General features: G+C 54.8%; 1 protein-coding gene across 2 annotated transcripts; it reads left to right on the top strand.

Moving 5' to 3' along the window:
* Window positions 1-249: 249 nt before the first annotated feature.
* CAMK2A (calcium/calmodulin dependent protein kinase II alpha) lies at window positions 250-58,530 on the top strand. 2 transcript variants are annotated; one of them, XM_059174033.1, is made up of 19 exons: window positions 250-483; window positions 15,047-15,141; window positions 21,935-21,994; window positions 27,146-27,200; window positions 28,037-28,102; window positions 28,206-28,278; window positions 31,348-31,450; window positions 32,705-32,788; window positions 32,919-33,013; window positions 34,037-34,159; window positions 34,536-34,619; window positions 36,004-36,046; window positions 38,479-38,519; window positions 43,092-43,124; window positions 44,109-44,157; window positions 50,453-50,528; window positions 53,124-53,218; window positions 57,023-57,251; window positions 57,532-58,530. In XM_059174033.1, the coding sequence occupies exons 1-19, from the start codon at window positions 422-424 to the stop codon at window positions 57,533-57,535; spliced, it is 1,470 nt and encodes a 489-aa protein (XP_059030016.1). In that variant the 5' UTR covers window positions 250-421; the 3' UTR covers window positions 57,536-58,530. The 2 variants fall into 2 exon arrangements, with proteins under 2 accessions (XP_059030016.1, XP_059030017.1); XM_059174034.1 differs by lacking the exon at window positions 43,092-43,124 and having other exon boundaries at window positions 57,532-58,529.
* Window positions 58,531-60,948: the final 2,418 nt, after the last annotated feature.

The following is a 60,948-nucleotide window of genomic DNA, read 5'->3' as shown; positions in this document are numbered from 1 at the left end:
TAAGTTTGTTCTTCTCCCCCTCCCCAGGCTCCTTGGTCAGTCCACCACCGTGGGGGTGCCAGGTCCACCCGCCCCTGGGCCCACACAGGCCTGCAGTATTGTGTGCGGCTAGGGCCAGGGCGTCCGGGAGCAGGTTTTGCAGTGGAAGGCAGGCAGGTGTTGGGGAGGCAGTTACCCGGGCAACGGGAACAGGGCGTTTCGGAGGTGGTTGCCATGGGGACCTGGATGCTGACGAAGGCTCGCGAGGCTGTGAGCAGCCACAGTGCCCTGCTCAGAAGCCCGGGGCTCGTCAGTCAAGCTGGTTCTCGGCTCTCACTCGGCAGCACAGGCAGGCGAGTGGCCCTTAGTTCCAGGAGCAGAGCAGCAGAGCCCCAGTCCTGGTCCTCCAGCCCCAAGCCTCGCCTGCCCACCCAGCGCCAGGATGGCCACCATCACCTGCACCCGCTTCACGGAAGAGTACCAGCTCTTCGAGGAACTGGGAAAGTGAGTTGCACCTCAGAGAGTTCTGGAGGGTGCAGGGGGTCAGCGACACGGGCCGGGAGTGTGCACCTGCATGCTTCCTGTGCACGCACAGGGAGGAAGTCTGCATGTTTGAGGGGACATTTGCCCAGAGCTGGGTGTAGGCATGTTCACGGGTGCAAAGAGGTGCCAAGGCCAACCAGCTGAGTGTGTGTGTAGGGGTGAAGGGCTAGTGGTGCACGCCAGTATGCATGCACGCACACAAGCATACACACACAGACACACGCACCCGAGTGCACACTACTGGGCACACACAGATTTCTAGACACTCAGGTTAAAAAAGGATCTTCCCAGGCAGCTAAATCCGGGGCCAGAACCCCCTGCTGACTTTCTCGGGAGGTGTTCATCTGGCCTCAACTTGGACACCTCTGATGGGAGAGAGTTCGCCATCTCCCAGGTAGACCCTCCTGACTTCAGGCACCACCAGCAACTGTGCAGAGTGGCCAACTTCTCTGTGAAAACACATCCCTTCCCTCCCTCCTTCCCTCCCTCCTCCCAGCTCCTCTTAGAGGGAGGGCATCAGTATAGCAGGGGTGAATAACTAAGGGCCTGTGGGGCTCCCGGGGTGTGGAGAGGCAGGGAGGGGCACTCGGGCAAGTTGGGGGGAGCACTACCATTTCAGGGGCTAAGTGGTATACCAGCTCCGGTTCCTTGGCAGTGTTGTCCGGCCCCAGAGCTCATTTTATGCCCCCTGATGACTGGTGTGGAGAGAAAGGTGTGAGGATGGGGGAGAGGAGAGCCTCTTGGGGTCGTGGAGTGTCAGAAAAGCATCCTGGACTCTCCCAGATCGGTCCAGGGAGGCCCCAGGGATGGCTCAGGGGAAGGGTACAGCTTGGAAGCAGACTTCGCCCCTTGGGCAAAGCAGCTCCCCTGCCCGGGGTGGTCTTGGCCAGGGCAGCAAGAGCGCTGGGGAAAGGGGCGCTGGGAGCAAATCTGCGCCAGTGTGCAGTCCAGAAGGGCACATACCAGTGTGTCTTTTGATGTGTGCTGTATAAGGACTGACTCTGGGGTACACTTATGTGCTCCAAGAGTGTATGCAAATGTTCACACGGGTGCACCGGCAGGAGGTGCTGGCATGAACCACATGTGGAGGGCCTGCAACTGTGACAGCGTGCAAGGGGCCCATGGGGTACCGTGGACCGGTTCGCACGGGGGTGCGGGCGTGAACGTGCGTCACTGTGTGTGCACACGTGTGGCAGGTCAGAGCTGTGTGCACGTCAGCCGGAGACGTGTTTGAGGCCTGGGTCTGTGCAAATATGTGTCTGTGAAAGGATGTGTGTATGGGACTTGGGCAGAGTGGTATCCCTTGGAGGTCCGGACATGCACATTTGTGTGGGGATGGGGGGGCATACACATGGGAAGGTTTATATGCGTGTGTGTGAGGCCTGGGCCAAAGGCTCGGGTGGGAGTGTGGGTGTTGAAGGCATGTGTGAGCTCATGCTGGTGTCTGCATATGTGTGGGAGGTGGGCCTGTGGCTGTGTACAAGTAGGCTGCCTGCACACACACACACACACACACTCTCTCACACTCACATACCAGGCTATCCTGGCACTCCCAGGTACATACCAGGTCCCTTGTACAGGTACACACCCACGTGCAGGCATGTAGTCATTCTTGCCTGCAGACTCACTGTGCTTCTGAGTGTGTTTCTGTGCTGGGGGCAGGGGCGGGCTGTAGGCACGAGATTCTTTGGAGGTCTGATATTGTCTGCTGTAGGGCGCAGAGCCCCTGCCTGGCGGGGTTCCCGTGCTCCCCCCTCCCGGAACGCCAGGGTTCCCTCATTAGCTGGGAGCTGCCTTTCAGGGAATGACCGAGGCTCGGTGCTGGGAGGGCTGCGTCACATAGTACAGGGAAATGGAGTTGAGATGTGACTCAGGCCCTTCAAGTGAAAATAAAGTGATGTTTTGCCCCAAGAGGAGATGGATATCATGAAGACCGGATGCTTGGTGGAGGGGAGAGGGGGCGACTTGGTGCAGAGAGCCTTTGCGAGTCTTCTCGACCCCACTGCCTGCCAGGACCGGGGCAGGGGCAGAATTCCAGAGGACAGGGAGTCCTGGTGTAGCCATGGCAGGCAAAGCGAGGGTGGCAGGTACGGCTAGTCCGTGATGGATTGATTTCAGACCTCTTCCTTTCGGAACCATAAGGGCTCCTAACCTTTTTTAGGTCGCGTATTCCTCCAGGAATCTGATGAAAGCCCAAGTCTATATTCTCCGGAGAAACACACAGATCTACAAAATGTTGCGGACAATGTCAGGAGCTTGCAGGACCTTAGGAAGACTGGGGATGGGCCTGGGCTGAAGGATGCTTGTAATGGGAGGGAGTGAGGCTTCCCGCCTCTGATGCAGGGGTTAAAAAAGCCAGGGTACCTCAGGGAGCAGCTGGGACTTGTGGTCTGCAAGCCAGGTACCCAGTGGGGCAGGTAGGGGCAGTGCCCAGACCATGACCCAGGCCCTGGAGCTCATCACCCATAGCTCTGTGACACTGGCCACATGACGCACTCCTTTCCCCCTGTAGTCTGGAGATAAAAGCATTTGCTGTGAGGATGCAGTAAGATGGCACGCGTGAAGACCTAATGACAAGCCTGACACACAGTGGGCCTTCAGCAGGGACTACTGTCGGGATCACTGTTGTCCAAGACGAGGCAGGCTGAAGCCCAAGGCTGGGGACTGCCACAGGTTTACCTTTTGTCTGGACTTGGCCCAGCTTGGGGGAAGGGCCTGACCCAGCTCCCCTTCTGTGGGGAGAAGCCAAGAAGATGTCTGCAGGGCCCAGCCTTCCACTGTGGACCCACAATCCCCGCCGGCCTGGACCCTGTGGTCAGCCCCCAGAAGCTGAGTCCCCATTCCAGGAGCCCACTTCAGATCACTGGCAGGGTGACTTGCCAAGGCAGCTGGCACAGTCCTGCAAGGGAGCAGGGAAGGCACTAGAGGTCCTTCTGCAGGGCCCTGAGCTGCCTGGCTGGAGAGGAGCTGCCTGGCTGGAGAGGAGGGCACGTGTCTGGAGGGCTTCGTGGCATCCCACTCAGTGAGCCCTGGCTTGTGACTGCAGGCCTTCTAGGAGTCCAAGGCAGGGCTGGCTATGGATGTAAGAATAGCTGCTGCTTTCCCACCTGATGGGCAGCCAGCTGGGTGGGGAGTGATCCTGAGTCCCCAGGGCCCTCGGCAGTGGCTTCTGAGGCCCCTCGGTGCTCCTGGACAAAGGTCCCACTCTGCATAGGGTGCACATAAGTAGGATCTTGATTCCAGGTCCCCTAGAAGGTTAAGGTGGAATCCAGAGACTGGTTCACTCACTCCTCCCTGACCCCCACCCTTCTTCCTCCCAGAAGATACAAGAAATAAAAGCCCATAGGAGCACCGGAGCTTGTTGGGAAGCCAGCTGTGGTAATGGCAGCTTCGTGGTCAGAGTGGGTCTGGGCAGCCGAGCCAGAGCTCCGGGCAGAACCCAGGATGTGGGAGGAAGGGATCTGGTTCTAGGAGGCAGAGAAGGAGGATGCCTCCTCCAGCCTTTGACATTCTCTGGGCTTTGGATCCCACTTCCAGGAGAGGTGAGGGAGGCAGAGAATTGCTCTGCAGCCTGTGTAATCATGGAGTGGTCCAGAAGGAGGTTTTACTTGAGAGAAGGAGAGCGAGGGAGGGAGACCAGATAGAGGGCAGCCTGCTCTTCTCTAGAAACTGGGATATGAAATCGACTGGAGGGCAGTGTTGGGCTGGGGGAGGGGCAAGCCAGGTGGGCAGAGGGACCGGCAAGAGCTGGTTCTGGAGCTTTCTGTCCCTTTTACCCGCATGGTGTGTGTCAGGAACTGGGCCTGGGCGGGGGGACCTGGGGCCCAGAGGCTGCTTCCCACACTGAGGTACCAGGAACCCGGATGCTGTGGTTGCCTCACGGGAGACAAGCTCTAACATCCACCAAGCAACCCCTCCTTCCCTGGCTGAGCTATCAGGAGGCTCTGTAGGGTAATGCTGGGGAGAGAGAACCCCCAAAGATGGGGGTGTGCTTTCATTTTGCTTCTAATAGCCTCTCACATTCACAGAGCTCTGGGGCCAGTGAGGCAGCTCTCCATCCATTAGCTCTGAGGAAGGCAGAGGGCTTCTGCACCGTCAGACAGAGGAACAGCTGAAGCTTGAGGAGGGGGAGGCCCAGTGTGCAAGCGTCCGGCATTTGGGGGGGCAGTTCATGAGAGGGACCCCTCTTACTGTTGCGTCCAAGGAACACTGTTAGGGCAGAGGGGCCGCCGCTTCTGGGCAAGAGAATTCTGAGCTGAGGCTTATTTTCCAGTCATGACTCTGCCTCGGAGTTACTGGACCACCCCGTGTGGATCCCCTGTCCTTTGTGAACCCCAGCTTTACCATCTGTGAAATGGGATCAGAATAACTCTGCAGATGCTGAAATGCCCCAGTAGAGGTGCTACCCTCTTTAACTTCCCTCTGTGGAAGTCACACTTGGGAAATTTCCGACTCCCAGAACATCAAACTGGGAGGACCCATGCACTGTCTATTTATAGCCTAGATGGTGGAACCAACACCCAGAGAGAAATAGCCCCAGGCCATAGGAAGAGGCTATGCTAAAGTCAAAGTAGGGGACCAGATCCTGTGCAGGGACCGAAGACCAAGGATGGGATGCTGGGTTAGGGGTGAGGGGCAGGGAGGTCCTCAAGGTGGAGGGTGCAGGACCAGGGAAGGGGACAGACTTTCCTTCCTCCCCCTCCAAGCCACCCGAGAGGCAGGCACGCACGCACATGTTCTGGTGCGTGCCGCAGCCCTCCGCCCCCACACAGCCGCCCCCACACAGCCCGAGACACACTGACACTCCACCGAGCCTCCCTCCTGCCCGCCCGCCTCCCCACACAAGCACACAGTGACACCGCTGCCAGCACCCCTGCAGTCTGGGACCCCGGCCTTCCCTGTGTGGGGAAGGCGAGCCTCGGAGCCCAAAGCCTGCCTCCTTGTTGCGCATGCGCGGGTTCCGACAGAGAGTCCGGCACGAGTGTCCCTCCCAGCGCAGGGAGAGCAAGATGATGCTGACTGGGCTTCTGAGTGTCCCTCAGGGTGGGACCAGCACAGGACCTGCTCCCCAACCCTGCCCTCCCCCATTTGTACGCCTCTCCCTGTGCCAGAGTCCACCTTCTTCTGCACGCAGGCTGCCTGTATTGCTTTCTCTTTGGAGCTTCTCTGGGGCACAGTAGGAAGCCTGCCCCTTCCCCGCCCCAGGCCAGGCCAGCGCAGACCCCAGAGTAGGTCCCCACCAGCTGAGGCCTAGCCCAGGCTTTCCAGGGTATTACTGCCCCCAAGATGTCTGTGCTGGAGAAAGTAGAGGGCCTTGGGGATCACATAAAAGGAGGAACATGTCTGTGCCTCTTGGATCCATGCAACAGGTGTTTCCTGAGCACAGCCCTGAGCCGAGCCCAGGATGTCCCATAGGCAAGGCTTATGCGGTCCCTGCCCCTTGAGGCTCACAGCCTAGTGGAAAGTGGGCATGAGCTGGGAGGAAGGGTCGGATGCTTAACCGACTAGGTCACCCAGGCGCCCCCAGAAGTTATTACTTAAATGCAACTAGGTAAGGACTACGAGCACAAACACAGAGCTATGAGATGCACAGACCACAGCTAGTTGGGATGGGGAAGGTATCAGGGAAAGCTCCCCCGAGGAGGTGACACTGGGGAGCTGGAGGTTGAATCAGAGTTAGTCAGAAGGAAGAAGATGGAAGAGTGTGCTTCAAAGTGGGAACAGCACAGGCAAAGGCTCTGAGGTGTGTTATTTAGCCCCAGGGAGGTTGGGGATTCTGCTCTTCTTAGGCCTGCTCAGTCTGCCCCCGACTTTTGGGTGCTTAGGGCCCAGAGCAAATTGTAAAAGCCTTTCCTAGATGATCTTAAAGAGGGAGCCTGGCAGGGTGGGGCAGTTCTGGAAGCCAAGCCAAGGGAGGGAAAGCTGATGAGCCGGAGGACTTGAGCAGGAAGAAAGGACCCCTCTGAGAGGGCTTGAGGGAGCATGTCCTCTCCTCTCCTCTCCTTCCCCCTCTCCCCTCCCGTCCCCTCTCAGCTGGTGTCCTCTCCTGTGCAGAGCCAAAGTGGAGAGGAACACAGAGGTGGAGCTCAGCTCAGCATAGGCAGGACTTCTGAATTATGAGACCCGCTCGTCTCCCACCACCACGCCCCTACTCCAGGCCCCCAGATGGACACGGCCTCAGGAGGCAGGGAACACTGTGGCCCCAGACAGGCACACACTCACAGCCCTCCCCACCCCTTGCCTCCATCTTCCTCCTGCCTTCGCTGGTGAGATGGCACAAGCATGCAGTGGGAGATGGTTTAGGGGCCAGAATATCCTCAGGCTCACTCGGAATGGGGAGTGCTCCTTTGTCCTTCGGATCGAGAACTCAGGCCCAGAGAGGGCCAGGGTCCTGCGCAAAGTCACACAAGCCAAAGACATACAAAAGTAGGGCACTCCAACCTCTTTCCAGTCTGGCGCTTGGCCCCCTTAGCCCTTGGAGCCTCTCTCTCTGAACCTCTGGAAGCCTTCAGGATGTGCAGGTTCATGTAGCCTGGGAAGAAAGCAGACCTTCCGCATCGCCCCCTGCTCTGTCTGCTCTGGTCCTATCTCCAAGGTCTGAGAATATTTTTCAAGTTCCCTTTTTGTAACCCATTCAAGAAAACCCATGCACAGCCAAAACAAGAAATATGTTGGGACTTCTGTTGGTTCAATGTTCCCCTCAGCAAACAGAATCTTCCGGTTCCCAGGCCTTCTGTGTCCCCCACGAGACTTCTGCTGGGTTGGCATGGGGTAGGTCTGTGGGGTAGGGGACAGCTCAAAGACACCGAGTCCCTGCCGCATCTTCTGGAGCCTGGCCGTGGGTGGCTGCAGCCTGGGATGGGAGGAGGGAGACGTGTGGCTTCAGTAATAAGGTCCTAGAATTTTCTGGCTGTAAAATGCTGTCTTTTGTGGAGTTCTGGGCAGAGCTGCTATGGTGAGCTGGGGAGGAGAGAGAGAAAAACCAAACAAATGGGGTCTCCAGCCCCCACAGGCCCTCTCTCCTCTGATCTGTTTGCCATTTGGGGACCTGAATAGCTGTGTTTTGTTTGTTATTTTAAAAGGGCATCACCACTTGAAAAGAAATAACTAAGGGAGAGTGGGTTTAGAATTGACCCACAGCTGATTTCACAAATAGGCAAACTGAGGCCCAGAAAGGTGAAGGGATTTGCTTAAAGCTCTCAAAGGTAGGTGTTTTGGAAACAGAGTATCCCTTCTGTTTCTCAGCAAACCCAATCCCAGCTTTTTAACTTTTCAGGAAATCTAGGACTCCTCAGAGAATCTCATCTGACCCACAGGCACTTTTCCTAGAAAAATGCACACTAATGACAACCAACAGAATGTGTGTATCATTCCCGCAGATCCCTCTGCCCTAAAGCCCACAGACCCCAGATGAGGGGCCCCTCTGATCTGAGAGGAGGGGTATTGGAGAGAGCAATGGATGATGAGTTGGGAGTCCTGGGTTCAAGGTCTTGGCCTCAGTTTCCTCTTCTGTGAAATGGGGAAAGGGTGGACCTCAATGGGAAGATATCACTGGGCACGGCAGCTCCTCCTGCAGCCACATGTGGCCCACATCCTGGCCCCTTGGTGGAGCTGCTCTGGTGGCCGGCCCCAGCTCTGTCCCTTCCCCCAACATTTTGCCTCCATCTACTCTGGCTTCCACACCCCTAGGCCTTGCTCTCTGCTGAGTGATCAGATCAGCTAACCTGGGCTGTGAGCTACTGACCACCAAGGGGTTCAGGATACTAATCCTCTCATAGATAACAGGTCTGCCTGCATTTAACTGGGAAGTTTCTGGAATCACCCCAGCTCATCTCAGAGAGGGAGAATGCTTAGGTGTCTTAACTGAGAGTGGGGAGACTTTCCTCGGGAGATCAGATTTTGGTTATGAGCTGCCTGTCATGTAGCATCCAGACAAGATGATGAGTGGCTAGAAACTCTGGACTGGAATTCTGGAAAGAGGAGGGGTTGTAGAGACGCAGGTTTCAATTTTGTATGGCAGTCCGTGGCTTGTGCCATTTGCACGGGTGGTGGGATCACAGAAAGCTTTGTGAAGTTGATGAACAGAATAATGCACAGACACAGAACCATTTTATTGACAATATAAGGGTGTTCATGACCACCCAGGGCCTCCCCAGGGATTCCCAGCTAAAGCCCAGGTGGAGGAGATGGAAGGAAGTGATAAGAGGGCAGAGGAGAGAGAACAGAGGGTAGTGATCTTGGGGGAGAAGAGGCAGGGTGCCAGAGAGAGTGCAGCCACCTAGAAATGAAAGGGAAGCTGGGCCTCCAAGCCTGAGGTCAGTGAGGCCAGATGTTGCCTGGTGTGGGGCAGGCAAAGTGGATCAGGTCCATTGGGGCTGCAGGGGCTTGGGGGGGCATTGGGTGGGCGGGCCTGGCACAGCTTCCTTCCAGGGAGCCCGGGGGTGGGCACCAGATTGTGGTGGGTTCATGAAGTGTGGGAGGTGGAAAGAGGAGGCAGCGGATGTCGGACACTTGTTCTGGAAGTTTGGCAGCAAAGAAGGAGGAAGGAAGTGGCCCAAGCTGTTGGGTCGAGAGAAAGGTTCGTGGTTTTTAATTTAAAAACTTTGGGGGAGCAGGATGATGATTTTTCCAGAATAAGGGAGACATGTGTGCGTTTGAGGAAGCAGCCAATGAAGAGAAGACCCAGTAATTATCAGGACCCCTGACAATTCAAGGGTCCGGTGTGGAGGGGAGTTATCTCCAAAAGGCCCCCATAAACAGTCTTCTGCCTGCTGAGACCCAGGGGCCTGCGCTGGGCTCTGGGCAGCTCAGAGTAAAGGTGGGGACATTTACTTTAGAGGAAATTGGCAGGAAGCAGTCTTGGGTAGTAGGAACCTCTTCCCAACCCTGTGTAGGAGAGACTTCTCACAAATGTCCCAGGAAGAAGTGTGGCTGAGGGTCCTCATCCCTATCTTGCAAATGGGGAAACTGAGGCCCGGAGGGTAAACAAGCTGGTAGCCACGCTGGGTGAGGACCCAGCTCTTTCAACTCCCTGTCGATTGTTCCCAGGCTCACCTGGCTTCCACGTCAGCACTTTGGGCTGTTTTAGGCCAGCAAGAGTGGTGAGCCCCCTGTGGGCTGACAGCCAGCAACTCCCAGGACACTGAGCCTGCCAGGCAGCCAGAAAGCAATTTCCCAGTGTGAATCTTGCTTTTCACGGCCCATTAGCACATTCCCTATGTTCTTAGCCTTGCTGGACCCACTCTCAGAGCGCCCTCTCCAACTGTCTGTTGGAGAACAGGGCGGGGCCTCCCTGCCTGCTTGTGTCCACACCCATGGGACAGGGTGCTCTACCCTGGGTTGCAGCCCCTTTCCCTCCTCACCGTGGCCTCCGCAACCTCCTCTCCTGGATTTCCTCTTCCCCGAGCTTGGCAAACAAGGTCCATTTTGTTTCTGATGATGCCAGCTGTTCTCATCACTTCGTAGATAATGATGCCTATAAAAGGCGTTTCTCGGGCATTTACTAGACTCCAGGGGCTGTGCTAAACCCATCACATACCTTATTGTATCTCACTGAATCCTTGGAACAACTGCACAGGACCAGTACTGTTCTCATGTACATTTTGCAGGGGAGGAAACAGACTTTCGGAGGTTAAGTAGCTTGCAGGTAAGTGGCTACCCCGTGATTTGAACTCTGGTTGGCCCGGCTCAGGAATCCCTGTTCTTATCCCCATAGAACTTCCCTCTTCAACATGGTAGTCACTAGCCACATACATCTGCTCAAATGAAATAAAATTAACAATTCAGTTCTTCATTCCTACTAGCCAGCTTTCAAGTTCTCTATAACCATATGAAGCTAGCGGCTGTCACATTGGACAACACGGAATATTTTCACCGTCACAGGATATTCTGGTAGAGAATATTACAGATGGAAAGGGCTCATTCCCACCCAAACCCCCATGTGGCAGATGAAAGAAAGTGAGGCCCGTGTTGGGGCAGGCCCCTGTCCAGGACCTCCCAGCGGGGCTGAGAGCTGAGATCCTGTCCCTCCTGTGTCTGTCTGTCTCACACACACATGCTTCCCGGCCCACGTTCTGTGCTTGCTGATGTGGATGTATATTTCATACCCAGGGTGAGACACGTGCGCTTTGTCACACCCAGAGCCCCATGGAATCTCACACACAGGGCATTGCCCAGGCTGGCCGCCCACAGCTGTGGGCAGACAGGCCCCCTGGACCCCTTGTCACCCAGGAACACCTTCACGGACCCTCCTGGGACCATCTGTGGACGCTCACACTGGGTTCTCACACGCAGGCTTCGTCCCTTCCTCTCAGGACCCCCGGTCCCAGCCTTCCACCCTGAGCTCCCCACCTTGGCCTCCTCCCCTCCCTGCCCTGCGCCCTTTCCAAGTTCCTGCCCCGCCCCCTGCTGCCCACCTGCTCCGCTCAGGGCCTCAGGGCCTCAGGGCTGTGGGAGGACTGGGCTGGCTTTTTTGTTGTTTGCCAAGGCTGCTGGGCTGTGGCCACTTGCTCATGCAGGACGGGAATGCAGAAATAGGCCTTTTTAAAGCAAAAGATACCAGAGAGGAGGTTAGTCTCATTTCTGCTGCAGATTCTCCTCTGCCCCTTGTCTCTTGGCCCCCCAGCACCGTGGTGAGCAGGGTAGAGGGAGACCCGAGGCTGCATAGGTCGGGGTGAAGTGCCTAGTTCAATATCCTGTTGAGGATAAGTCTGGGCTCACAGCTTTGTGAGCCCAGAGCCCCTGCTCTAGAGGGTCACAATTTCCTGCCTTTGGTGGAGTCAGAAGAGTAAGTGCAGGTGACCTGGATCCTCTTCACAGATGCACTAGGAATATGCCTGTTCACTCGAGGCCTCAGTTTCCCCATCTGTTAAATGGGGATCCTAATGTCAACTCCACAGTTCTGCTATGGTCTAGAAGGAGCTTAGTGGTGCACGTGCATTTAAAAGGAAGATACCGTCTGGGTGTGTGAGAGCCTGGTACCCTCTGCATCAGTAGCTCTGAACTGGTTTTGATAAGCTCCTCCCTCTGAACAGCTGCTAAAAGCTATGCATCCTTGCCCCAGAAAAAAATGCACATACCTATTCTCAGAGGCACAGGATGTCCTTCTGTGGGTACACGGGCCCTGTGGCTGCCCTCCCCTAGTCAGTTCCCCTAACTAGAACCTAGTTAGGACGCCCGGTTAGGGGCGCCTGGGTGGCTCCGTTGGTTAAGCAGCTACCTTCAGCTCAGGTCATGATCTTGAGGTCCTGGGATCAAATCCCACGCCAGGCTCCCTACTTAGCAGAGTCTGCTTCTCCCTCTTCCTCTGTGCTCTCTCTCTCTCTCTTGCTCTCTCTCAAGAAAATAAATAAAATCTTAAAAAAAAAAAAAAAAAGGACCCCTAGTTAGAAGCTGGGATTTACACAAAAGCTTGGCACTGTGTTCTGAGAAGGAAGTTTAGCAAATGTACCTTCTCTTGTCTTACAGATGCAGCTCTTAGGTCTTCAGCTCCTAGGGCAGAGCCTAGGTTCATGGGGCTGCCAAGCTCCCCTGCAGAGAGTTGTATGTGACAGTCCCCATCAGTGCCGGCATCAGAGCCTCTAGCAGGACACCCCCAGAGGGCAAGCAGGAGACAATCCCCTGGACCAAATGTTAAATGAAAATACAGATTCCTTGTGCCCCCACCTAGAAGCTCTGGTTTGGTTAAGTCTGGATAGGGCCTTGGTATATGTGTTTTTAAAATATCCCCAGGGGATTTCAAAGCAGCCAGTTTGATAAGCATGGGTCTAAGGTCTTTGCTTGGAACAGAATTTTTCATTTCGTTTTGTACTTTTCACTTAGAATTTGTTTCTTTAGTGGAGAAATTCTATCCATCCTGCCTTCCTTGCCTTCCTCCCCCTACTCCTCCCCTCCATCCCTCCAGCCCACATTATTTGAAAGCTCTGGACCAAACACCAGCTAGATGCTGGTGAGTGAGGCAGGACCCAGCCCCTGCACTCAGGAGTTCTCTGCCTGTGCCCCTGCTCTCCCTGGAGCTCTCCAACCTTTCCCGGATGAGGCCACTTTTAACATTCTCACCTGGGGCCTTTGGGGATTGTGATCTCCAGCTGGGCAGGGACCTGAAGGTCTTTGGGTCCATCCCCCTGTCTGGGTAGGGTGGGCACCTTTGAGAGACCAGTCGTGCCCTACCTTCTTCCGATGCCTGTTCCTGTTCCTAACACCCTGACATAATGTCCATTCCCCTGCCTCGGTCAGTCTCTCTCACTGTGAATTCAATCCACTTCTTATTTCTGCAAAGTAACATTTATGGAGGCCCCGTGTGTAGAAGACACGGGATACTAGGGCAGGGGACGTGGGAAAGAAAGTTACAGTCCTGTCTGTCAGGAATTTACCATCAGGTGGGAGGGACAAACAGGACAAACAACAGAGCAACTGTGAACTTGGGCTAGATGGGGAGGGGCGGAGCGCTCTGGGAACACAGATGAGGGCGTCCTTAACTTGGAGGCTTCCCAGAGAAGGAAACTCAGATCTTGCTGCTGTCCTGGGGTGGGAGGAGCAGGGGATTGTGGGGAAGGACAGCAAGGGTGCACCCCCCCCACCCCAGGGAGGGTCCACTGTTACATGAGACGAACCACTTGCTGAGGAATTCTAGTGTAAGTGCATAGTTTGGTGCTTTCCAGTGCTTTCTTACAAGGTCACATTTCCTGGTCTCATGCTCATCTGCTGGCTCTTTCTTCCTTATCCCTCTCCAGTTTTCCATTCACTCCATTCATGAGGCTCAGACATGAAACCAGAGACGCTATGCCCAGGGTGTGTGCCGAGATGGCAGGCTTCCTGGGCTTGGACACGCCCTTGTGCGGAGGATAGGGCATCAAAGTCTGGAGGATGTGATGAAGGGTGGCCAGATCAGGAAGCTGGGAGTGGCAGGCTCCCTTGGGCGGAGGGGGGGCGGGGGAGGTGGGGGTGGTGGCGGGGGGTAGGGGCCAGTGTGTATGCAAATACCCGAGTTCTAGACCTGGCCCTACCGCTAACTATATGAGCCATCTTGACCGAGCTACGCTAGGGCTCAGAGTCTTCAGCTCCACTGCTGACGTCAGGAATCAGCACCTGCATTTTAATAAGACACCTTGGTGACTCATATACACATTAAAATTGAGGAAACCTGCCTATAGACCTGCTTCTTGCCATTAGTCTGTGGTTAGGGAACTAATGGCGGTGACAACCATCACGGTCTGGCTATTTAGGGGCCTCCTCTGTAACACGACAGAATTGCACTAGATGACCTTCATGGTAGGGGGGATGAGGTCGTTCCTAGATGCACCACCTGACCCTCCTTACACTAGGTTTGTTTTTCCAGATACTATGTTTACATTTTTTTTTTTTTTTTTAGAATAAGGGGCCAGTATTTAAAAATTGGGAAATTTCACATAAATATCCAGACTGCAGGCTTTTATCAAAATATTGAACAATTTGGGAAACGGGCCACCTTCCACATAATCAGTGTCCCCATGCAAAGCACAGACACAGCCCTCGCTCTAAGTGTTTCCCTACCGCTGGTGATATGAGGATTACAAATCAAACCCAGCGGCTGTTTCCCACCTGTCTCACTAGCAAAGATAAGAAAGTTTGATAACACACTGGGACAAGGGTGGAGGAAAATGGTCCCCTTGCAGACCGGGGAAAGTAAGTCGTTATGATCTCTAAGATGGATAATCTCCTATCATCTACGACAATCACTAATAACACCTACCCTTTGACCAAGTAATACCAGTTCTCGAAGTGGGTCCACAGACACCTGCACATGTGGGAAACATAATTCTAAGGCACATGTAGAAGGTTAGTCATTGTAGGGATGTTTGTAATATGCATGGAACTATGGATTGAACTAACCTAATTGCCCATTGGTAGAGGACTGGCTAGATGAATTATAGGACAGCCATTTGATGAAATAATGAGGAGCTCTGTATGTTCCAGTATGGAAGGAGTGTCTCTGAAATATTTCCTGAAAAAAGGAGGGTGCAGAACAGCATGCGGGGTCCAAAGCCCTTTATGTGGTGGAGAGTATTTGCGAAAAGATGCTCAAGGAATGGAGCACTGGCTGTCCCTGGGGTCGGGACCTCGGAGACTGCTGTACAGGGGTGGGAGGGAGCCTTCTTACTACCTACATTTTTTTTTATCTTTTGAACTTTGAGTCATGTTGATGTGTTCCCTACTCAAAAGCCTGAAAACTAAAATCTTTCGGAGGTAAGATTCTGTGATTCTGACCCTACATGATTCTAATGTTTTACAACCTGGTGGACCCAAGTTCTTACACTTCTGGAAGGCTCATCCTTCACAAGGCTAAGGTCTCATAACCTGCAGGCGGGCGTTCTCCTGGGTCGCCAGCCCTGCCCTGTCCCTGAGTCAGGCTACTCACCCCTGTGAGCTGAGCAGCCCTGCAGGGGGTCTCCCTAGCCAACGAAGTACAGGTGCGTGAACCTTGGCATGTCCTAATGAAGCATGCCTTGGGCCCTTCCTTCCCTCCTCACCTTCTCTGTCCTCCTAGGGGAGCGTTCTCAGTGGTGCGCAGGTGCGTGAAGGTGCTGGCTGGCCAGGAGTATGCTGCTAAGATCATCAACACCAAGAAGCTCTCGGCCAGAGGTAGGTGGCAGATCCATGCCTTGCTTGCCCCTCTGGGGCTCTTCTCCCCTCCATGCTTTGGGTTAAAAGCAGGACCTGGGTGTGACCCCCTGGGTGATGCTGCAGAGGGAGATTCTTCTTCCTGTGGGTATTATGAGAACAGACCCCTCCATTTTCCTTCCTCATGAGATCTAGACAAGAGGACACAGCCTCTCCGACAGGCCAGGCTCTCTGCCTCCTACCCAGGGTGAAGGCTAAGGTGCCAGGCGGGACTTCCTTTCCCTGCCCTTCTGCCACTTGATTCTTTTCTCATCTCCAGACCTGTGCACCCACCATTCCCTTATCTGGCTCCTTACAAGGCTGACCCTCTTTCAACATTCAGGTTTCAACTCAATGTCACACCCTTTGAGAGAATTCCCAGACCCCTACATCTGAGGCCGTCTCCCCCATCTTATATCGGTTATTACTGTTTACCTTCTTTATGGCTTTCCCCCAGTCCCATTTGCTGGCTTGGTCCCTTACTTAACATGCATCTTGGCTATAAGCTCCAGCGGGTGGGGACGGCTCTCATTCCCTGCTATACCCAGTACCTAGGACAGCAGCCAGCACATCCTAGCGCTCTCCCGGTATCCAGTGAACTCTAGGGGCATCCTGCTTCAACCACACTGGTCCACCCTCTCATCCCTAACTAGTCCCTAGAACAGGGGCTCCCAACCTGTCCTCACCCTGGAACCCCTAGAGAGCTTTAAGAACTCTTGATGCTTTCCTCCCCACCAAGGGGTTGTGACTTCATCCATATGGGGTGTGACCAGGATTTGAAAAAAAAAAAAAAAAAATCCCCAGGTAATTCTGGTTTGGAAGTGGTCCTAGACCAGCAGTGTCAGCATTACCAGGAGATTGCTAGAAATGAACATTCTTGTTTCCAGGCTTAAGAAATCAGGATCTGCATTTTAGCAAGTTACATTGGTGGTCCATGTGGATATTGGAACTTGGAAAGCCTGCCCAGGAGCCTGGCTTCTTGCCCTTAGCGTGTGGTTAGAGCAGTAATGGTAGCATCCACGGTCAGTGTGTTGGGGAAAGTTATCTTCAAAACTCTAGTGCCTTCTCTGAATGGTGTCTAAGCTGCCTTGGGGACCCTTGGAGGTGGAGGGTGTCCTGCTGGGTGCGGCGGGTACAGGTGCAGCGCGGGAGACGTCATGCGAGGAGCTGGCGTCATGGCCAGGTGTTGATCTGGCATAATGCATCTGTGTGGTGGCTGGTGCCCAGCAGGTGTAAGGTTCACAGAGTCTGGTACAGGATGTTCACACGGCCCCCCGCAGGCCTCCCAGCAGGCCCCATGTTGGACCGCGCATTGCCGTCTTTCATCTCTCTGGCTCAGTGCTGCTGGGAGCCCAGCACTTTCTCCTAGTTACTGAACTCCCCCGTGGGCAGCCAGTGTCCTGTGGGGAGAAGAGGCTGGATGTGTGGAGGGTGGTTCTCTGAGGGTCGGGGGCCGAGATGGCACACATTCGGCATGGAAGCTGGTGTGGACGGACGATACCGGTGGAAAGTCTGGAGCTGGAGCCAGGGGCAGGGAGCCAGGGTGTGTAGGGCGGCTGTGGGAGCGTGGCCTCACGTCCAGATGCTGGGACCTGCCTGGCTTCCTGTGGTGTGAGTGGCAGTCTGGCGCCCTTTGTGTGCTTTGGGTCTCTTGTGATCAAAGGAGATGTCCCAATCCCTGAGATACAGGGCGGGGGCGGGGTGGGGGCAAGATTAGTGCCATGGCTTGGGGCGACTGGTTGATGTTACTACAAAATGAGGGAGGGTCAGGGTTCAAGGTCCTCCCTGGGCACTGGACCTCTTAAGCCACTTCACAGTATTCTCAGAGCGACACCTCTCCCTGCCTCCTGGTTCTCAGTCTCTCTCTCTCTCTCTCTCTCACACACACACACACACACACACACACACGCGCGCGCGCGCGCGCGCGCTCTGACAGGAAGAGACAGATGTGTATGGGAGGCAGTGGAAGGGGCACTGTCCCTTTTCTGGAAGGTGACTAAGCATTCCTTGGGCAGTGGGGACTCTGGGCAGCGCCAAGGGGAAATCACCAAGTCCCCTGTCTTTGGCCATTTGTTGGGACTTTGATATCCTTACAGGAAGGCAGCCCAGGCCTAGCTGAGTGTGGAGGGTGCGAGAGGGGAGGTTCTCAGGGGAACCATCTCAGAGAAGTCTGCCAACTGCAAGGCTTCTCTCCCCAGCGGGAGAGGAGGAATAGAGCTGCTTCTAGCAGGTTCCTTTGTTTGCCACTTATGGTGCCTGGGGAGGGGAGAAGTTTGATGCTGAAGATTTGGCAACATACCCTAAGCTTCCCCTGCTGGCGCCCCTGGGGACTTTGGCAGCTCTCTGCAGGGGGGCCCGGCCCACCCGGAGTGTCCGTCCCTCCCTTCACCCCAGGGAGCTGCGGCTTCCCCTTCCCCACCCCGGTCAGCCTCTTGTTCTGTTGAATGGCTCCCCAACCCAGGAGATTATTTTTTCATATGTATTTTAAAAATACCCTTTTAGATAAAATGCTTGTAGTGTAAACAATTTCAAGAAGTCTTAAGGACATGGAATGGAAAGTGAAAATTTTGCCTGTCTCAGGCCCTGCCAGATCCCCTCAGGGTGCCTTCAAAAAAAGTGGCTGCCTTAGTTCCATCCTGGAGGGCTGGAGTCAGTAGGTGAGGCCCAAGCTCCTACAATGAAAAAACCCCGTCCGCAGCGACCATAGCTCGCTCGCTCAATGATAACCCCCTGTCAGGGGGCTCCGTAGGCTTCCCAGCCACAGCCTTAGCCAGTGCAGAGAAGAAACTCATTAATATTTTAGGGGATGCTGGGCACATGGATGTGGCTGGTGCAGCCAGGAGTGACTGGCAGGGGTAGAGAGACCTCCATAGTAACCATTGGCCACTTGAGCGCTGAGAGATCACCTCCTTGGCTCCCGGGCACCCAGTCCCAGGAATACTGGGCGAGAAGCGTGGCGCGAGCTCATTCATGCTGCCTCTCAGCTTCAGGTTCATGCTCTAAGGATCCAAAGACAGATCCTTCTCATCTTCCTCAGCTTACTCCCCACCCCTGCCTGGCAATCTTGGCCCTTGGGATTATTCTTCCAACCTCCCAGGAGCAGAAACCCAGTTGAGGCCCTCTAGAGGGTGGGAGCATTTCCTCTTCCAAGACTTGGAGGTCTATTTTTTCACCCCTGGTTTCTGTTCCTCTGGTCAGAGTCCCACCTGCCCGGTGGAGTGCCCCCTCCCCCACCTCACTCTGCAGGTAGAGCCTTCCAGGCTGCCTGATTGTACTTCCCCTAATGCTCTGCCCTGCTGGCACTATCTGGCCCCAGGAGCTTCACCTTGAACCTTACTTTCACTTACCCTTGCCTGCCAAGTTCTTGGGCAGGGCAGGGCCCCTTAGCCCCAACACCCTGGAGGCCTACCCCTAGGGAGGGAGGAGGAAGGTTCACAAGGTATCATGGTGAGCATTAGGGACAATCCTTCCAGGTACTTGGGCTGGAGGAGTCCCTTGGGAATTTCACCATTGGGAGGCTGTTATCTATCTAGCTGAATAGATTGATTTGTCAATTAATTAATTATGAGAATGGGAGGCAATATGGTACAGTAATTTTGAACATGGGTTGAAATCCCAGTTCTGCCATCTCCTTGGACACGCTGCTTAGTGGCTCTGGGCCCTGGGGCATGGCTGTGACTGACAGACAAGGTTTTGCTTTCATTGCACCTGTTCTCTAGGGAGGAAGACTGTAAAAAACATTAAACATAGAAACAAGTGAGGTAATTTTAGGTAACAACAAGTTATAAAGAAAATGAGACCGGGTAGTGGGGAAGTGATGGGGCAGGAGGGACCCTCAGAAAAGGCAGCCAGGGGAGCTCTTTGAAGAGGTGATATTGTGCTGGACCAGCCTGAGGAGAAGGAGGCAGCCATGAGAAGACCCAGGGGAAAAGCATCCTAGGCAAAAGGTCCAGCAAGTGCAAAAGTCCTGAGGTGGGAAGGGGCTTGGTGTGCCTGAGGCCAGAAAGGTGGTCACTGTGGCTGAAGCTCCAAGGCCAAGATGAGGGAGGATCAGCGGGGTCTGCCTGGCCATGGTGAGGAGTTGGGGTTGCAAGTACAATGGGGAGTCTGAAGGGTTGCTGGAGAGTTTGAAGCCAGGGAGAGATAGAATCTAATTCATATTTTAATAAGAGGTCCTTGGCTACCAAAGACTATTGGCTGGAGTGCGGAGAGCATCCAGGAGTGGTTCCTCAGAGCTGTGGGTTCTAAAGAGGCTTGACCACCTTATTGAGTGACTTTGATAAAGGGACTGCTCCTTATCACTGGGCCTCAGTTTCCTTACCTACAGAACGGGGCAAGGCCTCAGAGGTCAAAAGAAACGCAGTCCCTACTTCCTTTAACGAATGTTAGAAAATAGAAACATGTCAGAGATACAAAAACTGGTGAATAATATATATGTTTACATAAATTCAACAAATTCATGCTAAAAGCCCAGAGAGTGGCAATGTGGCGTAATTGGACAATGCATGAGATGATTGCCAGGTTTATAAAAACAGCTCCTGGCATTTCTGGTAATGAGGGCTGGCTATCAGGCCCAAGTGTGAGGCTGTGTGACCTGTGTGTCCTTTCAGTGCCGCTCCTGGGTAACATGATGTGGTGGTGAAACATCAGAATTCTGTGCTTGGGTCCCTCAGCCCCTGAATGTACAGGCTGGGCCAACCTTGTTCCCTGAACCTATAGCCCCCAGCCCCCTCTGATAGGCCCCACTTGACTGGCCTGGTTTCCAGTTCTGCTGGGGATGGGTGGGGTGGGGGAGAGGGTTGTAGGGCTGGTGGTGGGTGGTGTCCAGCTGTCCGCAGTCCGCTGAGGGCCCTCAGCAGCTCAGAAGGGAGAGGCCCCTCCTTTGTGCAGAATCGGTCTCCTACCATCCTGGAGGCTGGGGAAAGAAGCTGGGTGGGGGGGCAGCGGGAGGGAGGGGGGACCAGGGGGAGGTTGCCTCCCCCAGTGTAGGCAGCCTCCCTTCTCCTAGTCCATAGTCCACCTCCAGCTGGGGAGTTGAGCTTACGCTCCACGGAGACAGGCGTGGACTTAATTGCTTTGCTGATGAAAAATCCACATTTCAGTATTGCTCTTGATCTGTGCAGCCCATGGAGGGAGGGCAGGGGTTGCTCTAATGAAGGGACAAGGGAAAGGGGAGCTGCCTGCCTGGGGACAAGGGCTGGGACTTTCTCTGTCCTTACTGCCTTCCTTGGGGGCGGCGTGCTCTGAAGGGGCCAGAGACTGGAGTTCGAATCCGGGCTCTGCCTCTGCGTGTCTGCGTGGGGTCCCTCCTATGCGCCCCAATTTTCCATTCAGAAATTGGGGGCTGGTGGAGGTGGTGGCAATGAGTCAGGGTGCAGAGAGTGCTACAGCACAGTAAAGCACACGCCTGGAGTCTGACTGCCTGGGTACAATGTGTGGCTCCACTGATCACCATGGATCACGTGTGGCTGTGAGCCCGGTACTTGGTTTCTAGGAACCTCTGTTTCCTCCTCTGTAAGGTCGGAGCGTGAAGGCACCTCCCTCGAAGGGTTGTTGTGAGGACTTGAGATGGGCTTGAGGTGCTCTGCACGGTACCTGGCGCATAGTAAATATTCTACTGGTTCCCTTTGTGTTCTGGTTCTTTAAATTAAGGCATTAACTATGGAATTGTGAAAAAAGCACCAGAAAGGAGATTAAGAAGTGCCTAAAATGGGGACAGTGATGCCCACAGAGTAGGGTCCTTGGGAGGACTGAAGAGAGTCACGGGTAGGATTGTTCCCGGGAGCCCCAGGGTGGGAGACCACGGGACAGATTCTGAACAAGTCCTCTCTCCCTGGGGGTCTGGACAGAAATCCTGGAGAGCAGGTGTGAGAGCTCCAGGTGGTAAAGCCCAGAGGCTGCCACATATGGGCTCTACCCTGCAGATTCTCTGGGGTGTCCCTGGCCCAGAGTCCCCTGGAAGGGAGGCAGCCTCTGTGAATTAATATAGCTCTTCTGCTGCACAGAAACACCCCCCCACCAGAAGGTTGATCAGTCCATGGTTTATTCTATAATTCAATGACTTCTTGAGCATCTACTATGTGCCGGGCATTTGAGTAGATGCCAGGGGTACAACAGAGACCAAGCACTTGCCCTTAAGGGTAAAGGTCCCCGTGAGCCAAAGTGAGATGTGCTGTCCTGAGGCCCTGGGAACACAGTGGAGGGGCCCCCTCCTCTTCTGGTAGGACAGGCTGCCAGGAGAGGGCATATTGAAGGACAGGTGGGCATGAAGGAGTGATGGCCAGTGAAGGACAGTGGGAGGTTGAGAGGGAAAAGTTCCAAGCTGAGAGAACCACATGGGTGAAGGCCCCCAAGCCTGAGTGCAAGGACTAAGCAGGGGGGCTCTGGGGAAATGCCATTTAGCAGGGCTGGAGTGCCCTGCGAGGGGCAAGCCTGGAGACGGGGTAGCAGGAGCCTACCTGGGGTGGGGTAGGAGGTGTTCCAGGCTCTGCAGATGGGACTTGGACATGCACCTCATTTGAGAACCCCAGAAACAAAGGCCCAGAGAGAGGAAGGGACTTCCAAGACCCTGCAACCCCGCCCCCTACCACCCTTACTCTGCTGCTTCCCACCGCCTTCCTGGAGAAACCAGAGGCTCTGCCAGAAAGGCAAGCTTATCCAGGCGGGGGGGGGGGGGGGCAGGGGCTGCCTTGGGGGCGCAGACCATAAGAGGCCGAGACAGAGTAGGTGAGGTTTCCTCCCTCACCTGGGACTCAGCTGGGCATCTGTGTTTCAGATCATCAGAAGCTGGAACGCGAAGCCCGCATCTGCCGCCTGCTGAAGCACCCCAACATCGGTGAGCTGGTGAGGGTGTGTGTGAGGGGGATGGGTGGAGCCTGGCCCCGTGCCCCCCCTTCCCCCCCCCCCCCCCGGCCAAGCCAGTGGGTCTTCTGGGCAGGGAGGGCAGCTTTTCTCTTCTCTGGGGATGGTGGCAGTAGGGATGGGAAAGGGGGTGCCTTTAATGGTCTCCACGTTTCTCAGAGACCAGCTTGGTTGGGGGGAAGGTGAAGAAGGGGCCCTCCCTCCTAGCCCACGCTGCCGGCAGCCTCCTTCAGAAAAGCTGTTTCAGGAAAACTCCCGAAGCTCCAAAGCTCCGGGAGAGAGACAAAAATAGGCCAGGCGTGGCCTTGACCATAACAGCCCACTCCCCAAACCTACCCCAAGCTGAGTCAGCCTGGCACTGTGGCCTGCCCACCTACCTAGACCAGCAGCCTGCCTGCCCCCCAGAGGCAAGCTCCAAGGTCTTGCCCCAGGGGCAGACTGAGCACAGACTGCAGGGGAGAGGCTGGGCCTAGACCACACTTCACGGCCTGACCTCCCCTCCTCCCCCATGCAGGACTGGAGTTCTGCATCCCTGCCCATCAGTGTTCTGAGTTGGGGTGGCGTGGCCAGGGGAATGGGGAGGGGAGGAAGAGCAGATTCTAGATGTAGTCCTGTCAGGGAATGGCTGTGTGACCTTGGGTGGGAGCCCTGCCCTCTCTGAGCCATTTCCCCCATCTCCGCAAGGAGACACCCTCTGCATCACGTGGGCTTCCTCTTTAAAGGTGGATTCTGGTTCAGTGGCTTTGGGTGGGGCCCGGGATTCTGCATTTCTGGCACGCTCCAAGGCAATGCCAAGGCTGCTGCGTCAGACCACACTTTGAGGAACAAGGCCTAGGTGCTCTCTAAGGAATATTCCCACTCGGGCAGCCACCATGCCTTTGGCCTTGGTAAGGAAGCATAGCTCAGTACCCAGAGCCCCAAGGGTTAACCCTCCTGTCAGAGAGAAGCGTCTCAGTCTGCTATTTATACCCCAAAGGCACCTCCCCTTCCCCGTGCCCAAGGAAGGGGAGCAGAACTGCGCAAACAGCAGCCAGAGGCTCCAGGACCAGAATGAGAGGAGGGCCAGCAAGGCGGCTGGTGGGGGGCAGGCCTGCTTGTACCCCAATCCCTGACCACCAGCTGACAGACTCACTGTGTGGCCTCAGGCAGCTCCTGCCCTGCTCAGGGCCTCCAGCTGCCCAGCAGTATGATGGAGGGGTTGAGAGGGAGCTCTGACTCCAAAGTCCCATGGTTCTTAGAAAAGCGATCAGCACCAGGGGAAGGAGGTGGGGAGTGTGTGTGTGTGTGTGTGTGTGTATGTGTGTGTGTGTGTGTGTGTGTGTGTTGCTGCACACTACAACTGGCTCAGGTCAACCCTGCCTCCTCCTCCCTTGCAGCCTCCCCTCTCCCCTCCCCACTGTATATGGGGAGCAGTACCCTATGGGCTCTGGGGCTGACAGTCTGCAGCTCCAATCCTGGGTTTGCAGTTTAATGGCTGTGTGACCCTGGACCCATTGCTGAACCACTCTGAAGCTCGGTTTTCTCATCTGGGAAATGGCAATGATACCCGCCTTGTAGAATTATGATGATTAATTAAAGCATAGCCCCATGACAGTCCCGAGGTAGGGGCTGCTCCCCCTTGTCCTCAGTCTATACCTTCGCACAAGACAAGCTCTCCCGAAACGGTAACCTCCGTGCAATTCTCACTCTCCTGAGCCATCACAATGTTTGGTCACCAGATCAGGGCGCTGTGTTTAACGTGCTGGTTAAGAGAATGCGGTTTGCTCCTGGGGTCCAATCCCAGCTCTGCTGCTCGCTAGGTGTTGGGGCGCACAGGTTCGTGAGGGCAAGCACAGAAGCTGTCTTTTACAATTGCAGGGCAGGTAAAATGAGAAATTGCAAGGAAAGCACTTAGCACAAGGCTGGCCTGTGGCAAAGTCTTAGAAATGGTGCCTCACCATCATCATCATCATCATCATCACTGAGGCCTTTTCTCCTTCCTTCCTCCCCTCCCCTCCCCTTCCCTCCCCCTCCCTCTCCCTTCTACCTACCTTCCTTCCTTCCTTCCTTCCTTCACCTGACGGCAAGGGTATCCAGGACCCCACCACATGTCAAGGCTAAGGATGGGTGGCAGGAGTGAGGATGGCATTGGGATAGGGGTAGGTAATGCACAGAGACGTGGAGAGCAGAGCTGAGCCCTGGATCAGGAGGATTTGGGGAAGAACCCCGAAACTATCTCAGGGCTGCAAAGGCCCTGCTTCATGAGCCTCCAAGCATCTCACTTCTAAGTAGACTATAATCTCCCAGAAGAAGTGAAGACAGGTGCAGCTGTGGCTGCAGAACCCCAGAGGCAAGCCTGTGGCTGGAGGAGCTGGACTGAGCCCTAGTCAGCCTGCTGGGTGACTCTAGCCACGCTGTAGTCCATGTGGGACTGGTGCCCAGCCCTGGGGGGGACCAGATCAGGGAGGCCCTGGCTCAGCACAGGGGGTCCAGCTGTGCTGCGCACATGGGACAGGAACAATGCCCCACGCTGTACCATCACCACCTGCTGATGGGGCCCACCCTGAGGCCACCCCAGGGAGCAGGGGACACCCTGAGAGTTTAGCAGGGGATTTGGGGGTAGGCAAGAGGAGTGAACTGGTCGGTGAGGTAGACGACAGCGTCCTCATTTGTCAAGTTCTCCTGGTGCCGGGCCCTGAGTTGAGGGCTTTACAAGCATCATCAATTATCCCCCTGCAGCAGGCCAGTGGTGTTAGCACTATGGGTAAGAAAGGAAGCTCAGAGAGGTTACCTAATTTGCCCAAAGTTACACAGCTTACAGGAAGCAGAGCTGGGAGGTGAGCCCAGCAAGAATGACTCCAGAGCCCAGATTCTCACCATTCCATCAAACCTCCCAAGGGGACACCAGGAAGTGTGCGTCAGAGGGCAGAGGCTAGGATAGCAAGCACTGCCCTTCAATTTCCAAGAAAAAAAACCATCCCTGTTGGAAATATGAAAAGAATGTCAGAAATTCATGAGTCCAGCTATATAAATGAAAACTAGGTTACAGATTTGTTGGATCTATGGAAATATTTTAAAAAGTCAAAAGCTGGCAACATAGCTCAGTGACCACAGACATGTCAATCTCTACCACGTGGTGAGACCCTTTCATACCCCATGGTGGCGCTTGAATCTTCCTTTTCCTCTTTGGCTTTGGACTGTTCTTTCTCAGGGCAGCCTTCCCTGAGGGGAGTGGAGGTTTTATGTGTCCTGTCTCCTGGGTTCTGAGCTGTGCTGGTGCTCCCTCTCAGGGACGAAAGCCTACCCCAGTGCCCTTATGCAGGTGGCGGCTGGAATCCAGCCTGTGCTCCCCTTGCTGGCTGCTTAGATGGGCAGCATTCTTTTCCTTTTTTATAAAGATTTATTTATTTATTTGAGAGAGAGAGATCACAGGCAGGGGGCAGGGGTAGAGGGAGAGGGAGAAGCAAGCTCCCTGTTAAGCAGGGAGCATGATGTGGGACTAGATCCCAGGACCCTGGGATCATGACCGGAGCCAAAAGCAGGTGCTTAACCAACTGAGGCACCCAGGCACCCAGAAAGGGCTTTGTTTTTGTTTTTGTTTTTAACTTTATCTGGCTACACTAATAATGCAAGTTTATGGTAGATCAATGAGAAGACAATTTTTTTTTGAGAAGACAATTTTTAAAGTATATTCTACAGCCTTGGGACTTAGAGGTTATACTGTATGATACATGTTTTCATATGATACATGATGTCTGTACCTTCTCAGATGTTTCTATACGTGTTGTGCTCCCAAGGTGCCTGGTCGGTTCAGTCCTGGTGGAGTATGACTCTGGGTCTCAGGGCTGTGAGTTCTAGCCCTGCATTCCGTGCAGAGATTACTTAAATAAATAAATCTTTAAAAATATTTGTGTTCCTGTTCTCCTCCATCTCTAGCCACCTTCTCCCCTGCCCCCATAGTAGATGCCTACTCTGATGTATTTGACACCGGCTTCTCCAAACTTTATGTGCAGATAAGAGAGCCATAAGCCATTGGGGGGACTCGATACTGAGTCAGAAACACGCGCATATGGCCAGAATTCGGATGGCACTAGGGCTCGCAGATAAAGCAGAGCATCTCACCCCACCCACCACTCCTGCCCTCCCGATTCCTCTCCCCAAGGTCCCACAATGCCCGCTTTTTTGTATCCTTCCAAAGACACTTATGCCACAAACAGGCCTAAATACATCTTTTTAAGTACCATACACACTGTTTTGCACTTTGCTTTTTTGCCAAACAACATAATTCAGAGATGATTCGGAACCAGGGGAAATGTAACTACCGTATTATCTTAACAGCTGTGTGATCTTCCGTTGGGCGACGTATCCTGATTCTCTGAGCATGTACCCCGCTCTGTGGACGTTTCTAGGCTGTGGCTCAGGGAAAGGATGTGAATCTGTCCTGGGAGAAAATGCAGTTGGCTAGCAGGGTACAGCCCCTGAGTCAGCTCTGGGCCTCGGTCCTTCCTTCCAGAATCTCAGGGGGTAATTTTGGGAGATCTGGGCTCCTGGGAGTCTTGCCCCTGTTCTTGGTAAGTGAGGTATGAAGAGATGACAGTTTCTCAGCAGGCCTACCTCAGGGACCCTCGTCCTCCCACCAAGACCAGCTCTCTTATCTCACATCTGGTTGCCCAGCGTGGATCTTCCCCAGGGTTGGCCCTGGGTGAACACCGCCTGTGTGCCTCATGGAGTTCTCACAACAAGGCTGCAGGTCCAGGAGTTTCATTCTCATTGTTCAGGCAAGAAAAGAGAGGCTCAGAATGGTGTAGCAACTTGCGTAGGGTCACAGAGCGAGCAAGTGGCAGAGATCTGAGCCATTTCCCTGATGCCAGACTATTCAGCCAGGAAGCTAAGGGTTGGAGGAAGGAAGAGACCAGACTTTGACCAAAGCTGGGAAGGGTCTTTCATCTTTAAACCTGGGCCTCTTTTGACGATGCCCGAGGTCAGTCACCATCTCTCACTGGCATTTGTCAAGGCACCTGTTACCTAGCTTGTGCTCAGTGACTGAGAAGTTGGTATGTTGGCCATTGGAGGGGTGAGGTGAGAGGGCGGGAGGAGGTGGAAGCAGTGCTTCCGGGTTAACTGGCTGCTTGGGCCCCTCCCACAGTCCGGCTCCACGACAGCATCTCCGAGGAGGGACACCATTACCTGATCTTCGACCTGTGAGTCTGGGCCCACCCCGGGTCGTGCAGGGGCTCGAGGGGCAGTCTGAGCAGGGAAGACCTAGGTGGGTCCCTTGGCCTGAGTCCCAAATGCTGCCAGGCTGGGCAGAATTCCCTTTTGAGACGGAAGTGATAGGCCTGCCACCCAGACACAGCGGGTGGGTCATCCTGAAACGCCAACGCACACTTGTTACTTCTGCCGTCTTACTGCTTTGTTTCTATTTGTGGCCAGCGGTGCTGGCTTCCCATGTCTAGTGGCAATATAAAGTTTCTTTCTGGAGTAATTCTCAAGTTTTGAAAGCCACTCAATCAAATGACAAACAATAATGAAATGATAGGTTCTTGGGTTGGCAGAGAAACTCAGCGAAGACACTGGCCCCATCTGCTGAAAACAGTTAATCATGGGGAAGGCTCTGCATATGTGGGTACAGGAGAGCTCTCTGGGCCTTCTGCTCAGTTTTGCTGTGTGCCTCACATTACTCTAAAAACTAAAGTTTATGAAACAAACAACAACAACAACAACAAAAACCCCAGCCCCTGGGCTTCCTGATGAACCTGAGTGATCCCCTCTGAGTGTCCCACCCCCTGACCTAACTCCAGCGTGGACCCAGCGGGAAAGAAGGGCAAGTGGGGGAGGGGAGGGCAGTCCACGGAAGGGTGGGATAGGAGCCAGGAAAAGGGCTGCAGCGGGAGGCACCCCAGGGCCCCAGGGACTCCTCCCTTTGGACTGAGATTCTGAGGTCCCTGGGTCACGCCCTTAGCTTCCCAGAGACTCTTCCAGAAGAGGCAACCGCGGGGGCCTTCGTGGGAGGGTGACTCTGTGCCTGTCTCCCCAGGGTTACCGGTGGGGAACTGTTTGAGGACATCGTGGCCCGGGAGTATTACAGTGAGGCCGATGCAAGGTGAGCACCAGGTGCCTGGGGGCAGGGCGTCTCCCCCACCTGCTTCCCAGCTCCCCAGGGGATGTCCACTTTCACAGGGGGACCCTGTCCTCTCTCTCCCCAGTCACTGTATCCAGCAGATCCTGGAGGCCGTTCTCCACTGCCATCAGATGGGTGTGGTGCACCGGGACCTGAAGGTGAGTGACGCACCCAAGGGGGCAGCTCCCCTATGAAGCCAGGAGGGTCATCAGAATCCCTTCAATTGCCCTGAGTTGGGCTGGGCTGGGGAATACCTACCCCATGATTCCGATGAGGAAATGGGGTGCAGGGAGGAGTAGCCAAGCTTCGGATCCAGTCTCCTGATGCCCGGGCCCACGTGCTCTGGGCCAGACCAGGTAAGCTGTTGTAAGGTCGCCCCAGTCTGGCTCTGGTGGGGTCCAGGTCCCAGCCAGGCCACTCTCCAGCCACAGGGCCTCAGCTGCCTTGTGGTGGGGTTGCCATGGCAACCTCTGCTGGGGGTTGCTTGTTCTGTCAAAGGAGACAGCACAGTACCCAGTGCGCAGGGACACCGTAGTTCTTGTTTCTGGATCCCTGGCAGGTACAGGCAGAAGAAGCACAGGACTTGGGGCCCCCAGGGTCCTTCCTCTTCCCACTGAAGGAGAAGAAAGGCCTGGGCAGATGTGCAATCTAGGGTTGGCAGTAGCCTCATAGCCTTGCCTGGTTGGCACAGATTCCTCGCTCCCCTCTGCTGAGCCTCAAGTTCCTGCGATTTTCAGAGCAGCAAACAGAGGCCTACAGAGTCTAAGGGACTTGCCCAAAACTCTGCCGTTCAGTTGTGCCTGAGCTAGGATGGAGCCCTGGCCTTCTGACCCCAGCCGCTGGGCCTGCGGGGGTCGGGGCCAAAAAGTCACTCATCGCAGCTCCTGCTCCTGCAATGGTCCCTTCTAGGTGCCTGTGAACCTCTGCTGTTTGGCCTTCAGTGACTCTGAACTCACTTCTTCTTTTTTTTTTTTTTTTTTTTTTAAGATTTTATTTATTTATTTGACAGAGAGAAATCACAAGTAGGCAGAGCAGCAGGCAGAGAGAGAGGAGGGGAAGCCGCTGAGCAGAGAGCCCGATGTGGGGTTCAATCCCAGGACCCTGGGATCATGACCTGAGCTGAAGGCAGAGGCTTAACCCACTGAGCCACCCAGGTGCCCTTCTGAACTCACTTCTTGAGAGGCAGCCCCCTCGAACCACTGAGAAAGTCTCCTTTCATCTTTCCTACTCTGGCCTGTGAGCCCTGGTGCTGCCCTTGGGGGCCACCCAGATCAGGCCTCCAGCTCAGGCCTGAGGTCCGTGGGTGGCTTCATGGTACCTCCTCCCTCTTGTGCAGGCTGTTCTCCCCCATCTCCACCCAGAACAGGACCCCCCAGGTCCTCCTCAGCCTGGACCCCCTCTCTGGACACTCTCCCTGGGTGTCCTCCACCAGGCCTGGGCCCCTCTCTGGGATCCAGCGTTCTGCCCAGAAGCCCTACCCACCCCCGACTCTCACAGTGGAGCTCCATGGGGCTCAGTCTGGACCCACAGGCAAGTGTGCAGTCCAGGAGGGTCCTGGCCAGACGGCAGGGCCATTCTCCCAGAGGGCCTGTTCCTATTATAGCAACAGCCCCTGCATGGGAGGAGAAAGGAGGAGAAGCAGCACAAATTTAGGCCACTCTGGATAGATTAATTAGTGGCATATTCATCAAATCAGGGCAGGACGGCTACCAAGACCCAGGACACATTGGGCGCGCAGTCCCCAAAGGATAAAAGAGGGCTTCATGAGGGGCAGATGGAGCTATATTTGTTTAGGTCCCACCTAGCTTTGGGCAGCAAAAGGTCAGAGGTGGGACCCCGTCAGAAGTCCCAGTGGGGAAGGGGGTCAGGGGAAACCGGCTGTCTCCAGGGACGTGGAGCCCAGGCCCCCACCCCAGCTCCAGCAGCGATTCTGAGTGCTAATGCTCACCGCGCATGTGCTGTGGGCCACTGCCAAGGGCTCTGCGCGGATTATCACGACTAATCTGTACACCAGCCCATGACGTGGGCTCTGTCCATTTTTCTGAGAGGAGACCAAAGCTACAAGAAGTCAAATGGTTTGTCTAAGTTCCATAGCACAGAAGTGGGGGGAGCTGGGTCAGAGGCCAGGGCTACCTGACTGCAGAATTCATTTCAGCCCCTCTCTGGCCTGTGGGGGCGGGGGACATTTCCTGTTCTTTACTCCCAGTGGAAGATAGCAGTCTCGGGGCCCCAGAGGCCAGGTGGCATGTACAAGGGCCCATGTCTCTCAGTTCGACGTGTTTGAGAACGTGGCTCTCGAGCCAGACTTTGCCTCAATTCTGATTCTGTGCTTTATCAGCTGTGTGACCTGGGTCACGCCACTTAACTTCTCTGAGCCTTGGTTTCCTCATCTTTATACATATGACAAATATGTATGAAGTACCCACTATGTGCTGCTCTCTGCCTTGGGTGTCGGTGATAGAGTGGTAGACAGACAGACAGGGAACTCACTGTCTGTAGAGGTGACAGATAATGAACAAGCACAGAGACAGATGGGGGGGGGAATTACAAATTGTGGTATCTGTGACGGTAACGACAAGTTGCTAAGACTGAAGATACCTGGGGGGTCCTCCTTTCGATAGCCATGGAGGGACAACATAAAGGTAAGAGCAGATGAAGAGAAGACACCAGCTTTGTGAAGCTCAGAGAAGGAGCAAATCAGACAGGGAGAACAGGAAGTGCAAAGGCCCTGAGGTGGGACCAAGTGTGATTGTTTCAGAGAACATAGGAAGGCTGCTGTGGAAAAAGGGAATAATAATGCCCACCCCAAAGGTTGTTGAGGTGACAAGTGAGATGATATATGCAAACACTTAGCCTGGTGGCTGGCACATAGTAGGGGCACAATAAATGTCACTCCTTTTTCCTTATTGTGATGGTAGCTGCCCCCCCAACTCCCTGACCCCATGTCAGCCTTAGCCCCAAACCTTGAGGAGAGGCAAAGGAGGGGATGGGTGGTGGAGAAAGGGTCTTCCTGTTGCTGAAGACAGAGGTCTTACCCTAGGGTAGTCCCCTCACTGGAGGCTGGAGCTCAGGGTTCTGTGGCTGGGATTGAAGGTGGGGGCAAGGCGCCTCTAGATTGTCTAGCTACTCCTCCTGTGGGCTCAGGCCACAGGACATGAGGTTCGGAATCGGCTCACTGTCCTCTGGTTCTTTCTTCCCTCATTTCACTCCTCTCTGGTCCTGGGAAGCCGGAGAATCTGTTGCTGGCCTCCAAGCTCAAGGGTGCCGCGGTGAAGCTGGCAGACTTCGGCCTGGCCATAGAAGTGGAAGGGGAGCAGCAGGCATGGTTCGGTGAGTGGGGACGGGGGTGGCAGGGGTGTGGGGGCCAGGCTTGTGTTGACACATTGGCCCCTAGGAATCCCAGGCCCAAGCAGGGGCAGGTAAGAGATGGCTGGGGAATCAGCCAGAGCTCCCGGAGCAGAGGTCCCACTGCACAGCCTCTGTCAGTGGGTGTTACCCATCTTATCTCCACAGGGGTCAGGTTCAGGGACACGGTTATCCTTAAAACAGTACATGGCCTCTCCGCATGCACACGCACCACCATGGCTGGCTGGGGGCTTCCGTGGGTTCCCCTAATGGCCTGGGTGCCAGAGCTAATTATCTTGATTTTACAAACGAGGAACGGAGGCTAAGAAACTTGAAAGAGTTCACGGGAGACTAAAAGGGACAGAGCCAGGATTGAAACTCAGATGACTCAGCAGACTCTGAGGTTTTGGCATAATTGAGTCCTTTCAGCTAGCTGGGGGCACTACTGATCAGTGATTAAGAGACAGAGCTCCGGGTTCAAGTTCCGACTCTGCCACTTAGGAGGTGTGTGATCTTCGGTGAATCATTTCACCTTGCTGAGCCTTTGTTTCCTCATCTGTAAAATGGGGGTGATGATAGCATAGACCTCAGGGCTGTGTGAAGAGTAAGTGAGACCAGGCATGAGCACACACACTCAATAAATAGTAACTGTTCTTATGATTCCTTGTTCAAGTACTTTGGGTGTCTGTTTATTTCAAACGATCCTTCTGACACTGCTGGTTGGTAGTAGAGGGAGGAATCCCTAATCTCTCATTTGGCAGATGAGGGAACTAAGGCCTCGAAGGAAAAGAGACCCACCAGGGGACTTAGGGCAAAACCAGAGTTAGGGACCGGCCTCCTGCTAGCACAGAACCAGCTCCTAGAAGGGTGGGGAGTGAGCGAGGGTTCAGCTCAGCCTTCGGCTGACGTGGCAAGGACATTTTGCCTAGAATGCCACCAGCACTTGGTAATGGCTCCAGGAAGGCTGTTAGCAGTGTATGACGCTGAGCAGGACCCCATGGGAAGGACTGACTGATGACTTCTGCCACAGGCTTTGGAGTGGGGAGCGGGGGGGCAACAGGTACCCTATGCACCTGTCCACCCTGGTCTAGAGGTTTTGCTGCCTTGCTGGGCAAGAACTTTCTGTCCTCGAGCCACTCTTGGGATGGGGAGTGTGTCCGTTCTCTCCAGGGCAACCTCATCCCTCTTACATGCCAACCTCTATGTGTGCGTCTGCTTGTCTGTGTGTCCGCGGAGCAGGGTTTGCAGGAACGCCGGGATACCTCTCCCCAGAAGTGCTGCGGAAGGACCCGTATGGCAAGCCTGTGGACCTGTGGGCCTGTGGTGAGTCCATCCCAAAGCCCTCTCATCCCCCTGGGCTCCTGGCCCTCAGGGGGCCCTCTCCTTCCCTATCCCTCCCATCTTCATCACTTCTCTTCACACGCAGTGAGGTTTCTCCTGGTCCTCTCCCCAGGGGTCATCCTCTACATCCTGCTTGTTGGGTATCCTCCATTCTGGGATGAGGACCAGCACCGCCTCTACCAGCAGATCAAAGCTGGTGCCTATGATGTGAGTGTCCCTCCTCTCTCCAGGCTCCCTGCCATGCCCTGAGTCCCTTCCAGTGAAAGCCAGCACCCAGTGAGGTCAGAGATCTAAGCTGCCTCCTGTCCGCCCTCCCAACCTACTTAGGCCCTCTGCCACTCCCTAGTTGCAGGGGGGTGGAGCTTGCAGGCTGGGTGGCCCCAGCCTCATGGTTGGGCCTCAGCGTGATGGCACTTAGCCTGGGGCCCTGGAGGGCAGGAGTAGCACCGAATTGGGTTAAGAGGTGGAGAGTAGGTCCCAGAAGCCAGACTCTCACCCTCCCTCCCTCTCTCTCACAAATGCACACACGAATAATAATATTAGCTAACACGACACTTTTCTTAATGCTTTATAGATTATTAGAGCTCATCCACATACCCATCTATGACATAGGTACGATTATTATGTCCATTTTACAGATAGGGAAGCTAAGGCACAGAGAAGTTAAATAACTGCCCTTATCACATAGCTAAGAAATGGTAGAGCTGGGATTTGAACCCAGGCAATTTGGCTCTAGCATCCATGTTTCTAATGACCAAGCTATACTGCTTTTCAATGAGGCTGATTCTATCAAGCCCTGTAGTATGCGTTTTATATCATAGTTAATCTTCACAGCATCTCTAGGGGCAGCTGGAAGGTCACCCAAAGTCTTGTCTAAAGTCACATGGCCCAGGAGACAGAACCAGGACTTAGACCCAGCCTTCCGATTCTGAAGTCTGGCCCATAACCACTGGCCTCCTGCTCCCCAGATAAGGCACAGCCTCAGAAGAACAAAGGAAGGCCTTCTTTCCCTCTGGCCCCAGCTCTGATTTATCCAGGGGACCAAGGATCCTGCCCCTCCTTGGGTTCCAGAGAGGGTCCCTGCATGGAGGATCCCAGCGACTCCTGGTTGTGGATGCCCAGTGGATGGGCAGTAGGACCCCTGCCTGCTCCCCTGCCAGTCAGGGGCTGGGGGATCGCAGGGGTGGCCTGGGGTAGGCTGGGCAAACCTGGCCCCTCTGCCCCTTCCAGTTCCCGTCACCAGAATGGGACACGGTCACCCCGGAAGCCAAGGATCTAATCAATAAGATGTTGACCATCAACCCATCCAAACGCATCACGGCCGCCGAGGCCCTCAAGCACCCCTGGATCTCGGTGAGCCCTCACCTGCGGGGTCCTTTCTGGGAGCCCCTCCTGGCATCAGGGTGCAGACCCCCATGGGGTTCTCACCCTGTCCCCGGCCCCTCAGGCCCAGCAGAGGGTCAAGGGGGCTTCACCCAGAAATGCTGCCATGCTGTGGCTCTCAGGGGAAGTGGAAGTGGGAGGCGTTCTGTGTCGGCATCACAATGGTGGGTGCTTCTGGCAGGGATATCGGGTACCAGGGCTGCTAAGCACCTGCAGCGTTTACAACGTCCTCTAGAACAAAGATTTGTGCTCCCCAAATACCAAGCACCTCTCTGTAAGACATCCCACTGAAGGGGCTTTGGGCAGGCCTGCCTCCCACTCACAGACCTTTCCCCACTTCCTCCAGCATCGGTCCACTGTGGCCTCCTGCATGCACAGACAGGAGACCGTGGACTGCCTGAAGAAGTTCAACGCCAGGAGAAAACTGAAGGTAACACGTCCTTGCCCTCCATAGCCCCCGGACATGGAGTAGCTCGGTTGGGTCTCCGCAGAGGCCAAGAGATTCACTCACAAGTTCTTTCCTTCACTGAGTCAACAAACATGTCCTGAGCACCTACTGTCTGGGCTGGGGGTGACCATAGCAGGGCCATGAACTAGGTCTGGAAAGATCAGGGAAGCCTCCCAAGAAGCCCTGCTGGGCAGGTGGCTTATGAGCGGACACCACAAAGGATGAGCAGGTGTTAGTCATGTAGTCAGAGCGGACGGACGTTCCAGACAGAGAGAAAGCGCGTGCCAAAGTCTGGAAGCATGAGCTTGAGCCTGTAGGGAGACTGTAAGAGTTTCAGCGTGGCTGGCGAAAGGGTCTGGGGGCTGAGATGGAACTGGGTAGGAGACCAGGGTGGGTGAGAGACCCTGGTGCAGAACACTGGAGAGGACAAGCCAAGAGACGCGGACAGGGGTCACAGCCCAGAGGAAGCCACAGTGGGACCCAGGCGGGCCAGGAGCTGCCAGCCTTGTGAGCAAGTGGCGTGTGCTCTTAACCTGTGATAGCTCCTGGCCTGGACCTCACCAGGGACTCCATGAACAGGTAGGAAGAGTAACTGAGGAGTCCCCAGCCTGCTGGAACAGAGAAGCCATCAGAACGCTGAGTGACAGATGCCGAGGGCCTAGCGCCTTCGGAAACTCCTCACCAGCTGTTCCCAGGCCTGATGTGATGGCCCAAGAAGGGGGCTTGGGCCAGGCGGGTGGTGGCCAGCATGACGCCAGAAGAACTAAGTCCCACCCCACCCCCCAGTGGGAGTGGTCACAGAGGAAATCTCAAAATGTCTTAAAATCATGGGCAGTCAGACTCGGAGAGTGTCCAAAACAGATAGCATCAGAAGCAGGAGGGCCATCCCCTAGGCCCTTCATTGGGACAGGAGTGTTTCTCTATGTCCCCCAGGCTGTGAGCAGGGAGCCCCGGGAAAGATGAACTAGTGATGAAACAAGGTACTGAGCACCATGAAGGAGGGTGAAGGGGGCCCAGGAGGGCAGGGGTTATCGTCTTTGGCCTTTAGGAGTCCCCACCAACAGGTGTCTCTGAGCCCTTCCACCACCTCTGGCCAGGACAGCGGAACCTATTAATATCTTCTGCAGGGATGGCCCTGTTCTAGGAGCTGTGCCAGCTAATGCCCAGCTCGCTCCGGCTTCCCCAGGGAGGCAGAGATGGTCTCCGGGCTGTGGGGTGAGGGCAAAGGGAAGGGCAGGACAGAAGGCTCTGGCTCTGTGTCTGAAGGCAGCACCTGCCTCCCCTCCCCCGCTCGTCCCATTTCTCTCTCCTCTCTCCCCCCTCACCTCCAACCTCCTGTCCCCTCCCCCGCTCCTTATCTTTGCAGGGAGCCATCCTCACCACCATGCTGGCCACCAGGAACTTCTCTGGTAGGTGGTGGGACCTCGAAGTCCCGAATATATCCTGCACAGGTCTGTTGGGAGCATTGCCCTGTCGATATCTGTGGGGCCTCAAGCCAGGGGCCTGGGGAGACTGAGGGCTACAGAGGACACTAAGACTGGGGGTTCAGGTCGTCTGCACCCAGAAAGGGCTGAAGCCGATTGGTCAGCAAGCCAAAGGCCTACAAGGAAGGGTTAGAGGTTGAGTCTGGCTCCCTAACCTCGCAGCAGGGCTGGGGTTCTCAGGTTGGGCCAGCCCGAGGGGTTCCTCCCGAATATTGGGGTGTTGGTTCAGGCAGGACAGAAGCAATCCCAGGGAGTAACAATTTTCCCATTTCCCAGTACGGAGCCCGTGCTAAGCAGTCCCCAAGCTTTTGCTCAGGTGGCCTTGGTGACCATGCAGTGGGGGCCCATGGCTGGGCAGAGAGAGGCAGGGCCTGCTTTTCTTCAGCTTTGAACCACCTCAGAGCAAGTGCCCTTAATCAAGATGGGCCACCAGAGAGCCTGGGTAGCAGCCTTCCGGCTGGGCCGCAGCCGGCTGGTTAAGGCAGGGAGTACCCAGCGACCCGCAGGCCACAGCCCGGAGCCCCACAGAGAAAAGGAAGGGATTAGTGTCAGGGCTTAGCAAGAAACTCCCCTTGGCACACTGGAGAGCGCCCAGGCCAGTGCCTGCCAGAGGCTTCTCTCTGGGGAGATAGGACAGCTGACGGGGCCACTGAGCAGATATAGCAAAGCTCACCCGAGGGGCCCTCTGATGGGCCAGGCAGGACACGTGGCCGGCTCCACAGCAAGGGGTCGGCTCGGGCAAGTTCTGGTTCTGACTTTGCGGAGGGTCCACATGCCCATTTAACCAGCTGGACGAAGACCCAGAGGTGGGAAAACTCGGGAACTTCCAATGCGGGCTGGCCCCGCCGCACTGAATCGCCTTCCCACTGTCTCCCCAGACTAGGGTCCTGCACTTCCTTAAACTGAAAGACGAGCCGCTGGACAGTCAGAGTCTTTTTTTAACCTCTGAAGCACCCCTTGGAAACTCGAGTCCAGAGCTCACAAAATGGTGCCCATGGGTCAGTTCCCATCTCTTGATGGCCCTGCGGGACCAGTGGTGTTTTAAAACGGTGGAGTTTTTGAAGAGTTCCAGCAATTAAAAATTAGGAGATTTCACAGAAAACCCCAGATTTCTGTCTTTTCTTGAAAATCGGAAAAAAAAAAAAAAAAAGAAAATCAGAACATGTGACCTCATGGGACCCCCCACCCCCAGTTCTGTGGTTTCAGGCTGGTGCTGAGAGGCCCCTCTTGAAGCTGGAGGGGGGACTAGTCCCTCTGTCCCACTGTACACCCCAGCCCAGGAAGCTCACAGAGGATGGACAGTCATTCCTCTCAGCTTTGGGATCCAGAGCCATCCACCCCTGCATTTACTTGCCTGGAAGGGGTTGTAGGTGAACTTGTGAGAGGGACGGGGAGGCTGGGCCAGCATGTAGCCCTCTGAGCTACAGGGTGTCTGTGTCCCGTGCTGCCCCTCTTCCCAGGCTCGCCATCCCCAGGCCACCGGGAGAAGGACTTCCAGTGGCTACCGTTTACTGAGCACCTACTGTATACAGGTCCCGTGCTGTGCTAAGCGCTTTAGAGATCTCCTGTCTCCTTTAACGTAAGGCATTTGTTTGAGGTCTGAAGCAGCCGGAAGCCAAGCTGGGCAGGGCTGGGCATTCATGCCAGTTCCTGGCTGCAGCCCTCACCAAGGGCTCTGGCCAGGAGGCAAGGAGGGAGGGAAAGAGGAATGACAGAGGTGGGGCCTCCCTTAGCAGCCCTTGCTCTGCTTTTCCCAGGCACCATGGACACCGCCAGCCCCAGCATGGGGCTCTGGAGCTGGAGGGTAGGGAGGCCTCGGTAGGGGATGGGCGCTCTGGCAGGGGTGGGCCCCAGAGTGGGGCATCTGCTTCTTCTCACCGGCAAAACAAGGCTCGCAGCTGTCCAGAGTGAGTAGGCAGGCTGACACATGACCTCGGCAGCAGCATGGGCCTAAAATTAGAGTGGGCCGGGGTGGGGAGGGAGCAGCCAGCCCTGGGCCAGGCAGCCAGGCCTCCGGGTTGGCCACCACCAGCACGGGTGGTGACCAGGATCCAGAGGGAATCCCCAGGCTGAAACAGCAACCCCCGGGGCCTGGGACGCATCGGTCACCTCCTGCCACCCATGGGGCCAGAGGGGCATGCTCGAGATTGCTGAGGACAGGGGAGCCCAGGCCCACCTCGTGGGCCACCGGCAGTCCAAGCCCCAAGGAGGAAGGACGAGCAGAAGGAGGAGGTGTCCCTCAGATCGCTGAGCCGGCTCCGTGCCGTCCGCCTGCCCGCAGATGCTGCTGTTCCTCACCCTGTGGGCCTTGGTGCCCTGCCTGGTGTTGGTAACCCTCTACTTTTTCTCCTCCGTAGGAGGGAAGAGTGGAGGAAACAAGAAGAATGATGGTGTGAAGGTAAGCCCCCAGGAGCACGGCAGGGCCTGCCTCTGGCAGCCTTTCCGCCGACAGGGCCTAGTTTTCAGGGCCGGGGCGAGACCTAGGCCTTGCTGAGCAGGTGTGGTCACTCGTGCAATCGGGCTGGTCCCAGGATGGGTGGGGGCCGGTGGGGGAGGGGGAGGTCCGAAAGTCGACGGGAGAGGCAGGTGGCCTGGGGTTGGGGCGGGCACAAGGAAAGGGGCAGGTCTGAAGGAGATTTCTGTGGTTCTCTGGGATGGGAGGACTGGGAAGTGAGAGGGTACGAGGAAGAGACAGAGCTATCATGAGGGGTGACCTCCTCCTTCCCAAGTGTGGGCTGGCTGGAATGGGCCCCTGACCCAGCGTGCACCCCAGTCCAACCCACAAAGCCCATGGAGGATGGATAGCCACCCCTCATGGCTTTGGAACCCAGAGGCACTCACCCCTGTCAAGGCCTGCCAGTTGGGTGCCAAGAATCCCCTCCTCCCCTGACCCACCCCTGTCCGCACCCCTGATGCCCGAGCTACTTCCTTCCGCACCCTGCTAACCCCTCCTCTCTCTTCTCCCTCTGCTCTCTGGGGCCTGGCCCCCCCCTCCCTCTCTGCAGCTCCCTTCTCCCCTGCCACTGGCTTGCCTTGTGGGTTCTCCTCTCTTGAGACCCTGCCTTTTTCTGGGCTCAGAGCCCTGCCTGGCCAGGACCCCAGGGCTGGGCTGTGCCCAGGATGCTGGAAGGTGTGGGATGCTGTCCAAACACAGCCACCCAGGTGGGCTGGTGGCTTCATGCTTCATTGTAGCAGTATTTGTGGTCTCGGGCCACTGGCTTTGGTTTGGGGGTCGTATGGGAGGGATCTGGGCTGGCTGGCTGGCTGAGGCCAGGATTTGGGTCTTCCTGCTGCTTTGAGCCCTCTGGGGGCTTGAGTTTCTTTATAGGTACAATGGATGGAGTGGGAGGAGTGTGGACTCCATGATTTCTAAGATTTAAGCTTTAAAAACAAAAAAGGGAAAGGAAAGGGAAAGAAGAGAAAGGAAAAGAAAAGAAGAAAGCAACTAAACCCTACCAATCACTTTTCCTTCTCTTCTTGGGTACTTGAGGAATACAGAATTACTTGGTTATCAGCCAGCGTCAGTAGATTTCAAACTGAAATTCTTGGAGCTGGAAGGTTTGGGGGAGGCATCCTTAGCAGCGGATGGGGTAGAGTAGGATAATAAGGGTGTGGCTGAGCAGAGAAGATACTGGGCTTCTCACGCCCACTAGAGCCAGAAGAACTCCATGTAACGGACCTCGCAGTGGTTGAACTTAGCAGTTGGAAGCCTTGGCTGGTTATCTGACTCCCTTGAGCCCGTGTTTCCTCATCCGGGCAATGGGGTAAAAGGGTTTCCCACCTCCCAGGACTGCTTGTGAGGATGAAGGAAGATAATGGGTGTTGAAGACTTAGCAGGGGCCCTGGCATGGGGTACGTGCTTTATGTTTTCTAGATTGGACTTTGACATAAGATTTCTCTTGAAAACAAAGTTTGATCAAGGAAGGATTCGGAAACACAGATCTAAAGCCAAACCAACGTATAAAGTTAACACCTGCTTATCCCAAATGCTATGACGGAATCCAGACTTGAGTTCTGGCTTACTTGCAGTTTTGCATTACCCATGAATCAAACTCTCCCCACCTCTAATTGGAAAGGGTAATGGGGGGATGTGCAATTTGGGGGGCCCTGTTTGGAGCAGCCGGGGCCCTCTCGGCCATAGTGTGTAGACACTGGGGGTGCTCAGTTCCCTGGGAAAAGTCATATGTCGGGAATGTAGGGCGGAGGCCACAGGGGCCTGTGAGCTCTGGTCCGGGTCAGCAGAGGAGGCGGGGGCAGATGGAGGGCTACCCCGTCTGCTTGGCTCTTAGGTTGGCCCTGGCAAAGGGCTGACACAGAGCCACGGGTGTGAGGTCAGGACCTCCCTCAGGCCGGGTCTTGGGACGAAACTCTCTTCCAGCTCCTCTCCAGGCCAGGCCAGGAGACAGAGGCTGTCTGAGGAAGGACATCGCAGAGCGTGGTGGAACTCCGGCTAGTCACTACAGGGCTTACCAGGGGCCACCGCTGAAGGAAAAGCCACTCCTTCCTGTAGCGACTTCTCAGGGTGGCTTGGGTGTGGATGAGAAGACACCCAAAGGCTCTTCCTGGCCAGACTGTCTCTTTGTAGCTCAGCTTCCTGCCCTTTTTGGGGGCTGGAGGAGAGGAAGCCAACTGGAAGATGAGAGTAACCAGGGACCCGGCTGGGGTTTGGGGAGCCTGGCCTACAACAGGTTGTTCTGGGGGTCCAGTCATGTGCTCCCCTATGAGTCAAGAAGCTGCGGGTTGGCCGGGCCCCATCGTCCCCTCCTTTGGAGACCTGCGTCACCAGTTCTGCTGTCTGTGCAAGGGGGAGGGGCCGGTGTTTGCTGGGCCAGCGAGAGGCTCGCACGAGAGTGGGCCTTGGGGAGTTACACCATGAGCTCCTTTAACCAACCCATGCTCGGCCCCTGAGGGGAAGTATGCGTTCTTCTTACAACGTGGTCCCTGGAGAAACCACTGAGGTCATGGAGGTGCAGTGGTTGCCAGAGGGAAGACGGGCTGGTCCGAACGCAGACGATACTAGGCTTTATGGGCCCGTAGGGGCTTTTTGAGGCTAATTTTGACCCTACTTTATTTCTACCATCTTTGCAAACCCTAGAACCATGCTTCTACATGTGGTTCTGAGAGATGTGACTCTACTTGTGGTGAAAGACCCCGGTCGGTATGGGGTTATTATTAGCACCATCGTCACTGGTGATCCAGGGAAATCGAATCTTTCTGTTCCCGAGGAGCGCTGACCCCCCACCCCCACCCCTGCCACCTCTAAGCCTCTACTTCCATGAGGAGCAGCCGACTGCTCCCGCCCCTCAGCCCCACTCACTGCCCCTGTTGGTGTCCCATCCGTACCATCGTGACTCCTCTCCCCCATGTCCCATCCTGTCACTGTATGTCCGACTCTGATGCAGTCTCTGCTCTGTGTTCCCTCCTCGTGTCCCGCCTGGAACCCCGGCCCCCGTGTTCCTCAGGTTTCTGCTGACGGCGAGCTGGGAGGGCCTGTCCGCTCCCACGTACACTGTGCCTGGCCAGGCTCCTGCCAGGAGTGAGGCCGACCGTGGGGGCTGGCTGCGGGAGTCTCACTGTCCACCCAGCTGGGGCAGAGGCCGTGACCCCTTACACAGGCCGATGCCCAACGAGCCGCTTCTGCCACGTCTGTGGGGTCCCTGGAAGGAGAACTCAGGATCTTGGGCTCCTGGCGCTCAGACACTCCTGGATCTTGGAGTCAGAAAGCCCAAAATTAGACCCAAGGATCCTCAGAGAATAGCCAGTGCCTCCCCCAGGGCAAAGGCCCACCCTGAGGACATCTTAAGTCCTTCCCTACACACACACACACACACACACACACACACACACACACACACACACACACCACTACAGCAAGGATAACAGCCTCCAGGCCTCTCAGAAGGAAGAGCGTCCGTGAAGGACCAGCCGAGGCAGAGAGCAGTCAGACCGCAGTGTCTGGAGACCTGCACAGAGGGGAAAGCCTGCACTTGGGGGTTCCCGCCTCCGCTCTGCTCCCGCCCAGCTGAGAGACCTCGGGCAGGTCACCGCCCTTCTCTGTCAGTGTAAGACCCGTAGCCTTCTGCAAATGCGAGTCTTTATGACTCCTAGCTTAGAGTGATAGAACAAGAAGACAACGTGTCCTCTGTCTTTCTCTGCTCCCTTGGTTCCACGGCCAATAACATGAGTGAAGCTGCAAATCCTCCAAACGCTGGACGAGGTGGGATGGCAGGGCTCAGCTGTGTGTCTGGCCGTGCCTCAGTTTCTCTGTCAGCGTAAGGGAGCTGAACAGGCCTGTCGCTGGGAAGCTGGGACCAGAGGCAGGATTTCAAAGGCCACTTAGAGGACTGTCCATGCCCAGGGCTGCTTTGACTTCACCTGGGGATACTGTTTCAAAAGCAGATGCCCCACCCCAGACCTAGTTATTGAACTCCTTGAGGGGGCCTGGTTATGTTTCTTTTCTACAGGTTTCCCAAGGAACTCTGACACCCAACCAAACCAGGACTGGGGTTCTTTCAGTAGAGACACAAGGGGAGGCAAGGAGGAGGCATTGGGCCTCTTCTCCAGACCTGAGCACCTTTGGTCCTACAAGAACTTTGGCTTCCAGAGGCCTCTGGCAACTGGCATCCAAGACCCCGTCAGAACTTGATGTAGAGGGAGCTCTGGTCCAAGGGAGGCTTGGCCGGAGCTTGCTGGTCAGATGGTGAGCCCCAGGCAGCTGTGCATGAAGCCCCCAAGAGCTTCAGGCTGAAAGAGGACTGGCCCTGCTAGGGCAGCTCTTGCTCATGGCCCTGACTTCTTGCCCCACTGCCACGCTGGCAAGGAACCTTAGAGGATGACCGTGAGGCCCATCATCCTTCCAAGCCCGCCCCCCCTACTGTCGTTCGTTTCTTTGCTCCCTGCCGTTTCTCTGCTCCCTGCCGTTTTCACGCTGTGTCTTTTCCTGTCCCATCTCTTCTCCTTGTTTTTCCAGAAAAGAAAGTCCAGTTCCAGCGTTCAGTTAATGGTGAGTGTCTGCCGTCTCCCAAACACCGGTAAATGCTGGGCCTCGAACCCTCGCTCCTGCCTCCCTCCTGCAGGCTGCACTGGGAACCCGGGGCGGGGAGAGGCTGCTCAGGGCGTGCTTGGTACGTGTGCCTCGTGTGACAGTCTGTGTGTTGCGTGTGCGTGTTGTTTGCGTGTTTCTGTTGACACCTCCAACTCCATGGCCCAGACCAGCAGCCTGGCCATAGACCTGAGGACCTCCTCAGGTATGAAGGTTGATTTGAACCCCATCCCACGTCCAGCCCTTGGCTTCTTGCTTCTCCCCGCCCTCTGCTCTGGAACTCATCTCAGGGCTTGGTTTGTGCCAGGTGCGGCGCGGGGGGGCTTGGTTTGGCCAAAGGAGTGGGCGCTCGAGAGGCCCTTCTTGAGCTTCTCGACGCTCCTCCCCAGGGCCCGCCGGTGGCAGCGGAGCCACCAGCCCCTGCCTTCTGTCCAGGGGTCCCAGTGGTGGCATGGCGGCCCACATCCCTCTTCTTCTGATTCCGTGGCTGTCTCCCCCAGCTGTGCGGTTTTTCTGCCCTCGAAAAGCCCAGCCTCTCTCACACTGGGCCTCCCCTCCTCTCTCTCTTCCTCTCCTGCTGGTGTGTGTATCCCTTCCCCATTCTGTGGCCACCATGAGCCTCTCTGCTCTCCCACACCCCGTCTTGGCTCCCTCAAGCAGACAGGGCCGGGGAGCCCTCCCAGCCCTTCCAGAAAGGCCAGGGATCTCCTCGCACCCGTCCCTTCACCCACGCCCCCTGCCACCTGCCACCTGCTTAGCTGGGCCCTCCCCCTCCTTAGGCTCAAGAGTCTGGCAGGGTCTTCAGGGCAGCGTCTGGATGGCAGAGCCGGTGAGGCTGACAGAAGCCGGGCCGCCGCATCAGGCAGCCAGGGGGCAGCCCCCGACGGGCCGAGCCTCTTCTGCTCGCCAGCAGGCGCTCACCACCTCCCGTGTTCTCTTTGGCAGGAATCTTCCGAGAGTACCAACACCACCATCGAGGATGAAGACACCAAAGGTAGGGGGGGCCTCGCCTTCAACGTCTGGGCCCCCCGGGGCCTCCCGGCAGGCCCCCTTCCCTGACAGCCCCGGCCTCCAAGGGCCCCAGGGCCGAGCTTGTGTCCTGCTCCTCCACAGAGACCCTGGCTGTCGCCCCCTGCAGACTGGGCAGTGCCACCGCAGGACACTGCTTCCCGCGTGAGGTACTCGGGCTAGGGGCACAGGCGGACTTTGCTTCCTGCAGGGGTGGTGTGCTTAAGTTTAGGATGTTTTAGGGGGCAGAACATTAACCTATTTAGGTCACAAACGTATCATGGTGGCAGACATTTTCTTTTTGAATTTTTTAAAAAAATGAGTTGATTTTAGGGGGCACCTGACTGGCTCCACGGGTGGAGCGTGCGACTCTTGATTTCGGGGTCATGAGTTCAAGCCCCACGTGGGGCGTAGAGCTTACTTTAAAAATAAATAAACAAAAAAATAAATAATAAATATGAGTTGATTCTAAGAACGTGAAGCGAAAAGAAGAAGGGAAGGGAACGCAAAAATTCAGAAAATTCAGTTGAACTGGAGCGTTGCCTAAGACCAACCCCCAGTGGCTGACAGTCCCCACAAGCCTTCAGATGGAGGGGGGAGCAAAATCCTGAAGTACTGTGACCGGCTTAGTAAGAGGGAAGCTAATAAGGACACTACCAGGAATCGTGGACACCCTTTGCAGGGTACTTGCTATGGGCTAGACCGGGTCCAAGTGCTTTCTATCTACCTGAGCTGTGAGGTAGGTACTGTGATCGAGCCCATTCTACAGCCTGGGAAACAGAGGTTGAGTAAATTGGCCCTAGCTCCTAAGGCTGGAATTAGGATTTGAACCCGGGCAGCGTGGCTCCAGGACTCCACGCCTGGTAGCCGTGGCTCACAGGTTGGGTGCATGGCAAACATGCTTGGAGTTGGAGGAGGAAGGCTGAGGGTCACCTTCTGCTCAGGGGACCCCAAATCGTTGGACGAGTTAGCGATGTCCTGCCGTCCTGTCCACACCAGCCATCCTTGCTTGGCCCATGGAACAGGGAGACTAGCCGGGGTGGGGGTTCTCACACTCGGCACATGTCAGAGACCCCTGGGGAGTCTTTGCAACTTAGAAGAACACCACTGACCTGGAGAGATTGCAGCCATACCAGGGTAGACATTTTTCCATTTGGATATCGACCCCTAGAAGAGCACAATGAAGGGGCATTTTGTTACGTAACAAATATTTCTGCACAATTGCACAGTCCGCCTCTTAAGACAGTTTGGCACACTGAACACCATGACTCCCTCCACACATTGCCCGGGGGCCGCGGAAGGTCAGCTCCACACTGTGTGTGTCCCTGTGCAGTCATTCCCCACCGGGCCGTGGTGCCAGTCACTCCATCACCACAGCCCAACACTAGAACACATCAGTTTTCCACGACAGAACTAGGCACGACCTTTTAAAAACCGACAATCTTATAGAAAAACTCCCCACTGGGGTCAGGTGTGCATTCTAAGTCCCTCAGGTGTGGTTTTCCAACCACATCCCTAGCCCTGCCCCTGTGGACTCTGTGGTGAGCCAAGACATGGCATTTCCAAGACTGTCCCCACATTTAAGGCTCACTGTTCTAACGATAAAAGGCACTGGGATTTTGAAAAGCCCTGTTAAGGCCTTGTGATGCTGGGCTCAGAGCAGACAGGGGTCGTAGAGGTGAACTGGCTCTATGCTTCTTCATGGCAATCCATTTGCTGGGTGACTTTGGACAACTTACTCAACCTCTCTGAGCCTGTTTTCCTTCGGTAAAGAGGGGATGATAATGGTAACAATCTCAGAGGACTGCTGTGCGGATGAGATGAGAGGCTGCGTATACAGTGGTTTCACAGTTTTGGGCACTGATCACAGTTTAATAAATTTCAATTTCTTTTTTTCAAACCGGAACTTACGGCTGAATGACAGGAAGCCACATGGAGTTGTCTTGGAGCATCAGTTTTACTCAAAGATTATTTTAAGACAGATATTTATATGTTAGAAATATTTGGAAAGAAATGTGAAATTTGTATGTGTTATAAATGTGAACGTGACCCATCAAAGACATTCTCCCCCTAGGGTAATGGCTCTGGGTGGCATCCTGAGGCCTCACACTTGCTGTCATTGGACTCCGCTCTGGAGAGATCAGGATGGGAAAATTTGTGGAGTCTTAGATTTTAGTTCACCTGTACCCCTGTTACAGAGGAGCATCTCAGGCCCAGAGAAAAAGGGCAAGTCCAGGTTATCGATGGCAGAACTGGGGCCCTGTTCCCTTCCTCAGTTTTCCCCATGTAAAAGGCCATGTCCGATAGCAGAGACACTGGCTCAGCCAAGAGCTTCTCCCTGTGTTTGGCAGGAAAGAGGAGCCCCGTGCCTCCCCTAGCTTCTTCAGGCCTCAGAGAAAGTTTCAGAAAAAAAACATTTTCTGGTGTTAATTTGTTAAGTCTTCTCCCTAAGTGAGAATAGCAGCTGGTGGGATAGATTCTGACCTAACATTAAAGTTAATTAGAAATGTCATCCTCCAGGGAACAATTTCCCCTGAGCAAAGAAAGAGACATTAATATTTCAGGGCACCTCAGGCTTAATGCACAGGCCTCTGGCCCTCTGAGCTGTGTGGACGGGGCTCTGCCAGGCTTCCTTCCCACTTCCCTAACTGCTACTGGTCAGTGCCATGAAAAATTAATTTCTTCCCCAACCCAAAAAGCTCTCTCAGAATCTAGGCAGAGACCTTCTGGGAAATACTGGCCAGGAATGCTGATTCCATTTTAGCCTCAGCATGCTGTGAGACCTTCAGAGAGTATCTTAACCTCTCTGGGGTCTCAGCTTTCCCACCTGTATAGGAGCACTCCTAGACTGCATGGGTGAACACCTGGCAGATGAGAAATGCCGGAGGTTGCTGCTGAGAAGCCGCTGAATGAATCTCTCACATAGAACAGGACTGCTGAGGACAGGGAAGGGAATCAAAACCAGAGTGAATTTCTCCAGCTCTAGGGAGCACCAGACTCTCAGATCTTCTGTCCCAGAGATGAAGCTACTAGGGAGATTTCTGCCCACTAGACTTCCACTGTTGTTAAACTTGATGTTCTGAGTGGCTAGAAGCACACCAAGTTAGGCATTGTCTCTGGATGCGTTAATAGAAGTATAGTGTCCAGATTTGAGGAGCGGATAGAGAGTGCTACCCCAGACCTGATATTCTGCAATATTCAAGCCACATTGAGGATTGTGTGCTGACACTCAGAGAGGCATTTAAACAGCTCAAGGACCCCAAAGAGTGGATGGCCAGCTTAAATCAGATCCTACAAACCCTATCCTGGAGGCTTTTAGCCTTAGAAAGAGAAGACTAGTAGAGGGGAGAGGGCATAGGATCTGAGGAAGCGGGTGCATACTCTGGGGTCCCAGAAGGCAGAAAGGGGAAGAGAACCATAACAAGGGGCTTTCAGAGGGGAGGGTCTGACTTAACAGAAGAAGAAGCTGGGTGCAGAGGGAGAGAGGCCTGATAGTGTGTCAGGCCCCCTGGCAGGCTACAACCCCCAAAGTTTCAACCAAAAACAGAACCATCATGTCTCAGGCTGCTGGGAAGCATCCTTGCCCTGGCTAGAGACCAGAGGCTGTCCTCAGGGAGAATTTCCAATTCGGAGATTTCCAGATGATAACAATCATCGCTCTTATTCACGGACTGCCAGGCACGGCTCTAAATGCTTTATATTGCACACCATTATTGACATAAATGAGTTGATAGAAAGGGCTCGGAGGTTCTTAATGAGAAGCATACATGTGTTTGTTATTTCTACTGATGCATCCTTGACTCGGTTCTCAGAACCACCTTGTGAGGTAAGTACTATGAGAAGCTCCATTACACATATGGGAAAACTGAGGCACGGGGAAGTATAAGCAGCAGAGTTGGGTTCCAAACCTAAGGAGTCTGACTCCAGAATCCAGGCCCCTGACTGCTCTCCTAGCGTCTCCGGGGTGGCAGTGAGATGGAACCTACAGGAGTTAGGGAATGTCACGGACTCATGGGATGTCAGGCTGGAAGGAGCCTTAAAGTCTGTGCAGAGTAAGCCAGGAGGTGGCCCAGGTCCCATGGCTTGCCAGGAGCGTGTGGACCTCTCTGGATCACCACCCTGCTTCTGCATGGGAGTGGAATGCTGTGTCACCTGGCAGAGATGGGTGTCTTCCTGCCCTCAGTCTCCATGAAGGAAGGCAAAGTTGGGCAGCAGGCCAGGCTTTTGGGCTCCAAGGGACAGAGACCACCTGGCCACTTGGTAGATTCCAGCACACAGGGCAAAGACAGCAGCCCTGGGCCCGTTTCTGTCCATTCACTGATTGGCTCACCCCTGCCTCCTCTGCCCCCACCCCAGGAGAGGCCCCCCCGGTGTGAGCCGGCAGAGCTCACGGTCCAACACAGGCTCATTCCCAGCCCTGGTAAATCTGAGCAGAGCCAGGAGATCAAGAATTAGCCCCTCACTGTGCTACTGACATTGAAGATGGTGACTGTTACGTCTATGAGACACCCACCATGTGCCAACAGGCATGCTGGGCACAGGGCCCCTGCCTTGAGGAGAGTGTGATGGGCTTTGGAGCTGCAGACTCTGGTGGGAGCGGTCAGCCCGCTGCAGCAGACAGTCACCCTCTCTCACCTGTGCTTTGCTCATCTCTGATGTGGCAGTGAGGGCCACATGAAGTCATGCCGTGAGGCTTCCAGATGCTTCAGGCTGAGCAGTACAAAGGCTGGTGTGCTCGTTCGTGCGGTGGTAACGCCTGTGGACCCAGGTCTGTTCCAGGCCCGGGCGTCCAGTGCAACAAAGGCAGCCACAGCCTAGCTTCCACGGAGCACGTATCTAAGTTGGGAGATAGACAAGCATACGGGCCTAACTTGGCAGGGAGCATGGGGTGGGGGGCGTGGGGGTCCTGGGGAAAAGGCCCTGGGCTGGAAACCAAGCCCTACACCAAGGTGTTCTATGTCCTTGGGCAAGTCAGCCCCTTCCTGGGCCTCCATTTCCCCCATCATCTGAAAAAAAAATGGTCATCCATTTCCATCATCATCTGGAGGCTGAGGCTCTGGTCCCCAAGGTTTCTTTCAGCTCGGATGTTGTAGGATTCTGTGTCCCCTGGGCCTGAGGTGAGCTTCCCGGCATCAGGGGTGGGGTGGCAAAGGCGGTGATGAGGAAAGAGGCAGAGACAGGGCCTCAGCCTCCAGATGATGTTCCCCTCCCTCCGTCCCAGACTGAGACACGGCCACGTGGCTCAGCAGAGGCTGCTCCGTAGGCCAGCCAGCTGACTGGGTTGGAAGTGAAGCATGGGCCCGTGTGAAGACAGCCTGCCCCAGGGAACCATGCCAGGCTTCTGGTGGGACAATCCCGCTGGGAGCCAGGACACTGGGCTCCAAATTCCTCCGTCTGCGAGGCTCAGACTCCACGTGTATCATATCGGGGGTGCTGGCCTTGCTGACCTCCTGGGGTGTCTGGGAGAAGAGGGTGAAGTCTATCTGGTACTCCCGTCTGGGTTCGGCACTGAAGGGATGAGAGGTGGTGCTGTTTCCATTTCACAGCTGGGAAAACTGGGGCTCAGAACAGAGCCCTTGTCATGAGAAAGCTGATGGCCTAAGCCTCTACCAGAAAGAGCCATTCGTCGTGTTCTGGGGGTGGACAGCGGAGGCCAGGTCTCAGCAACTGGGATTCATGATGCCTAGAAAGTTCTGAATCCCTCCATGCCTGATTCCTACATGGAATCAGGAATTTTGCTCCACGTGGAGCAAAAGGCTCACCCAGACCTAAGGGAGCAGTAAGCCCTAAGACCTTCCTTAAAGCCTCCAGTTTGGGCCCAGGCGGGGAGCCCTGATTCTTGGCTGCTAGCGACAACCACCACTGTTGACCCGGTTTTGATTCAGGTGGCAAAGCAAGGGGATGGAGTAGTGTATTTTGGAGTCAGCCTGGCTTCCCATGAGGCCTAATGTCAGAATGTCCACCATGCATGATTCACTGAGGCCAAGGCTGCCAACCGGGATGCTGACTCTGCCCTTTGCAGCTGAGGGAAATTTCCCACTCTTCTCCACCTTTCTGGGCCTCAGTTTCTGCTTCTGTGAAATGGAAGTAATGGTACCTGCTTCTGTGAAATGGAAGTAATGGTACCTGCTTCCCAGGGATAATGTGAGGCTAACCGAGACCGTCTGTACAAGGCCCTCAGGTCCCCACACAGGGTCTGGCACATGACAGGGACTCAGAAAATGGTAGCTGGTGCTTCGTTATATTACTATCATTTCTCTGTGTCTCCTCCTGCCTTGCAGTGCGGAAACAGGAGATTATTAAAGTGACAGAGCAGCTGATTGAAGCCATAAGCAATGGAGATTTTGAGTCCTACACGTGAGTCGGCTGGGTCCACTCTGCATGTCCTGCCTGGATTGTGGCTCAGGGGGCGCTAGTGGCTAACTTTGGGGGTTCTCGTCTCCAGTCCTCATTTACTCCTTCTGCATGTGCCATGAACCAGACTGAACTTTTTGCGTTTGGACTTTCTGCTTTAATGAAGCTTTCTGTTCACAATATTCTGTATCTCGGTCCTCCCTCATCTCCTCCTCCTCACGTCCTCCTCCTCATCTCTTGTTCCCCAGAAGGAACTCCAACAAAACTCCTTTGCTTCCCCCACCACAGCATGGGCCTCCTCAGGAGATGAGCGGAGGGAGGAGGGGAGGGAGGCGGGCCTCTCCTCAGACCTGCTGTGTGGGCCTGTTCCTCAGCCTGGACCTCCTCAGGCCTCTGACCTCAGGTGGGCAGAAGCAGGCAGGAATCCACAGGGTGCGTCCTCCAGTGAGCAGGGGTGAGGAAACGAACCTCGAAACAGAACCTTAAGTCCTCTGGGGAATAAGGCCAAGTGTCCAAAAATAACATAAAATGAAACAGATGGTATGAGATGTCCCCTACCCATCTGGACCAGCCTTTCAAGGGGCGGCTGTGTGCGAAGGCTGGGCTGGAGCGCCCCCTAGTGTCCACCCAGAGCCTGCATGGTTGGGCCCAGAAGCCGGCCCACCCCAGGGAGAGGGAGGATTCTGGGCTGAGCTCTCAACCTCTCAGCTAGATGCTGACAAGACCCCACATATGATTTTTGGTGGATAAAAGCTGCCACCTAAGGTAGAATGACCCTGCCTTGGGTTCGGGTGAGGTGGGAATAATTTAACTGGGATCTGGGTCTTGGGCAGCTGGTTCCTGGTTTCCTCGGTGTCCAGGACCTTAAGTTTGTCTCCCAAAGGCTTGACAGGCCAGGTGCATTTTAATTGTGGGAAGGTTTCAGCAGCAGCAGGTGGCAAAGCCCCAGCAACCCACTGCTTCTGTTGGAGGAACAAGGACTCTGGAAGGTACAGGTGTGGGACGGAAGCTGCATGGACGCGTGTGTGCACGCACCTGTCCACATGTGCACATTTGTGACTGTGTGCATAAGGGGTGTGGCTAGGCATGTGTGCACACGTGCACCCAGGTAAAGTCTAAAAGTACAGAAACATAGCACTAAACAGATCCTGCTGGCAGCCCTTCCCAAGATAACTAAATCAGACCCGGGAAGAGCCCAAAACTATCTCTGGAAGGATACAGCCAGAGAGGGAGAGAAAGAGAGGTGGTTTCTATGGACCCCAAACCCCTCCCTGCAGTGCCATTTCTGGGGACCCCCCCCCACCTCTGTGATGTCATTCTCCTGTCATGTGCAGCCTACCCTAGGTTCTGACCCCGTGCCATCACCTCTGGAGCCACTGGTGTCCTGAGTCTGGCCCTGAGTAACCCGTGCTTACTGAGCCTCAGTATCCCTAGATGTGTAATGGAGTTGGAACAGGGGGTCTCTGAGTCACTTCAGAGTCAGAGACCCCAGAGACTTCCTGGAGAAGGGCTTCTCCCATGAGGGGCTCAGTCTCCCCAACACTTAGGGCTCAGACCCCCAGACTTGAAGACTTCTGGAACTGAAGGGTCCTGAGTATCTTATATGGTTTGAGCTGGGCCCCCACCCCCCACTAATCCATTTGGAGAATTTGGGGTGCTGAGCCGAGAAGCGAGTTGTTTGGGGTCACACGGACAGGGACAGTCAAGGAAGAACAAGGTTAGAGTGGCCTACACTTCCCACAGTGCCCAGATCAGACAATGCCGGGCCCCATACCTGTCCTCCTGTTGTCTCCTGTTCCTCCCCGGCTTGGGATCTTTGCATGTCCGGAGGTACTTCCTGTCCCCGGCTGCACTGCCACTGTAACAGGGGTCTGTGTTGTGCCACAGGTCCCAGAGGCCTGGGGGTGGGGGAGACAGTTTTTCCTTCCTCAACCTGACTGTTAGGGTTCCCCAGAAGGCTGAGACCTGGAAGGGAGCTCTGAGCCGTAAATACATGCCTTCCTCCCAGGCATGACTTCATGGAGGGCTACTTTCCTCACATTACAGAAGAGGAAACCAAGGCTCACGCTGAGGGCAAAAGGGGCACCTTTAAAGAAGCAAAACGCACCCCCTCCAGGGACATAACCTGCTCTGGGAGCACAGGTCACTTTCATGTGAAGGAAAAAGTCCTCCCCTGCGCCCTCCCCCACCCCAACAGGAGAGCAGATTGGCCTGGCTGCCCTGGGCAGGAAGATGCGATGTAGAGACAAGCCTGCAGGCTGAGTGACCCCCAGCCGGCGCCCGAGGGCTACCCACGACGATTTGCAGCCCCTTGCAGCGCTCTCACTTGGTGCTGGGGGTCTTAAAACCAGTGAGTGGCAGGAGCTGGACCTGCACCCAGGCTTCCCAGGTCTATGTGGCTCCCCTAGTGGGCAGTGGGTGCCTTACGGTGCAGTTGGCAAGCCTGTTCCTCCCCGCACTGACCGCATGGAGCCTGTGAGTCGGGCTGGATCACTTCAATGTCACAGGCCCGCCCTCCTCCGGTCCAGGCCCCTGGAATGAGAAGGTGGCCCCAGGAGGCCACCCCAAGCCCTCTTTTCTCTGACTTCCTCCCCCTAGGAAGATGTGTGACCCTGGGATGACGGCCTTCGAACCCGAGGCCCTGGGGAACCTGGTCGAGGGCCTGGACTTCCATCGATTCTATTTTGAAAACCGTGAGCAATCCCTTCTCTCTGGGGTGCCTGTTGTCTGCTCTCGTTCCATGTCCTGCCGGATGGCACAGCAGGGTGACGGGCAGGGCCCCCGGGGCAGCTCAGGAGCCCGCGAAGAGGAAGATCCCGTGTGGACAGGGGTTGGTACCATCTTGGTTCCCTCTCATAACCCCGGGCCCGTCCGACTGCCAGTTGTCCCTCCTGTGGCTGAGGATGGGGACCTGGGACAAGGGTGACAAGCCCTCCCAGCCCTCTCCTGTCCCTGCCCCGGCCCCTGCCCCTGGGAGGGTGTGGGGATGGCCTTTATTCTCAGTTTCCAGATGAGAGAGCTTTCCTGCCTGGACATATACCCATGTCACAGCCATCTAGATGTCTGGGGCCACCCCAGCTCTTCCAACTGGTCACAAGCAGGCTGGTGGGCTGTTATGCCTGTGGGTGGGCAGTCTGGGGAAGAGGAGGGGACCCGAGCTCACACTGCTGTGCCCCTGCCTGTGTGTCTAGGTCTCTGTCCGCATGTCTGTCCTTCCTGGGCCTCTCCTCTGCAGGAGAGACCCTGGCAGCTTTGCAACTAGGGGCTGTCAGGGGGCTGAGGCTGGGCCTGACCTAGGGCGCTTTCTGCCTGTGTCCATGTCTCTCCTTGGCCAGGGGTCAGACAAGGACGAACCAAAGCACGTTCAGGGTAGACTCCTCTAGCTCAGGACCTACAGGAAGGCCCTGAGTGGCATATCAAGGTATCCCAAGGGGAAGGCATATACCCCTAAGGCTATGCAAGATGGTTTCTGGAGCACGTGGGCACCGCTTGAAATAGCACTGTTCGCACAGTGAGAAAGCTGGTACCTTGCTCAATTCTCTTTCAATATGTGCAACTTCATCAGGGGGGCAAGGCTCAGCTGGGCGCTAAATCAGACTGTACCTTACAGACCAGAGGAGCCAAGAGCCCCCTCAACGAGCTGAGAAGGAAGTTACCTTTTCCCTTGATTAATCAAACTCTGATGCTCCAAGGATAGCAGGGGAAGTTAAATTTTCATGTGAAGATGGGTGGCTGGACCCTAAGTTTTCTCCATTACCCTGGAGTTCCCTGGCTCCTCTCTATATGGGTCTGTCTTCTGGAGGTGCTGGTTTCCCAGTGTCAACTCCCCAATCCCCAATGAGCAGAGCAGAAACCAGGCTGAGCTGTCTCTAAAGGCTCCAAGATGGGAACACAAAGAGAAGGCTGAACTAGCTCTTGGCCTGGGTCCACACCAAGGGCCTCATCACAACACTGGCCCCTTGGACTCTAGGTTTGAACGCCAGCCGGCCCATGAGTGCAAGACCCAGAGTGACTTCTTGGCCCAGGCCAAGTCCCAGCATCCTGCCTGTGTTTCTCTGCTGGAGGACCTGGCCCTTTCTCCCATGCTGCCTATAAGGGTGGGCGTTAGAAGGCCACGGTCTCTTCAGAGATACCACATTAGGATGATCCTTTTTTATAAACGTCCCCCAGAACTCCAGCCCCTGCCAACAACAGCGAGGCCCCCTCAACAATGCTGAGCTTGTTCATCTCTTCTGAGATTGTTCTAGATTGTCCTAATTCAGTCCCATCTGGAGACTGACTTCTTTTAGGTTCTATTGCATTTTTTTCGGGAAGTGGCCCAGCTTGAGACAAGTCAGATTGCTTTTCTGGACCTCAGTTTCCAGATGTGTTTAATGGAGGCATTGACCTAGATGGTCTTGGGTGCCTCCAGCCCTGGTTGTTGTCGAGGATGCTTATGGAGGCCTCCTTGCATTTTGTAGGAGGGCCACTGAGTGACCTCTGGTTTCTGAGGTCACTCCCAAGCCTATAATGCAAAAGCTCTACCTTCACTGAGAGCCCACAGTCTGTTAGTCTGCATATGTAAGACTCAGTGATTTGGTGTTCCGCAGACAAAGCCTGGATATAGTGTGATTATAATATTAGGGATGCTTTTGGCAGTTCAGGGAAAAAAAAAAAAGACATTTTACATTTCTTAGGAATCCAATGGCTCACAAACTTGGCTGGGCATCAGAATCAGAGGGTGCGGAAGGGGAAGGAGGTTTTCGAATAATATAGATTTTTGAATTGTCATCTTCAAGAGAGGAGATGGGCAGTGTATTTTTTAAACTGGTCCTCTGTGGGATTTGAACCTGCCTTTGGGCTACACAAAGAGAAGGCATGAGGGTTCCTCTGAAGCCTGGGCCCCTCATGACCCCAGTCCAGCCCTTCCCTGGGTCATTGTCTTTCTGTGCTTTTGTTTTCTATCTTGCTGAAAATATGGAGAGTTCCTAGAACTAAAATAATTAATAATAATAATAATAATAAATAATAATTGTAATAATAATAGTGGCTCACATGCTTCATAGAGAAAGCTGGCTTCAGGTACCTTTCTCAGTTCTGTCATGATTACAAGAGTTATGCCTTTCTGCTTGACTCTGGAAATCTCCATGACCTCACCCCATGACCACCAATTCTATCCTCACAATTCCAAGATCCTAGGATTTCTCAATTTTAATATGAACCAGGTTTCCATAATGCCCTACGTCAGGAGTAGGGGTTGCAGATCAGGGGTCCATAGGCCATATCTAAATGACATATATGCTTCGCGTGGTCTACATGAGGTTTTAAATTTGAATTAGTGGCCAATAATAAAAATGAGGCATTTCACATAAAAATTCAGATTTCTAGATTCTCCTCAAAAATCAGGTGTGGCAATGTGGGTTCCCTTAAAGCTGATGCTTGAACAACACGGGTTGGACCTGTGTGGGTCCACTTCTACACACATCTTCCCCAGACCGGCCCTGTAAATGCATTTCCTTTTCCTTGTGATTTTCTTTTTTTTTTTTTTTTTAAAGATTTTATTTATTTATTTGACAGAGAGAGATCACAAGTAGGCAGAGAGGCAGGCAGAGAGAGAGAGAGAGGAGGAAGCAGGCCCCCTGCTGAGCAGAGAGCCCAATGCGGGGCTCGATCCCAGGACCCTGAGATCATGACCTGAGCCGAAGGCAGCGGCTTAACCCACTGAGCCACCCAGGCGCCCCCCTTGTGATTTTCTTAATAACAGTTTCTTTCCTCTAGCTTACTGTATTTTAAGAACATAGCACAAAATACAAATAACATACAAAATGTGGGTTAATCAACAGTTGATGTTATCAGTAAGACTTCCAGTCAACAGAAGGTTGTTAGCAGTTAAGTTTTGGGGAAGTCAAAAGTTATATGTGGATTTTCAAGTGTGCAGCGGGGTGGGGGTGGGGTGCGGTGCGGCTAACTTCCCTCCTCATCATTGTTCAAGGGTCAGGTTCTCACAGAGGGCCCCCAGGGAAGCTGTGGACAGGGCGCCCTCTGCAGGTGGGACAAGGTGTACTATTCACCACAGTCTCCACTGCTCCCTATAGGTCACTCCCTGACCCAGAGGCAAAGGGTCTCTTGCTATTTAGCATCTTATACCCTGCTCGCCCTCCTCGTTTATGTACTTGTCTGGCCTCTGTAGGGAACCTGGTTTTGAGACTCTGGTCTAAGTTCATCTGAGTCTACAGTCATAGCCCTATACTTCCATGCGTCTGAGATCCTGTGAATCTAAAATCCCATTCCCCTGTGTTTAAAGAATTGGCATGTCTGAAGTTCATTGTCTCTAAGCTGGGATCTGCTCTAGCCATCTGGAAGTTCTGCCTGGACTCCTAGCTGAACCCCTCCTGTGGAAATGAGGCAGGCGGGGGGTGCCTCTGCTGAGAGGGTCGCTGGGAGACGGGGAAGAGAAGGAAGGGACGCAGGAGGCCCCCCGTTGCATCTCCTCTGCCCCCTCCCATCCCCACCTCCAGTGTGGTCTCGGAACAGCAAGCCCGTGCACACCACCATCCTGAACCCCCATATCCATCTGATGGGCGACGAGTCGGCCTGCATCGCCTACATCCGCATCACACAGTACCTGGATGCAGGCGGCATCCCCCGCACGGCCCAGTCGGAGGAGACCCGTGTCTGGCACCGCCGGGACGGCAAATGGCAGATCGTCCACTTCCACAGATCTGGGGCGCCCTCCGTCCTGCCCCAGTAAGAGCTCCTCCTTCCTGCCATCTGTCATGTGGGACAGTCTGAAAGAATGGGGGGACGGTGTCAGTCTGGAGGGGGCCATGTTGGGGAACTTGGGTGCTGGAAGGCCATGGGGTGGGGGCTGGAGACCACGGGGAGGAGAACAGACCTGCAGGTTCCCGGGGTGGGGTGGGGGGCTGAGCGGGACCCACCAGAAGCAGCTTCAAACCCGTCTAAGGATGGGGAAGGGGCTGCCCTCAGAAACACTTGCATTACCCCCAACACATACAATTTCTTACAGCTGAAGGACCAGGCCGGGGGCCCTGGACCGCAGAGATTTACTCTTCGTTCATGGAATGTGGCTGCTGGTTCTCCCACTCGGATTTTGCTGGAATTCCCCCAATCACGTCACCTCACTACCACCACCATCACCATCACCGTCAGAGCTACGTCAAAAAAATCCTGCCTGCTCACAAAAGCTATCACGACTTCCGAGCAAATGGCACATCTCCCTGCCACCCCCTGTCCCTTTCGCTCTGTGTCACCTGCCAGGGCAGGTCCTCCTCAGGACTGGGTGCCCCCGAGGGTGGTATAGGGGGGGGGGCTCCCCTCTGGGTGCTGGCTCCGAGGGCTCCCCCTCCTGGCTGTCGTCGGCCTGGTCTTACCTTGGCTGTAGGCCAGAATGCCCAGCTGTGTGTCCCCCGAGCTGCTGAGAAGGAGGGGCGGAATCAGGAGGAATGTGGCATCCGCTCCCCATCTCCCTGTCTCTCCCTTCCAGGGTCCCCCCAGCCCCGTGAGCCAGCCTCCCCTGTGGGAGAGGGTGAGAGAGGCGCCGACGCCAGGAGCCCCCACCTCACACTGCCTCCCTAGCTCCTCCTTCTCCAGTCCTGCTCGTCCTCCTGTCCATGCGGACCCTTCTCCCTCCGTGTGTGTGGAGTGCGATCCTCTCAGGGTGCCCCCACTCTTTCCTTCTGCCTTCGGCTGATGTTTACCTCCAACAATAACGCCCATTCCACCCTTCCACCAGTCCCGGAGAATTCCAGCTTCGTCCCCCCAGAGGGAGAGAATCTGATTGCTTTTTGGGGGCAAAGAAGGCACGTTTAGGTACCACTCCTACTTGGACCGCATGCCTTTTTATAGCCAAACTCCTGTGTGTTTCGTAAATGGATTTTGCGTTCATGGATATTTATGTAATAACTAAACCTCTCAAATTATTGTGAGGAGGGTCGGGCCGGGTTGGGAAGGGGTGTGGGAAGAGGGGTGAGGGGTAGATTTTTTCTGTTCTAGGTCTTTTTTTTCTTCTTCTTCTTCTTCTTCTTCTTCTTCTTCTTCTTCTTCTTCTTCTTCTTCTTCTTCTTCTTCTTTTTGTGTGTTTTTTTTGTTTTGTTTTTTTGCTTTGTTTTGTTTTTGTTTTCATGTCATCTCTGAGATTCACTCTGTCACCTGTGGTTATCTGGGTCCGAGGTGGACTCAGCCCTGGGTGGGGTGGAGCGCCTCGCTGACATTTTGGTCCCAAGGTTCCTTTCAGGACTCTAGAAACACCAGATGTTAGTGCTAAGAAACAGCAAATCAGGGCAGAGAGAGTGGGGGAGGTTGTCAGGACAGAAATATCTTTTTTTTTTTTTTGCTTGCCTCCCAAACTGAAGTTCCTACTAGGACGCTTCCCAACTTCCCAGGATTTCATCCCACCGCATCCGTGTGTGCCACCCCCCCGCACTCCCCAGACTTTGGGGGTTCACGAGCATGTGTCTTCATTGCCTCTCCCCTCCTCATCTGCTGGCTCAAGCAGAGCACTGGAATTTCTCCTCTTCACACCTCGTCCTGCAGCCATGGGTTCGAATCTCTTTCTTTTCTTTTCTCTTTCCCTCTTCCCCGGGATTGACTCTGATGTGGAATGCCTTGGCACGTCCACTAGGATCTACTGTCTGCACTGTTTTCTTTGCATGACTTTATATGCAGTAAGTATGTTCAAAAAAAAAAAAAAAGAAAAGAAGAAAAACATTCAGCAAAACCAATCTACATGTTTTGGACAAAAAAAAAAAAAAAAAAAAAAAGAGGTTGTATTCTCAGTGTCCAACTCGGAATTATGTTGCCGCCTCTCTGTGCTTTTTGGCCTCTGTGTGGCCGTGTTCTGCCAGCATGAGATACTGTCCCCTCTGGAGGATTTTAGGGGAGGAAGAGCCACATCCCCCCGGGGATCTGGAGGAGGCTCTGGTTCCCCCGAACCTCTGGGGAGTCCTGGGTGTTGACTGGAGGACTGGTGGGGATGTTTGATCTGGGACTTTCTGAGTCTTCCCTGATCATGAGATGTCTGCTGGGCCCTTTTCTCCATAGCTGCTGCCCTAGGGACAGGTGAGGCAGGCTGGACTGGGGCTGCAGGCCAGGAAAGAGGCTGCCTGGGCTTCCTGCTCTCCAAATTGGTTGATCACTGGCCTCTATCCTTGGCAGACACCCTGCTGCCGAGGCCCAGGGTGTAGGGACTTCGCCTGCTCCGGGTCCAGAGGGCTTCCCACTAAGGCCCAGTGATCCCAGCGTCCCAGCAGTAAAACTGCCTGCCTCCCTTGTGAGCTGCCAGCTCCCACAGCAAGCCCCAAGCCCAACGTGAAGGTGTGGCCTTCACAGGGGATGCAAGACCAAGTCTGGTCCCCTTCTCAGCCTCAGTTTCCCCATCAGTTAAAGGGTTAAATATTCCTGCCCAGCCTATGCTGCAGGACTGATTGGGGAATCCAACGGGACAGTGAGGTGAAACCCAATGTACCTGTGAGAACTGACAGGGTTAGTCACTGGCTAGACTCCTGCTTCGTTCTGAGCCTGGCCAGCCCACCACTCCCGGTCCTGCCCCTCATTCCCCTCTTTGGTGCCTGTCAACTGCTCATTAGCAGTGGACTGCGGGCAAAGAGCCATGCTTTGGGGGTTAGTAGGATTAGGATTCCATTCCCTGGTCTTACCAGACTTGCTATGTGACCTTGGGCAAGTCCTTTTCTTGCTCTGGCCCTGGGTTTTTCCACCAGGGGAAAATGAGCTGGAGGACCTCAGTGTCCTGATTCTTATTTGCTGGCACGCCTCATGCCTCCTATCCACTGTGTCCCATTCCAAGTGCCAGAGAAATGGAGGCAGGTCCCTACCCCAGGAGGAGACGGCTCCCCCAGAGGAAGGCCACTCCGGTGGGTAGGAAGTCAGTCAGCGTGGACCACAGGGCATTGGTGCCATCCTGAGGCCCAGGCAGGGGAGGCTGGCAGACACAGCGGCCCAGAGCCCACCCCCACCAGACAGTGAAACTCTGCTTCTCTAAAACATCCTGTAGATGCAAAATCAATTAGTCAATCAATCAATCAATCAATCCAGACCTAAGACCAGACCTAGGCTCCAGCATGCCAACACCTCTATAGGAAAGTATTCTCCCAGGACTGTGCGCCCCCAGGGCACTAATCCTGGCCTCCTGTCACCCAAGGGGAGACCCTTTGGGGGATGTGTTTGCCAGACTCCCCGTGCTGGTTTCTTTGTTACTATTTGTTTGGGGATTTGTTTCAGTTCTTCCTTTCCTTTCTTTCTTCTTCTTCTTCTTCTATTTTTTTTTTTCTTTTTTTAAAAATATGTGGCTGTGAACTTGAATGACCACTGCTCAAAACTTCTGCTATTGGGTGGGAGGGGGGAAGAAGGGGTGTCTGTTTTACTGGTGTTTTCAGTGCAATAAATAGCTACCAACTTCTGCGCACTT

Source organism: Mustela lutreola, chromosome 5, assembly GCF_030435805.1.
Source record: "Mustela lutreola isolate mMusLut2 chromosome 5, mMusLut2.pri, whole genome shotgun sequence".
In the NCBI taxonomy this organism is placed as follows: Eukaryota; Metazoa; Chordata; class Mammalia; order Carnivora; family Mustelidae; genus Mustela; species Mustela lutreola.
The sequence above is the reverse complement of the archived record's forward strand: the minus strand, read 5'-3'. Positions and strand labels throughout refer to the sequence as shown.

What these genes read in the sequence shown, in the direction of transcription:
- CAMK2A (XM_059174033.1), top strand. Translation starts at nt 422, where the DNA reads ATGGCCACCATCACCTGCACCCGCTTCACGGAAGAGTACCAGCTCTTC. An exon ending in CAAGAAGCTCTCGGCCAGAG is followed by an intron (nt 15,142 to 21,934) that starts GTAGGTGGCAGA and finishes TCTGTGTTTCAG; the next exon opens with ATCATCAGAAGCTGGAACGC. An exon ending in GTTCCAGCGTTCAGTTAATG is followed by an intron (nt 43,125 to 44,108) that starts GTGAGTGTCTGC and finishes TCTCTTTGGCAG; the next exon opens with GAATCTTCCGAGAGTACCAA.